Source organism: Ursus arctos, unplaced genomic scaffold (assembly GCF_023065955.2).
Source record: "Ursus arctos isolate Adak ecotype North America unplaced genomic scaffold, UrsArc2.0 scaffold_20, whole genome shotgun sequence".
Classification (NCBI taxonomy): domain Eukaryota; kingdom Metazoa; phylum Chordata; class Mammalia; order Carnivora; family Ursidae; genus Ursus; species Ursus arctos.
Genome location: NW_026622875.1, coordinates 13,851,820 through 13,923,908, shown reverse-complemented (window position 1 = coordinate 13,923,908; position 72,089 = coordinate 13,851,820). Strand labels below are relative to the sequence as shown.

At 37.1% G+C, this 72,089-nt stretch overlaps 2 protein-coding genes across 5 annotated transcripts; one reads left to right on the top strand and one right to left on the bottom strand.

Annotated features, from left to right (window-relative positions):
* Window positions 1-24,825: 24,825 nt before the first annotated feature.
* Window positions 24,826-28,534, bottom strand: SERP1 (stress associated endoplasmic reticulum protein 1). Its single transcript, XM_026497279.4, has 3 exons — window positions 28,431-28,534; window positions 28,059-28,134; window positions 24,826-26,852 (listed from the first exon to the last, which is right to left on the bottom strand). Exons 1-3 carry the CDS (start codon window positions 28,512-28,514, stop codon window positions 26,812-26,814), a joined length of 201 nt encoding a protein of 66 aa, XP_026353064.1. The 5' UTR covers window positions 28,515-28,534; the 3' UTR covers window positions 24,826-26,811.
* A 218-nt stretch (window positions 28,535-28,752) lies between these two features.
* On the top strand, window positions 28,753-63,363 carry EIF2A (eukaryotic translation initiation factor 2A). Of its 4 annotated transcripts, XM_026497278.4 has the most exons (14): window positions 29,096-29,212; window positions 38,228-38,297; window positions 41,243-41,317; window positions 44,570-44,688; window positions 45,894-45,993; window positions 46,346-46,428; window positions 47,831-47,904; window positions 48,042-48,186; window positions 48,369-48,485; window positions 50,972-51,543; window positions 54,874-54,987; window positions 60,087-60,215; window positions 60,989-61,054; window positions 61,664-63,363. In XM_026497278.4, the coding sequence occupies exons 1-14, from the start codon at window positions 29,185-29,187 to the stop codon at window positions 61,727-61,729; spliced, it is 1,758 nt and encodes a 585-aa protein (XP_026353063.1). In that variant the 5' UTR covers window positions 29,096-29,184; the 3' UTR covers window positions 61,730-63,363. The 4 variants fall into 4 exon arrangements, with proteins under 4 accessions (XP_057171874.1, XP_057171875.1, XP_044239414.1 ...); XM_057315891.1 differs by having other exon boundaries at window positions 28,753-29,212; window positions 60,989-61,923; XM_044383479.3 differs by lacking the exon at window positions 44,570-44,688 and having other exon boundaries at window positions 29,095-29,212.
* The last annotated feature ends 8,726 nt before the right edge of the window (window positions 63,364-72,089 follow it).

Below are 72,089 nucleotides of genomic sequence, written 5' to 3'. Positions count from 1 at the left end.
GCTATCCTCCTGTCCTAATCACCTCCCAAAGGCCCCACCTCCTAATATCATCACTCTGGGGGTGGAATTTCAACATATGAATTTGCAGAGGACACCACATTCAGTCCACAACAAGGGACTTGAGAGGAGACTGATAAAATTTGGTCAAAGAGAGGCTGGCAGTTGAAAGAATATCTGGAAAGAGCAGAAGAGATGATTGGGATTCTTCAAGGCACAACTAAGCCGTATTTAGAGTCCACTTTTGCAGGTACTCTGACTCCAGCCTTTCACTGCCTGTCTGCCACAGTACAATTCTGTAAACTTATGGACAAGTGACAGCAAGGCAAAGTTATCTTGTCTATAGACGTGCAAATATATTGTTGGCGGATGTTTGGGATTGACTTTCCTCCCTCCCACAGAAAAAGCCAGTTTTCCTGTTGGCTTGTAAATTTGTTTCAACATTTCTTTATTCCGTATAAATTTGTGCTCCTTTCACATCTCCTTTGAACTAGATAACATCCTACCGATTCCTTCATTAACAATGAGTTGAATAAATCTTTAATTAATCTTTAGTGTTCATATTATATCTGCATGAATGTTCTGATTTTAGCCTTATTTTAAAACCCTGTAACAAGGTCAAGTCTCCCAATTCCAACGAGAGAATGGAAAAATCTACCCTTCCGTTCAAAGAATTGCTAAATAAAATATAAAAATAATCCCCTCAGGAGAATGAATTTACAGGCTATAAGGCACCTGGTTCCACATGGGTTAAGCAGGTGGAGGTGAATAAATTTAGCTTTAAATAAATTTTCTTTAAAGGTCTACACCCTCAGTGAAAGAGTAGATCAGAATGAAATGTGTCCACCATAGTCGGGAAGATGTCAAGGAAGTCTGTCTCTGTTCTGGACTCAGAAAACACAGTCCCAGCTAAAGATGAGTTTACTGTAAAAAATTGTTAAAGCATGAGAAATCATTCCACCATGAGTGACAGTCAGTGAACACAAGTACCAGAAGTTGAGATAACTAAAAAGACAAACTGAAGCAGAGGAACATAATTATCTTTGAAATTATTTAAAATATTTTTTAAATAATCAAAACTAAATAAAACAAGGCCCTATTTTTTAAAAACAGGCAGATTGTGAACAAAATTTGAGAAACAATTGAAGAAATTTTAGAAGTGAAAAAGAGTTATTGGAATTAAAAAAAAATTCACACGACTGATAAGTGAAAAAACCAATTAAACAAAACTAAAGAGATAATTATCAGGCTAAAAGTGTGGATAAAATGATTCAAAATACCACAGAGAGATAAAGAGAAGAGATTATGACCAAAAATGAGGAGACACAGAACACCGTGTGAGAAGGCTAAACATAGTTGGAATAGGAATTCTAGGAGGAAAGAATGAAGAGAGAGAAACTTGAAGAGATAGATGGCAGAAAAATGTCGAGCCTTGGTAAAAGACATGAATTCCCAGATTCAAGGATCACTGTGATGTGGAAATCAGGAAAAATAAAAATAGACCCACTGTCGCAAACACCTGAGTAAAACCGAAAAACATCAAACACACAAAGAAAGTCTTTTGAGACTTACGATCCCTGAGAGAAAATACCTGTAACTCACAAAGAAAGAGCAATAAACTGATAGATGATTTTACAACAGCAATACTAGAATGGCCAGGAAGTGACAGAATACTGTCCTCGGACTGCGGAAGGGAAAGAAGTGTCACTGTGGACATCAATAACCAACTCATTCCAGAGAGAAGAAAAAATTAAAACATTTTCATATAAACACTCACTGTTAGTTGCTGAAAGAATTACTGAGGGATGTACTTCAGGAAGAAGGAAATGGAACTCAGAAGGAATGAGATGTACGAAAGAACGGTGAGCAAAGAAATTGATAAACATGGAGCAAAGTAAAAACATGTTCATAAAGCCAGTAATGACTAATTTGGGCAAAAAAGCCCCACTATGCAACATTAGCATAAAATATGGGAGAGGGAGATGATTGAAATCAAAGCATTTTAAGGTCTTCCTTCAAGAAGGAAGACTAATTGAAGATTAATTTGAGACTTCATCAAATATACCAAGTTAAGTTTTTAAAGGGTTCACTGAGTCAATAGAAAAGGAATGTTTAATTCTGAGAAACATGGAGTGGCCCAAAAGGGAAACAAGGAACCCCTAGTTGGCTGCTCTCCCACACGTGCTAATGCTCTCGCACACGCAGCACCCAGCCTCCCGAGGCCACTGTGCCTCATGCACCAAGGAGAGAGGCAGAGACCCAGACCGCCATTGCAGCCATGCCCAAGAATAAAGGTGGAAACAGGTGCAGAGGTAAGAATGAGAATGAACCTGAAATAAGAGAACTAGTGTTCAAGGACAATGGAGCAGTAAGCCCACGTGACCTAAATGTTGGGAAATGGGCAACTGGAAGCAATGTGTTTTGATGGTCAGAAGAAATTGAGAAAGAAAGGTTAGGATAAGAACTTCAGACATGTAAGTGTTGAGTTTACAAGCCTCCTAGACAGCGAAGTTACACATTTTACATTGTATTGCTAATAAAGCTGGAGAGATGAACTTCCAGGACAAGCTACAGTCAGAGGCAGGTTACATTTGTTTCCAGAGATGACGTCGAAATCCTGTTTGATGACGGGGATGATGGTGAAGACACTGAGCATATCCAGATTGAACTCAACATTTTACATTCTGATCTTTCTGAGGGTCAGAATTTGGATCATTGCCACGATCCATGAGGGCGCCTGAAACATTGCCAGCATGAGTGAAGTTTGCTCAGCGGACTGATTTTCGATGTTTGTTTTAAAGTATTCTGTTTCTTTAAAAATTGATGATACTAAATTACCTTCAATCAATGTTAAACCCACTCTATTCTTTTATTGTGATGGAATTTACTTGAGCCAAAACCCCACAACATCTGCCGCTTAGAAAAAAAAAGAAAAAACTTATTACTAGTTTCCCTGCTGTGGCCGCTTTTCCTCGAGTATATGGATGTTTTGAAGAAATTCTATGCCATATAATTATCATGGATTAAATATAAACCTCTAGTTTTGACTAGTCTGTTCACTGATCAGAGTCCTTCTGAATATTCTATTTACTTTGATGTCTCGAGACTTCAAAGGAGACAGAAATCTGCATTTGAGATCACGATGCATGGCTCTTTCCTTCATGGTTTAGTAGCTTGAGCTTTTTCTTTTTTCTACTAATTTTGATATCACACACATTCTTTGCATAATCTTATGTTGCCATCATAAGGAAATCAACAAAAGCTATTTCCGAAGACAGTTTTGACAAATTGGGTTTGAATTTGTTAGTTTTGTAGTTGCAGAAATTGAACACTGGGTGGCACCCAATCATCAAAAACATTAATGTATTAGGGGTTTTGGTTGTTTTTTACTTGCTATGAATGAAAAATTTCGCAAAGGGACTACCTTTTTAACCTTTTATTAAATATGAAGTTTTAAAACTCCTCCTTTGGAAATAATGTCAAAGTTATAAAATATTGCAAAAATAAAAACAGTACCCCAAACATACATATATCCTTCACCCCGATTTACCTATTACTAGCAGTTTATACCATTCGCTTTTGTTTCTTTTTAAAGTAAAATTAAAAAAAAAATTTTATTATTATTTTAATTCCAGTATAGTTAACGCACAGTGTTGTATTAGTTTCAGGTGTGCAATACAGTGATTCAACACTTCTGCACATTACCCCTTGCTCATGATGCTAAGCATACTCTCTAATCCCCATCCCCTATTTCCCCAGCACCCCCCCCCCCACCTCCCCTCTGGCAGCCATCAGCTTGTTTTGTGTAGTTAAGAATCTGTTTCTTGGTTTGTCTCTTTCTTTTTTTCCCTTTGTTTTGTTTCTTAAATTCTACATATGAGTGACATCATATGGTATTTGTCTTTCTCTGACTGACTTATTTTTCTTAGCATTATACTTCCTAGCTCTCTCCATGTTGTTGCAAATGGGGATATTTCATTCTTTTTATGACTGAATAAGATGCCATCGTGTCTGCCCACCACATCTTCTTTATCCATTCATCAGTCAGTGGACACCTGAGCTGCTTCCATAATTTGCCTGTTGCTGACAATGCTGCTAACAACATCGGGTGCATGTATCCCTTTGAATTTAGTATTTTTGTATTCTTTAGGGAAATACTTAGTAGTGCAAATGCTGGTTTATAAGGTAGTTAGTTCTGTTTTTAACTTTTTGAGGAACTTTGCATACTATTTTCCACAGTCGCTGCACCAGTTTGCATTCCCACCAACAGTGCAAAATGGTTCCTTTCTCTCCACATCCTCCCCAACATTTCTTGTTTTCTTGTATACCATTCACTTTTATCATTCTCTCTCTCCTTTTCTTTCTAATAAATCTATCTATGTATGTGTACTTTTCTGAACCATTTTCAATAAGTTACATCATGAGTCTTACCCATAAGTATTTTAGTGTGTATTTCCTAATAACGGGAATACTCAAAAGAATATTCAAAATATTCTTTTGATGGTATTTATAGAATAGAGTATAAAATATTAAAATAAAAAATGTTATTCTTTCCAAAAGCCTCATACACTGTAAGATATTGTTTTGTGTGCTTTATGTACACTTAAATTGTGACTTAGAAAGGAAAATAATTTCAAATTAACTTCTACAAAATATGTTTTTCTCCAATTTTCCCTAAGCTGGAAGAGGAGGAAAGAACTACAACTTAACGAAAAGATGATCTCCAATTTCTGAAATAAAAGAGCTACAGATAAAAATTATAATAAAGAAAATGTCATGCAGGTAAGGTATATTTTACCCTTAAAAAGCCCAGAAATCTGAAGTCCCAGTTGATCCAACAGAAGGTAGGAATGGAAGTTAAAATTAAGCAAAATAAAGCAACGATAATGATGATTACAGAAGTTAAAACACAATCAAAATCCAAGTATATGCTATTTAAACTAGACACAAAACATAGTACCATAGAAAGATTGAACATAAAGGGATAGAAAAAGATACTACAGAAAAAACATCCAAAAGAAAGGTGAATATATATTTACACACAAAATAAAATATAATAGACAAAGTCAAAAGGCATTATTAGGATGGATACTACATAATGAAATAAACTATCAAAAAAGATATTCCCGAATTAAAATACACCTAATGGGGTGCTTGGGTGGCTCAATCGGCTAAGCATCTGCCTTCAGCTCAGGTCATGATCCCAGGGTCCTGGAATTAGGCACTGTGTCCAGCTCTTTGCTGCTCGGTGGGGAGCTTCTCCCTCTCCCTCTGCCTGCCCCTTCCCCTGTTTGTGCTTTCTTTCTCTCTCCCTGTCAAATAAATGGATAAAATCTTTAAAAAATAAAATAAAATATATCTAACATATCCTCAAAATATTTAGAGTAAAAATATACAGAAACATTAGAAATTTAGAAACCCATAAATTTTTACCAAGAAGTTGAAACACTAATAAAAATCTATATTTAAACAACATAATTAACAATTTGACCAAAGGAGCAAACACAGGACTGGCACCAAAAACTAGAGAATACACATTGTTATTTTTAAGCTTATATGGCACATTATAGAAGGTAACTACATGGGGATATTGGCTAGGAATGTAAAAACAAAGCAAAACAAAACAAACACAAAAAAAAAAACGGAAAGGAATTTGCTAAAGTCTGGCTGCATATATTCTTTGACCCAAAATTCTCACTTCTAAGAATTTATCTCAAAAATGTATTTGCACATCTGAAGGCTGGGAAGATGGCAGAGTAGGAGGACCCTAAGCTCACCTCATCCCATGCATACAACTAGACAACACTCACATCAGTGTAAATAATCCAGAAAACAGGCTGAAGACTAGCAGAACAGAAGAACAGACTGCAGCTAAAGGTAGAGAACAGGCCACATTGAAGAAGGTAGAAAGGGTGAAGATGTGGTTTGGGAGCAAAAGAGACTATGACCACTCATGGTTGAGAGAGAGCCAGGTCTTGGAGAAGGGTGAGAAACAGATTATCACACCAGGGAACACAAATCCTTATAACATTTGCCCTTGAAGTCAAGAAGGGCTGAAATTCATGAGTTCTTACAACCAGCAGAACTTAAAGCCTGGAATTTTAAAAATTAGCGGGCTGTGGGAGAGCTCCACGGCATTAGGAAGCTGCGTCTCCACCCTTCGAGAGACAGCTCCACAGCCAGCAGAAATACATCATAGGAGCAGAAATTTGAAAAACACCCATAGCATATGAGATGAAGAGTGATTTACTCATGTCAGAGCATGACGCTGAGAAGCAGAGATCACAGGGAGACCCCTCTGGGAACAAAGAAACTGGTGGGTGCCATTTCTCTCCTGTGCCCCTCAACACAAGCAGGGGGCCACCTGTGGGAACCAGTGCAGTGTGGACATTTGCTGCCTAACTTGCTTACACCAAGCCCTGTCCCCCTGCACTTTGGCAGATCCACCCTTACCAGTTGTGCTTGCCTCAGTCCTGGCACTGCAGCATCTCCCCCCCACCCCCACCTCCACCCCTGGAAGACCGGCACAAACGTCACCAGCACTGTATCTTCTGACCTGCCTTTTGCAGGGCCTCTGTTCTCACAACAGTGGTGGCTGGTCTCATTTTGCAAGCAGACCAGTGCACACCTGGTTAAAATGTGCCCCACCCAGCAGGGACCAAACGCTGCCCACAATAGGCAAAGACAGCCTCTGCAGATGACTGGACTAAAGGAAAAAAAGGCCAGGACCCAACAGCAGAGCACACACGACACACATAGGAGACACTCCCAGAACTTCCAGGTCCTGGGGAACAGAGGCACTGCACTACAGGACACTATAGGACCTTTTCTTCGTAAGGCCATTACCTTAAAGAGCAAGAGACATAGCTAACGTTCCTAACCCTGAGGAAGAGGCACAGAGAGGTAGGGAAGATGAGGAGACAAAGGAATATGTCCCAAATAAAAGAACAGGGCCAAATCATAGCAAGAAACATAAACGAAACAGGTATAAGTAACATATCCCCTAGAGAATTTAAAATAATGATCATAAAGATACTCATAGGACTTAAGAGTGGAGGACATCAGTGAGACCCTTAACAAAGAGATGAACCATCAGTGATAAAGAACACAATAAATGAAATTAAAAATACATTTGATGAAATAAATAGGAGGCTAGAGGAAAGAGAAGAATGAATTAATGACTGGAAGACAGAGTAATGGAAAGTAACCAAGCTGAGCAAATGAGAGAAAATATGAATTATGCAAATCGAGAAGAGTCTTAGGGAACTCAGTGATTCTATTAAACACAGTAACACTCCCATTATGGGGATCCCAACAGAAGACAGAGAAAAGAGGGAAGAAATTTTATTTAAAGAAATAATAGCTAAAAACTTCTCTAACCTGGGGAAGGAAACAGATATCCAGATCCAGGAGGCACAAAGATTCCCCCTGTAAAAATCAACCCAAGGAGGTCTACATCAACACATAGTAAATAAAATGGAAAAAATAGCAATAAAGAAAAAATTTTAAATCAATTAGAGAAAAGAAGATAGTTACATACAAGGGGGAAACCCCATAAGGTTATCAGAAAATTTTACAGCAGAAACTTTGCAAGCTAGAAGAAAGTGGCATGATGCATTCAAAGTGCTGAAAGGGAAAAAGCCATCCAGCAAAGCCATCATTCTGAATATAAGGAGAGGTAAAGAGTTTCTCAGACAAATAAAAACTAAAAGAGTTAGTGACTACTAAACCAGCCCTACGAGAAATATTAAATGGGACCCTTTGAGTGGAACGGAGAAACCGTAAGTGAGAGTACAGAAAGAAAAATCACAAAAGCAGTAAAAATAAGTATTTCTATAGAAGTCAGTCAAGGAATTCATAAAATAAAAGGATGTAAAGTATGACGTCAGATACCTAAAACATGGGAGGGGAGAGTAGTAAAGAATGGGTTCAAAGTTAAATGACCATCAACTTACTATAGACTGCTATATGCAGAGGATGTCATATACAAACCTAATGGTAACCACTATTCAAAAAACCAGTAACAGATATGCAAACAATAAAGAGGATCCAAGTGTATCACTAAAGAAAGCCAACAAACCACAAAAGAAAGCAAGAGAAGTAGAGAAAAACTACAAAACAACTACAAAACAAATAACAAAATGGCAACAAATACACATCTATTAATAGTTACTTTGAATGTAAATGGAATAAGTACTCCAATCAAAAGACATAGGATGACAGAGTGAATAAAAAAATAAGACCCAGCTATATGCTGCCCCAAGAGACTCACTTCAGACCTAAAGACATCTGCAGATTGAAAAGTCAAGGGATAGAGAAACATTTATCATGCAAATGGTTGTCAAAAGAAAGCCAAAGTAGCAATACTTCCATGGTACAAAATAAACTTTAAAACAAAGACTATAACAAGAGACAAGGAAGGACGCTCTGTAACATTAAAGAGGACGATCCAAAAGAATATATAACAATTATGAATATTCATGCACCCAGCATGGGAGCACCCAAATACATAAAACACTTAATAACAAACATAAAGGAACTAATTGATAGTAATAAAATAATAATAGGGGACTTTGACACCCTACTTACATCAACGGACAGAGCATCCAAACAGGAAATCAATAAGAGTGGCTTTGAATGACACACTGGATCCGACAGATTTAACAGATATATTCAGAACATTCCACCCTAGAACAGCAGAATACACATTCTTTTCAACTGCACATGGAAAATTCTCCAGAACAGATCACATATTAGGCCACAAAACAAACCTCAACAAATTTACAAAGATCAAAGTCCTACTGTGCACCTTCTGACCACAACACTATGAAACTAGAAATCAAGCACAAGAAGAAGTCTGGAAAGAGGAAAAATACATAGAGGTTAAGTAACATGCCACTGAACAATCGGTATGTGAACCAAGAAATCAAAGACATAAAAAAAAAACAACAACAACAACACGGAAACAAATAAAAATGAAAACACGTAGGTCCAAAGTCTTTGGGATGCAGCAAAAGTGGTTCCAGGAGGGAAGTTTATAACAACACAAGCCTACTTTAAGAAGCAAGAAAAATCTCTAATAAACAACCTAATCTTACACCTCAAGGAGCTAGAAAAAGAGGAACAGCCAAAACCCTAACCCAGCAGAAAGAAGGAAATAATAAAGATCAGAATAGAAATAAGTGATATAGAAACTAAAACAAAAACAATAAAACAGATCAATGAACCCAGGAGCTTATTCCTTGAAAAGATCAACAAAATTGATAAACCTCTAGTCAGACTCATAAAAAAAGGAGAGAGAGAGAGTAGACCCAAATAAACAAAATCACAAATGAAAGAAAAAAACACCATTACAGACATAAAAACAATTGTAACAGAATATTATGAAAAATCATATGCCAACAAACTGGACAACCTAGCGGAAAATGAATAAACTCCTAGACATATAACCTACCAAAACTGAAGGAAGAAGAAATAGAAAATTTGAACGGACTGGTTACCAGCAATGAAATTGAACCAGTGATATAAAGAAATTCCCAGCAAACAAAAGTCCAGGACCAGACAGCTTCACAGGTAAATTCTGCCAAACACTTAAAGAGTCAATACCTATTCTTTTCAAACTATTCCAAAAAATAGAAAAGGAAGGAAAACTTCCAAATTCATTCCATGAGGCCAGTATCACCCTGGTACCGCAACCAGATAGAGACACCACCAAAAAAAAAAAAAAAAAAAAAAAAAAGGAGGACTACAGACCAATATCTCCAATATCTCTGGTAAACATAGATGCAAAAATCCTCAACAAAATACTAGCAAATGGAATCCAACAATACATTTTTAAAAAAATCATTCAGCACAATCAAGTGGGATATTTTCTCAGGATGCAATTGTGGGTTCAATATTCACAAATCAATCAATGTGATACATCACATCAGTAAGAGGATAAAAAACATATGATCATTTCAACAGATGCAGAAAAAGCACCTGACAAAGTACAATATCCATTCATGGTAAAAACCCTTAACAAAGTAGGTCGAGGGCATATGCCTCAACATAACAAAGGCCTTATATGAAAAACGCATGGCAATCATCCTACGCACTGGGGAAAAACAGACCTTTTCCTCTAAGGTCAGGAACAAGACAAGGATGTCCACTATCACCACTTTTTTTCAACATAGTACTGGAAGTCCTAGCTACAACAATCAGACAACAAAAAGAAATAAAAGGCATCCAAATTGGAAAGGAAGGCTTAAAACTTAAACTATTTGTGGATGACATGATACTATATAGAGAAAACCCTAAAGACTCCACCAAAAAACTACTAGAACAGATCAATGAATTCAGTAAAGTCACAGGATACAAAATCAATGTACAAAAATCTGTTGTGTTCCTATATGCTAATGATGAAGCAGCAGACAGTGAAACTAAGAAAACAATCTCATTTACAATTGCTCCAAAAACAATAAACTATCTAGGAATAAACTTAACCAAGGAGATGAAAGACCTGTACTTTGGAAACTATAAAACACAGATGAAAGAAATTGAAGATGACACAAAGAAATGGAAAGACGTTCCATGCTCATGGATTGGAAGAACAAACATTGTTACAGTGTCTATACTACCCATAGCAATCTACACATTTAATGCAATCCCTACCAAAATACCATTTTTCACAGAACTAGAAAAAACAATCCTAAAATTTATATGGAACCACAAATGACCCTGAATAGCCAAAACAATCTTAAAAAAGAGAAACAAAGCAACAAAACTGGTGGTATCATAATTCCAGGCTTCAAGTATATTACAAAGCTGTAGTAATCAAAACAGTATGGTACTGGCACAATAATAGACACATAGATCAATGGAGCAGAATAGAAACCCCAGAAATAGGGATGCCTGGGTGGCTCAGTTGGTTTAGCATCTGCCTTTGGCTCAGGTCATGATCCCAGGGTCCTGGGATCGAGTCCCACATCAGGCTCCTTCCTCAGGGGGCAGCCTGCTTCTCCCTCTGCCTACTGCTTTCTCTGCTTGTGCTCTCTCTCTCTCTCTCCCTGACAAATAAATAAATAAAATCTTTTGAAAAAAGAAAGAAAAGAAAACCCAGAAATAAACCCATGATTATATGGTCAATTAATCTTCAACAAAGGAGGAAAGAATATGTAATGGTGTTGGGAAACTGGACAGCCAAGTGCAGAAGAGTAAAACTGGACCACTTTCTTATACCATACACAAAAATAAACTCAAAATGGGTGAAAAACCTAATATCAGACCTGAAACCACAAAAATCCTGGAAGAGAGCACAGGCAGTAATTTCTCTGACATGGGCTATTGAAACATTTTTTTTAATATGTCTCCTGAGGCAAGGGAAATAAAAGCAAAAATAAACATCAAAATAAAAAGCTTCTGAACAATGAAGGAAACAATCAACAAAACTTAAAGGCAACCTACTGAATGAGAGAAGATATTTGCAAATAACATAACCAATAAAGAGTTAGTACCCAAAATATATAAAGAATTTATAAAATTCAACACCCAAAATATGAATGATCCAATTAAAAAATGGGCAGAAGCCATGAATAGACATTTCTCCAAAGAAGACATTTCTCCAAAGAAGACATGGCCAACAGACACATGAAAAGATGCTTGATATAACTCATCATCAGGGAAATGCAAATCAAAAGTAGAATGAGATATCACCTCACATCTGTCAGAATGGTTAAAATCAAAGACACAAGAAACAACAAGTGTTGGCCAGGACATGGAGAAAAAGGAATCCTCTTACACTGTTGGTGGGAATGCAAACTGATATAGCCACTGTAGAAATACACTATGGAGGTTGCTCAAAAAGTTGAAAATAAAACCACCCTATGACCCAGCATTTACACTACTAAGTATTTCCCCAAAGAATACAAAAATAGTAATTCAAAGGGATACATGCACCCCGATGTTTTTAGTAGCATTATCTACAATAGCCAAATTATGGAAGCAGCTCAGGTGTTCATTGAGAGATGAATGGATAAAAAAGATGTGGTGTATAGATACAATGGAATATTACTCGGCCATAAAAAAGAATGAAATTTTACCATTGCAATGAAATAGTTGGAGCTAGAGCATTATGCCAAGTGAAATAAGTCATCAGAGAAAGACAAATACCATATGATGTCACTCATATGTAGAATTTAAGAAACAAAACAAAGGAAAAAAAAGAGTGAGAGGCAAACCAAGAAAGAGACTCTTAACGATAGAGAACTGATGGTCACCAGAGCAGGTGTGGGAGAAGGGGTGGATGAAATAGGTGATGGGGTTAAACAGTACACTTATCGTGATGAGCACTGAGTAATGTATAGAAATTTTTATACACCTGAAACTAATATAACACTGTATGTTAACTATACTGGAATTAAAATTTAAAAACTGAATAAAAATACATATTTGCAAAAGGCATATACTATAAGGCAGTTTATTCCAGTTCAGTTTTTAATAGCAAGAGACTATAAAACAGATATCTATGAATAGGTTATTGGTTGAAGTTGAATAAATCATGGCACATCCTGAGGAATATCTCTATATACTAATATGCCCTAATGCCCAGCATATATACTTTGAATTTTGTTTTCCTCGATATATTTTATTTATTTTTTTAAGATTTTATTTATTTATTTGAGAGAGAGAGTGAGTGAGAGAGAACACATAAGCAGGGGCAGAGGGAGAGGGAGAAGAAGACTCCCCTGATGAGCAGGGAGCCTGATACGGGACTCAGTCCCAGGACCTTGGGATCATGACCTAAGCCAAAGGCAGATGCTTAACTGACTGAGCCACCCAGGTGCCCCACTCCTGGATATATTTTAAATGAAAAAAGGAAAGTGAAGAAAAGTGTATATGTACAATGCTACCATTTATCTAAGAAAGTGGATGTGATACATATCTACTTAAGTAGATGATAGATAGATGATAGATAGATAGATAGATAGATGATAGATAGATAGATAGATAGATAGATAGATAGATAGATAGATAGATAGGAAGGTAGAATTAGGGAATAAAACAAAACCTCTTTTTAAAAAGTTGTTTACAACCAGCAATTCCCACTTCTAGACATATACCCAAGAGAAAAGAACACACATGTGTCCACACAGAAACTTGAATGTTCATAGAAGAATTATTCATAATAGCCAAAAAAAGGAAACAACCCAATGTCCACCAGCTGATGAATGAGTAAACAAATTGTGTATATCTGTACAATGGAATATTATTCAGCCATGAAAAGGGAACTCTGAATACATTATGCTAAGTGAAATAAGTCAGTCACAAAAGGCCACGTATTGTATTATTCCATTGATAGGAAAGGTCCAGAATAGACAAACTCACAAAGAAACAAAGTAGATTAGTCGTTGCCAGTGTCTGGGGGGAGATGATTTGGGGTGACTGATAAAAAGGGTTTCTTTTGGGGGAAATGAAGTATTCTGAAATTAGATAGTGACTGCTGCACAACTTTTAAAATATACTAAAACCCACTGAATTTGTACTCTTTGAAAGGGTGAATGTTAAACTATATTAATTGTATCTCAATAAAAATTTTTACTTCATCAATAGGCACAGGCAACAGAGTGGAAAGGGCAGGAATAGGAATGGATTTCTCTGAATATATCTCGTTTACTAGATTTAAGTTTAGAATTGTGTAAATACGTTACATAGTTGTACAATCATGTTAAATTTAAAAATTAAAAAACAACCCTTAAGGATGTACTCCTGGTATGACAACATTAAGACCTCTGTGGTCCCTCTCCACAGTGAAATTGGTGAAAATCACTTTTGAAAATTCATTCTCTAGAAATGGTCTTTGGGCCATTTAGCAAATGAAGAAACTTTTATTCAAGAAAACCTACTAAAGCTTAGTAAGAACAGTAAGAATCCGTGGCATCTGAACCATGACCCTCTCCCTCTCCTTTGCAACTCAGAGTGATGGAAACTCCTCTCTATATGGATACAGTCAAAAACACAGGGTTCCCTTCTTCCACCCAACTCCCACCCATGAGACAGAGACTCTGTGTTGGGTTAGGCACAATGAAAGTACTAGCGTCTGATTCCCTTTGTCCCAGGTCATTCATAAAGCAGAGTTTCCATGCCCAGGCAAGCAAGCCAAGAATACCAGTGGTTACAGAGCAGAAATGAAAAAAGTACAGAACGGAAAAATAATAGAGAAAATGAATAAACCAAAAAGTTGGTTCTTTGAAAAGTGCAACAAAATTGATAAACCTTTAACTAGATTGATCAAGAAAAAGAGAGAGAAGGCTCAGATAAAAGAGGGAACATTACTACTTACCTTTCAGAAATAAAAAGGATTATAAAGAAATATTATGAACACTTGTATGCAAACAAATTAGATGACTTAGATAAAATGAACAAATTCCTAAAAAGACAAAAATCTGAGTCAAGAAGAAATAGAAAATCTGAGTAGAAAACAGATTGAATTTGTTGTTTTAAAGCAATCCACAAAGAAAGTCCAGACCCAGATGACTTCATTGGTGAATTCCCTTTTTCTCCCCCAGTTTTACTGAGATATAATTGATAGATTATGTAAGTTTAAGTTGTACAACATAGTGATTTGAGGTCTGTATATATTGCAAAATGATAACCATTTACTGGAAAATTCTACCAAATATTTAAAGAACAATTAACATCAATTTTTCATAAACTCTTCCAGGAAATAGAAGAGGAAAAAAATGTTCCCATTTTGTTCTCTGAGACCACTATTACCCTGATACCAAGACCAGACAAATACAACTCAAGAAACAAAAACTATACCATGATCTTTTATGACTATTAGTGCACAAATTTTTAACAAAAGTGTAGCAAATTAAAATATCTAACTGAAAAAACCACAGCTAACATCCCACTTAATGGTGAAAGGCTGAATGCCTTCCTCCTATGGTCAGGAATAAGACAAAGATAGCTGCTGTTGCCATGTCTAGTGGCAATATTGTACTAGAGTTTCCAGCCAGAGTAATTAGACAAGAAAAAGAAATAAAAGGCATTCAGATTGGAAAGCAAAGAAGAAAAATCATCTCTATTTGCAGATAACATAATCTTCTTCGTAGAAAATCCCAAAGAATCCACTAAAAAACTATCAGGACTAATGAATTAGTTCAGTAAGAAAGTAGGACACAAGGTCAATATAAAAACAGAAATTGTATTTTTATACAGTAGCACTGAACAAATAAAAAATGAAATTAAGAAAACAGTTCTGTTTATAATGAAATCAAAAAGAATAATACTTAGGAATAAATTTAACAAAAGTTAAAAATATACACCCTGAACACTGCAAACCATTGTTGACAGAAATGTAAATAAATGAAAAGATACATGTTTATGGATTGGAAGACTTGATATTGTTAAAATGGCAATGTTCCCCAAGTTGATCTCCAACATCATCCCTGACTGAATGCAAGTTGGCTTCTTTATAGAAATTGACAAGCAGATCCTAAAATTCATATGGAAACACAAGGGGACCAAAATAGCCAAAATAATCTTGAAAAAGAACTAAGTTGGATGACTCAAAACTTACTACAAAGCAAGAGTGATCAAGACATTGTGTTACTGGCATAAAGCTAGCCATATAGATCAATGGAATAGAATTGAAAGTCCAGAAAAAAACCCATTTATAGTCACTTGAGTTTTCAACAAGGATGCCAAGAGAATCAATGGGGAAACAGTAGCCTTTTCAACAAATGGTGCTAAGACAACTGGATAACCACACACAAAATAATAAAATTGGACCCTTACCTCATACTATCTACAAAAATTAACTCAAAATTGATCCAAGACCTAAATGTAAAATCCAAAATTATGAAACTCTAAGAAGTAAACATAGGGGTAAATCTTCACGGCCTTGGATTCAACAGTGATTTCTTGGATATGACACAAAAGCACACGCGACAAAAGATACAGATAAACTGGACTTCATCTAGATTTAAAACTTTTGTACTTCAAAAGACACTGTCAAAAAAGTTAAAAGGACAACACACTGACTGAGAGAATATATTTGCAAATCATATATCTGATAAAGGACTTGTATCTAGAATTATATGAAGACCTCTTACAACTCAATAACAAGAAATAAGTAACTCAATTTTTTAAATGGACAAAAGAGATCTTACATTGAGTATTTTTTTTAAAGATTTTATTTATTTATTTGAGAGAGAGAGCACATGAGCAGGGGGGAGGGGCAGAGGAAGAGGGAGAAGCAGACTCCCCGCTGAGCAGGGAGCCCAATGCAGGACTCAATCCCAGGACCCTGGGATCATGACCTGAACCAAAGGTAGACGCTTAATCCACTGAGCCACCCAGGTGCCCTGTATTGAATATTCTTACTAAACAAAACTAAGCAAAGGATCTCCAAAAATATTTCACTAAAGAAGGTATGCACATGGCCAATAAGCATATGAAAATCATTAGCCATCTGGGAAATGAAAATCAAAGCCACAATGAGATACCGCTTCATACTCACTAGGATGGCTAGAATAAAAAAGACAGTAATAACAAAGGATGTTGACATCCTTTGACAAGGGTTGACAAGGATGTAGAGAAATTAGAACCTTTATACACTGCTGGAATGTAAAGTGGTGTATCCACTTTGGAAAACGCTCTAGTGGTCCTCAAAAAAGTTAAAGCATAGAGTCCACACTTGACCAAACAATTCTACTCCTAGGTATATATCCAAGAGAAATGTACACACATGTCCACACAAGAACTTGTACATAAATGTCTATAGCAACATTATCCATGATAGTCAAGGGTGGAAAAAACCTTATTATCCATGATAATATCCATAGTCAAGGGTGGAAAAAACCTTAATCTCCATTAAATGATGAGTGGATCCACGAAATATGGCATATCCATATAATGGAATACTGTTCAGCCTTAAAAACGAATTAAGTGCTGATACATGCTACAACATGCATGAGGCTAGTTATAAAATACCACATAGTAAATGATTCCATTTATATGAGATGTCCATAATAGGCAAATATAGAGACAAAATAAATTAGCGGTTGCATTAGGCTATGGAGTGGGGGGAATGTTGAGTGGTCATAGCCAAGAGGTACTAGATTTCCTCTTGAGGTTATGAAAATCTGACCATGGTGATCATTGCACAACTCTGAATATGCTGAAAACCATTTAAGTGCACATTTTAAAAGGGTGAATTGTATGGTATGTGAATTATATCTCAATAAAGCTGTTTAAAAAAAAAACAAAACCAAATCCTGAAAAGCAAAGTCAAATGGAACAAATGAACCTAACTGGATATCAAGTTAGTGGCATAATCACACAGAGAAATTTCAGATGATTTAAAAGCTAGTAATTTGGCTCTATATCCCTCATGAAATATTGCCTAAGGACAAAAAGAACTTCAAAGACATTTTTTCTTTTTTTTAGAAAACTGCTTTCAGTAGTCATATTGTTAATAAAAGTATTATTTTATTTTGAAACTGTTGTATAGTTAGTGGGATAAAGCAACTAAGTAATCACATTATTGTTGTTAGGAACCAAGATTTTCAAATTAAGAAAAAATAAAGAATACAAATATAAAATTCAAGAAACAAGTGAAAACCTGTCATCTTAAATTTGAATTTGAAATACCACTATAAAATCATGATGTACTTTCCCCTAAAAATACCTATTTTTTAGTTTCACTCACTAAAAGTCTTAGAAACAGTGAGAACACAGCTGCAATAAGCTCCCCTAGAGTTTAGATTGTAATCTCTGTAAACTGTAAAATACCATATTGTGGTAAAAAGAACCATGGCTGACAGTTCCAAGTCTAGGGAAGGAAATATCTCAGATGAATTTGGGGCATCTTGCTATGCCAGTCTTTTTCTATGTGCTTTACCTGTAGTTGCTCATTCAATTCATTTGTAATTGAAAAAACAGAATTAAAAATATTGCCCAACGTCACGAGGGAACAAAGTGAAAAAACAAACAAACAAACATACAAATCAGGCTTCAGAGCCAGCCCTTGAAAAGCTGCTCAACCTTGCTAGTAATTAGAGAAATGCATATTAAAATAACTCTGAGCCAATTTTACCCTCTTATTAGAAGGGCAAAAGTTAACGTCTATTGAAATAAAATTTTAGAGAGCTCTCAAGAAAATAAAAACTCTTACATATTGCTGGTGGAAACTTAATTTTTCAGAATCTTTTTTGGGTAGTTAATTTACCATACCTAATTACATTTGAAGATGCATATACCTCGTGCTCAGAAATTCCCCTTCTAGGGGCGCCTGGATGGCTTAGTCAGTTGAGCATTTGACTCTTGATTTTGACTCAGGTCATGATCTCGGGGTTGTGGGATCCAGCCCTGCATCAGGCTCCACACTCAACGGGGAGTCTGCTTGGGATTCTCTCTCTCTCCCTCTCCCTCTGCCCCTCCCCCCTAAATAAATGAATAAATAAAATCCTTTTTTAAAAAATTCCACTTCTAGACGGAGAAATTCTCTATATATTTATACAAGGAAACAATATATAAACATCCCTACTCATTGCAGCCCAGAGTACAACAGTGAACAAGTAGAAACAGCCTCAGCATCTCTCAGAATTCTGGATGCATTAAGTGTGGCTTAGTCATAATAGGTATACTCTGTGTGGCAATTAAAATGAGTGAATCAGATCCACTGGAGAAACCTCAAAATTATGTTGAGTGAAAGGGAAAATTGCATATAAAATGTACAGTTTGATGCTACCTATGTAAATTTCCAAAGTTCTCAAGAGTATGTATTGTTTATGAATTTATGTATGTGTAGTAAGGTACAAAAATGCATATGAATGGCCTACGCTAACTTCATAAGGCAAAGAAAGGGTGTTTTTGTCATATCTTTAACATTTCATTTATACTTAAAAAAAAGATTTAAAGCAAATATGCCAAAATTTTAACAACTGTGGCATATTGATGATGGCATGTAGACATCTCATGTTATTTTGTGTATATTGGAAATTTTTTACAATTACAATATTTAAAAATCCGAAGCACAATATTCTATATTAAGCACAGTCTGCTCATTAAAAAAAAAAAAAAAGGAGTGAAGGCTAAATTGCAATGTGGTAGCTTGCACTGGATTCTAAAACAAAGAAAGGACATTAGTGGAAAAACTGGTGAAATCCAAATCGAGTCCTAATCTAGTTGATAGTACCACCCCAGAGTTAGTCTTAATTCTGACAAGTGTACCGTGGTTATGTAAGATGTTTACATTAGGGGAAGCTGAGTGAAGGGCACAAAGGAACTTTCTGTACTATCTTTGCAACTTCTCTGTAAATCTAAGCTTATTTTTTTTAGTTTAAATTTAATTAGCCAACATACAACACATCATTAGTTTTTGGTGTAGTAGTTCAAGAATTCATCAGTTGTGTATAACACCCAGTGCTCATCACATCACGTGCCCTCCTTAATGCCCATCACATAAGTTTAGTTTTAAAATGCATGAAAGTGTCAAATCAAATTCCATATATTTTCTCTAAATGTTTTTCTGTTTTCTTTTTTTTTAAAGATTTTATTTATTTATTTGACAGAGAGAGAGACAGCCAGCGAGAGAGGGAACACAAGCAGGGGGAGTGGGAGAGGAAGAAGCAGGCTCCCAGCAGAGGAGCCTGATGTGGGGCTCGATCCCAGAACACCGGGATCACGCCCTGAGCCGAAGGCAGACGCTTAACGACTGCGCCACCCAGGCGCCCCCCTGTTTTCTTTTAACAGGGATCCAAGCATTTCCTAAGGACAAATTTCATGAGCTTATATATTTACCAAGTGCCCTTTCCATGTCTGAGGTAGCATTGCCTGTCGCTGTGAGCACTACCCTTCCCCAGCAATGGCAACTTTGATGCGAGGTAATAAAAGGGATGTCACAAGAGCCTCTAAAGCGGAGATAACCGTGGGGACAAGCAGTTTGTGAGACAATGTATCCCCGGTTTCTCTTCAGTTTTGCAAATGCAGTAGATCTTCTTACTGCAGTCCTAATTAGCGGGATAGGAGTCACAGCCCAGTAAGTTTTGAAACGCCATTCAGAAGGCAGGACTTTGGGAAAGTACAATTACAGTTCAAGGTATATGAATAGCAAGTGACCCTAAGAAATACGTGACTTCCTGCCAAGTCATCCACAGAGGCTACTGTCACTTTCTGTTCTCAATGAGGAAGGCCCCTCACCCTATCAGAGATGTCTTGTTTTTTGCAGTTCATGAAGTTAGTGGATCGTATTTATGTAGATAGAGCATTCTAGCTTTTCAAAGTGCCTTCACTACCAAGGTTTCATAACAGTTGCATGAAACAGGAGGGCAAGTGCTTTCTTTTCTGTAGGCAAAGAGAACAAGGCCTAAGGAGGGTAGGTATTTGTTTAGGAACCAGAACTCTGAGACCTCTTGAACACTTCTCAAAGTTTAATTTGTATATGAATTACCTAAGGATCCTGTGAAACTGAAAATACTGATTCAGTGGGCCTTGGGTGAGGCCTAAGTTCTATTCCTAGCAGGCTCCCAGGTTACTGTGGGTCCCCTGGCCACACTCTGAGTGATAGATTAGACCATTGACATAGGCTGGGTATTAAACTCTATTGGTCTACTTTTCCTGCGATAACTTGTTGGTGCAGATGGACTCTAACATAATGTTTAGCAAAGAAAGGGATCTGGCCTTGGAAAGCATTCTTTTTTTCAAAAGGTTTTGTTTCATTCATTCATTCATTCATTCATTCATTCATTTGACAGAGAGAGAGAGAGCGCACCCAAGCAGGGGGAGCAGCAGGCAGAGAGAGAGGGAGAAACAGGTTCCCTGCTGAGCAAGGAGCCTGATGCGGAACTTGATCCCAGGACCCCGGGATCATGACCTGAGCCAAAGGCAGATGCTTAACCACCCAGGCGTCCCTAAAGGTTTTATTTTTAAGTAATCTCTACACCCAATGTGGGGCTTGAACCCATGACCCCGTGATCAAGTCTCATGCTTTACTGACTAAGCCAGCCAGGCACACCTTGAAAAGAATTCTGATGCTGTTCTCAATCAAGCAGAAGTGACTGTTAGACCTTCCTTCTTCATGTAATCCATCTGTAATTAACAGGAAGTTGTGCACAAGTAACCAAGGGTGGAAATATTCTTGGATATTGCCAGTGTTTATTTATCTTTATGATTTGGGCTTTGTCAGATCTGTCTCAATCCCAGAGGCATTTGGACCTTGGCATCTACGGTTGTTCATTAATTGGTGCCTCAAGTATCAGAACACAAACTTGTAAGCTTTGGTGGCTCATCCTAGTCCCATGGCACTCCTGGGTGTCAGGAGTTAAGTGGTTCTCCAAAGCTCCACATGGCTGCATGGACGGCATTTTCCCAAGTGGGCACTGAGAGTTTCCTTTGCCCAATGTAGGAGATCTGGTTTGGTAACTACATGACATGGTAAATGCTAGTCAGTGTGCTGTGGCCTTGCTGTAGGGAATTTCTTTGTGAAGGAAACAAGCTGTCCCTTTCAGGGACTGGATCTGGTTTGGGAGGAACAGAGCCATCTGGGTTTGCAGTCTGATTTGGAGAAAGGTGCACCCCTGTGACATCCTTGTCCCTTCCTATGCTCTAGGATCGGGTCTGGGACAGAGGACAGCTAACAGCCCACAGGCACCTGCTCTGAACAGTGTGGTTGTCGGACACCTTCCTTATAACTGGACAGACTGGTGTGGTGAGGTGTCAGCTTTCTTTATAAAGCACTTTTTATAGTTTTCTCAATGACACTTATAATGAACGGTTCTCAAATATGCCTGAAGGACAAATACCACTGTTGATGTATTTCCAAATATCAAGCCTATACTGAAAGAGTTCATTTCAAGGGTAGACTTGGATTATGGTGCTGAGCCCAGCCATCAAGCAGAGGTTGCCAAGATTGGAAGTAGTTGGGAGGGCTGTTGTATCAGAGATGGATTATTTTACGAGACATGTTCTTACTTTAAAGATTATTCTGATGTGATAGGGCATTTGGTGCTCTATCATTCATCTAAAACGTTGAGCTCCCCTTATGTGTGTGAAGTTTTGTGCTAGCCTCAGGGCCCCTGGATGGCTCAGTTGGTTAAGCGTCTGCCGTCAGCTCGGGTCATGATCTCAGGGTCCTGGGATCGAGCCCCATTATCAGGCTCCCTGCTCATGGGGAGCCTGCTTCTCCCTCTCTTGCTCCCCACTGCTTGTGCTAATAAATAATATTTAAAAGTTTCATACTAGCCTCAAAGGTGGTGAAAGTAGATGAAAAAAAAGAATGAAAAATATGACATTTGTTCTTAAGGATTTCATATTACAGCTGAGAAACTGAGAAACAAAACTAATAAACATGGCAACATAATAAATGCTGACTGGTCCAGAGTCATCAATCCCAAAGAGTGTTTCTAATTCCCATGACATGGGAAAACTTCACAGAGGTGGAATTTAAGCTGGACTTTGAAGGATAAATAGTATTGTAAAGTAGGGAAAATGAACAAAAAGAGCACAAGGTATTTGAAAAGTGAAAGTAAACAAATTTTTGGGCTAATTTGGCTGTGGAGAGAAGCGGTGGGGGACAAAGCTGAAAAGGTAGGTTGGGCCATGCTGTGAAGTCTCCTGAAAAATCAGAGCTAAAGAGGTATTTCATCCCCATGGCAGCAGGAAGCCACTGAAGTTTGGTAAAAACTCAGGTTTTACCTTCACAGAACTGTTACGGGGTTTCATAAGATTCATAAATAATCTAAAAAAAAAGAGCAAGAGACATTCCTAAAGAATCAGAATTCCTTGGCACTAAATAAAGAGCCAATTTGGTCACCACAAAACTAGTTTTCTAATCCTTGTTCTGCTACTGGTTCACTGACGATGGGAAAGACCACTTCTCTAGGCCATAATTTCCTCAACGGGCTAATCAAGATAATTTCTAAAGTTCCTTCTGGCTCAAAAATCAATTATTTTCATTCTCCTGATTCAGACTTCTTCATAACAATGAGAAAAGAAGAAAAACCTGTTACTAATGCTTTTAATGATATTGGAATCATAGTTTTATTTAAATTTGCAGATTTGTTCTATCTGCATCCCATAGAAGTTTGCACTGTGAAAAAAAAGTCACACGTGATTTATTCACTGAAATTTTGTAATAATATGAGTCTAGGGAGGGCACATGATTGCATTTTTTTTTTTTTGCTACCAGATTATAAGATTTTTCAACATCACAGGTGAAAATTTTTAAAACAAAATACAGTAAGATTATATAACAAAATACTTTTTAAAAATGTACTCTTGAATATGTTACAGTGGATAACATCACTGATTTGATCTATTTTTTGTGCTGTACAGGAAGTATCAATAGTAAATTTGTCACCTAAATTCATTTTCAAAAGAAATTACATCCATATAAGGACAAGTTTTTTTGTTTTTTTTTTTGAATTGGCAACATGCAAAAAAATTTTTTAAATTAAGAGTTTTTCTAAAAGCAGAAGTAAAGAGCTTGTGAAAACAGAAGCGTTCTGTGTGGTTGTTCTGCAATCATTCCTATGGTTTCTCTAGGGTACAGTTGAGTCCGGAAATCTTGGTTCTAGTTTCTGCTCTACTTCAACTAGCTCTGTGAGAGTGGACACCATTTATCTGGTTTTACTTTTGAAATACTGACCACAATTATGGTCTTCATTTTATTGTCTTTCCCCCCCCACTACTGGACTGGAAGATAACTTCAACGCTGGGACTCTGTATTCACAGCTGTAACTCTGTATCTGGCACATAAATCAATATTCACTGAATAAATGAATTTTTTCTCTGTAAACTGGGGCAGTTGGACTAAACTGTCCATGTCCTTTCTATCTTTAGGATTCTGTACAATGCACAAATTTACTTTGAATTAACGAAGTCCAGATAGTTGAATTTTCCCCTTTAGCTTGGCTTCTAGCCTTTTATTGCTCATTAGTATTCTTTTCAAATTAGGACGTTTCTGTCCTAATTCAACCTGAAGGTAAAGCACTACAAGTAGCTAGAGCGGGATGAAGTTTTGACAGGAAATGATTCTCTAAGGGAGTGACACAGAATTTGCTGTTGAACCCAACTCCTGCTTGTCGAAGTTCTGGTTTTCATCTAAAACAGTAAGCCAAAAAACTAAAAAGGTAGGTAAAGACGAATCGAACTTCCAAACAATTTCTAAGTGGAAAATTTGATGCTCCCAATTTTACAGATGCTGTAAGAGTAATACAATGTTGTTGACGATGACCCTCCCAAGAACACGATCCAGCTCTCCAGGATAGTCCTTTGTGCCAGCACAACCCCAGTAACCTCAGTGAGAAGAGCCGTGGCCCCCGCAGTTGAAGATACACACTTCTTTGATGTAAGTCAAAGCCCGTTACAATACATCCTGTTACAATGAAAAGCTTTCCTTATTTTGGAAGCCCACTCAATTATTTTGAGTAACATTATATACATCCCAACAGATACAATGAAATCATTGACAACTCCTTGAAATGTTAAAGGTAAATGACAGAGTAATTGGATAATGTAGACAACTTCCCAATATTATCATGCTGTGTTTAACGCTGGATGACGTAAAATTCAACTGGGGAAGGGAGACCGAAAGAACTGTGATTTTTCCTTGAATGAGACTTGGATAATGAGATGAGGGTAAATCCTAGGAAAGGAACTATTTAATTCACTGTGCTTTTAATGTATTTCTTGCTACTTATTCCCAGTTATAAACTTTTAATCTGTGTCTCTGGGTACTATTTATTTTAACTCAAGTACAACATAATACTAGGCATTCTTTAAAATAATTTTCTATTGACCATAAAAAGTACACTCCGATAAGAAATCTGTAAAATCATTTCCTTTTAGAAGGCATGAAATATTCAGGGAACTTTATTTTTAAAGGATAAATCAAATAAGACATAGCTTTCATTGACCCAAACATGCATATTCCATCCTTAATATAAAATGTACTCAATTAGGAAATTACACATGAAATACAAAGGGAATGCAACTTTACATATGTAAAATGACTGCTAGCTATAGCAATTTAACAAATTAATAGACATTGTACAATTAAAAACAAAAACAAAAACCCTAACATCTTAAAGCCAATTATCTATAGTAAACCAGGGGAAATTCTAATATGGAATGGTTTGACTCAAAGCAAAGAATAAGGCACCTGCTATAAATTTAGAACAATAACTTTCATTTTTAAAGTTACAATAAAATAGAATTAGTCAACCAAGACACTTGCTTCCAAGAGGGAAACAAGTACAGGGTTGATTTCCTGGGTGAGAAAGGCAGGTAACAATGCAGATAAAAACCTGCTGGTCCAAGGTCCTCAAATTCCTTCCCTATTTCTTGAGTAGTTAAGTTCCTAAACATCCTTACCTGCTCCTCTCCCTCATTCTACCCTTATATTTAGGGTTATCAGAAGCTCTCTCTGAGGTTCACACTGTGTATGACTAGGCAGCAGATTTCCCTTCTGTTCCTCTTAAAACAGCTTATTTTAAAAGAGATATCCTGAGGCAATTAACAAAGCAAATGAGCAGCTTTCTTTCCAATTCATTGATACATAAAGACATTTCTCAGGCTTTTTTTTTTTTTTTTTTTTGGTAAATCAAGTTATACTATGTATTTAAATAGCCAAAACTTAATAATTTTCAACAGTACCAGAAAACCCAAAACCTGCCTTCTCACCCTTACCATTAGTAAAAAGAAAGTTTGATCAATCATAACCTATAAAATTATACAACAAAGGGAAGACTAAAGACTGATCCTTATCAGTAAATCCATTTAATTCCAGATGGTACTTTAGTCTGATGTATCTAGTACCCTAACAAAATTTTCATCATAAATCTAAAAAATTATTTCCAAACTAACTTTTTAGTTGATGTGCCTTTTTTGGTATTAAAAGTGCTATTAATGTGCGAAGATGTCTTATGGCACATTGGACTCATCAGTATGTCCTGATGAGACACCCAGTTTTAGTAGTATTTTTCCCTAAAATGTTGTCTAGCATAGTAGACCCCTTTGATATATTAAAGTAATTCTGGTGAAATCAATGGTGACATAAACTTTCCCTGACTTTACTCCACCATGGTAGCTTTTAGTGAAAACGAAGTGACTCATTAAGTTACAAAATGCTCAATCAAGTTGTTTTCTTATGGCATTTCAGGTTAGTATAATTACTCATGCAAAATCCAAGGTAGTGTAACAGAAATAATATTGTTAAAATAGATGTTGTAGCTATAAGCATCTCCCTTTATATTAAGCATTTAGCTTTTTAAAAATTTAGGTGCTAAAGATTATGGGAAAACTAGGCTGTGTAGTTGTTCCATTATAAGCACTTTATTACAGGACAGTTACATGACCCTATGTGGGAGTGTGCTTTCAATTTAAGATACAGTAATAAAGTGCCTAGCTATATAAAAACCGTAACTCCAAATTTTAAATTAAGCTAATTGCATTTACACATTAGGGTTAACAAAATCTAGACCCTGTCTACACAGATTTAATCTAATTACCTATACTGGATACTGTTTTAATAACCACATTAAAAAAATTTACTCTCTACTGACTGAATAAGTAGGGTCCACTACTGTAGCTTAACAATCAAATTTTATTGCTTTATTCATGTGGTGCTTTTGCAAGGCACTGTGGTATGGACTAGAAAACTTGGAATGACTCGTGAAGAAACCTTGGAATGACAAATGAAGAATGATATGAAAAGTCATTCTGAGGCAGGATGCTTTACTGAATTGTTTTTAACCAGGGTATCAAACATCAGGAATGAGTTCAAGTTAAAATTCACAGGAGAATGGAAACATCTTAAGGTCAGTCACTTCACATGCCCATCCTGATACTTTGAATAATCTGGAAAATTGCTGTAAAGAGAAAGAGCAAATGATTTAGTAAGCACATTTTGAATAAAATAGGTCTGGCAACTGACAAATACTTATTACGGTAGTTCACAAGAATCCAAGAGCACCCTTAAAATTACTTGCAAATGCTATGTAACTTCATTGAAATAAAAAATGAAGACAAGCCTACTCTAACAACTGAATGTCTAAATTATATTTTTAAATTTCAGGTTCTCTGAATTTTACGTCGAAATGTCCAAGAGATTTTGCAATACACAATCGTTTTAGAAAGAACTTAAAGCACCAAAGCAAACAGGTTTTTCTAGCATAGAATTATTTTGATTTATTCCCAAAATATTAAGTGTCTTTTTAAGGCCTGGCCTGTAATATAACCATGTTTCCTCATTCTCACAAAGCTGAAATTTGATAATCTTTAGGTTATATAAATTGCTTGGCTCTTGGCCATTTATCAAGAGAGCTTCTACTAGTAAGTTTAGGAGGCAGGCAAAGTGAAATGTTTAAGAGAAACCTCAGTAACTTTAGAATGTCAGAATGTAAAAACAGAAACATGTACTTCAGTATCAACAACTTGCACATTAAAATAATAAATGGAGAGAGGAAAGATATTCTGTAATTTGCAGAGGCAAGAATCTATTAACAGCAGGCTAATCTGATAACTTATTTTTCCTACCATATGCCAAACGTTTCTTTAATCTAAAAACATTTATCTCATACATTAAGTCAGGTCCGTTTCCTTTATGCGGATTCAATTCTTTGCAAGAGCTTTACTTTATATAAAATATACCCAATTTTGATAAAAAGACATTAGATTCTGGGACACGTTAAATTAAGTTCAACGTCCATGCATACACCATGTTCCTAAGCTTTTTGCAAATGTATCGATAATGAGGCTGCAAAACATTCTGAATTCTCATTCCATGAAGGTTTTTTGTTTTGGTCTAAATTTCTTCCAACTTGATCATTACTAACTAAGGATCTGACCTCGTTTTCTGATCTCCTGTGAGCACAAATCAAGCTGTGAGAAGTTTCTGGAGCACCACCCTCTGTGCATATGTGGGACAAGGAATTCGTTCGGATGAAAGAGACTTATGTGGTGCTCCCGGCAGGTGAGTTGAAAACTACGCTGGTAGGATTCACCACTGATGGGTCACCACGTCATCCAAACCCTACATCCAACGCCCTACCCAATGGTAGCCCCAAAACACTTACCAGAACCACAAACAACAAAAATGAAGAGAGCCAATAACCAGGGTCCTACAGACGCCTTCTCTTCGGGAGCATTTCTCTGCAAAAATGAAAATTCGCTTTTCAAATGCAAAACCCCACTCCGACCCCGAGCTCCTGCAGCCTACACCTCGGGCCAGGTGACCAGGTCCTCTCACCTCACAGGTTTCCCCTCCGTTCCCGAACCGCCAAGCTCCAGCACCCACGTTCCCGAACCCCCTCCCCCAGCCTGCCCCCGCCAACTTAGAGTCCAGCTCGTGGCCTCGGTCCCCTAGCCTGGGGGAGAAATCGACGCGGCCCTACGACCCGGGCCTGAGCCCAGGCTGCTGGACCGAGGGGCGCCTGCTCTTTCCTTACCGAGGTCTTGGCGACGTTGCCGCGCTGGGTGATGTTCTTGCTGTGCTTCTCGTTGGCCATACGGATTCGCTGCTTGGCGACCATCTTCCCGGCGCCACCACCTGCCCAGCCACCCCCTGGACTCGCTCGCTCGCCTCCCCTTGGGCCGCCGCGACGCTCTGCTCCCGGAGCCTGTGCCGCCGGAGCTAGGAGGCTCTCAGGCGGGGCGCTAGCTCCGGCCGCTGGGCCTGGGCTAGGCGAGCGCGAGTGCCGAGCGACTGACGACGGCGGACTGGCCGGCCGAGAGGCGGGCGCGCGGGACGACAGCAGGCCGCCGGGATATTCTTGCGCCGCCGCTCTGGCCGCCGCCGGGAGCGTGGAGTGAAAGAGGAAGGAAATGCAACGCAACAACCGGGCAGCGCTGTCCGTAGCCTCGAACTACTTCGGGTTCGGCTGCCAACGTCAGCACTGGGCGGGCTCCGCCCCGCGGAAGTGCGGGCTCCGCCTGCTAAAACAGAAGCAGAGGGAGGACTAAGGCGGGCGCACCGGCCCTAACCCAGCCCCCTGACGCTCTTTAAAGTGTTGTTCCGGAGCTGCGCGTGCGCCTTCGGGCTCCTTTTCCGGGGCTCTCTCCAACCGGAAGTGAATTGGCCCCGAGGCTTGTGATACCGGAAACAGCTATGCGCAGTTTCCACGCCTGAGAAGACGTGTAGGGGCCGGGTTTGGCCCTCGTGAACTCTGACCCAAGCGCGTGGGTTTCTCTTTCCGGGACAAGATGGCGCCGTCCACGCCGCTCCTGACAGGTAAGTCCTGAACGAGCAAGGGACTGTTTTTCAGAGCAGTTTCTTTTTGTGTCTTTGCTCTTGGGGATAACTCGAGAAACACTGGTGTCTGATCCACCTTTCCTTGTGGGCTGTAGAAGAGCTAGAGAGCCTTTTGGGTTTCTTGGTGTAGCGTGGCAATCGGAAGTGAGGCCCCCGCCTCTGGGCTTCAGCATTCCCCTCCCTTTTGGCCCATCCATCATTCCTCCCCGTCGCTTCAAGTTCCACTGGAATTGAGGAAGGAAAATAAGATCGGAAAGTGCTAGTTGAATTTGTTGCCCCGGGTGTACAACACTGGTTTTATACGAACCCTTATCTGGTGACAGACCTTGTTGACAGTGAGAAATCGTTTATCTCTTTAATAAGGGACAAACATAAACAAATGACTAAGTCCCTAGAATGAGCACACACATAAAATACACCCGAACTTAAGTAATACCCAATTCTGCGCTGCTTGCTTTAATGAGATTTGTAGGACCGGATAGAGAGAGTAGAGCTGTGGTAGTGTAAATTTAAAGTGATAAAAGTGTGCTCTGGGGTTGTAGCAGTGAGCAATATAGAAGAGATCTAGCAACGTTTGATGTTGAAATGATTATGAGCATTTTCGAATTTGAACATGAGAGGATTCCTGAGATTTTGAAGAGGAGGCAGAGTTTATAATTTTGGAAAAGATAATTAACTTAGTCTTGGACTGCGCCTGGGAAGACTGGACCACGGTAGTGCTTGGGATTCTCATATGAGTATCAAATAAAGAGAGGGAAGTTGGGAGAGAAAAGAATAGAGGCTTTTTTAAAGTCATGGATAGCTTGCACGGAAGGCAAAAAGTCATTAACAGAAAGGTTGTCTACTTTTGAGGAAGGGGGTTATGTCCCCTGAGACTTGAAAGGAACCTTAAAAAACTTTTGCACTTTTTCCCATTCTACATTTTAAGATCTTTATTATTAAACACCACATCCACTCATATCAATCTGGCTACTGCAGTTCCTTCATCAGATATTTATCAAATACTGAGATAATTTGTTAGATGATTATGGCAGGCAAATACTGTTTAAAAGGCATAATTACATAATTAAATGAATTTTTTTCTTTAGCTTCATGAAGATAACTAGTATGTTATTCACAGTTTTGGAATGCTTATTTGAACTCTAATAAAAAATAGTACATTAAACTTATCTGATAAATTTTCTCTCCTTTAAAAATCCTTACAGGGTCTTCTCAGTGCTAACAGGGTAAATTCCATCCTGTTTAGCATAGCATATGGAACCCTTCATAATCCTTGAAGAGCTCTTTGCATTTCCTTGTCTGCCACCGTATTTTGTGCTTCATCAATATTGAACTGCTTATAAAACCCTCAAAAAATCTACCTCTTCAGTCTAGGACTATCCTGTTCCTCTTAATTTGGCTTACTTCTTTTCATCTTTTAAAATTCATTTCAAACATCATTGCTTTTTGAAGTTTTTCTTCACTCTTCCCAGATGATCAGTCAGTCCCAGGCTATTTTTGTACCTCATATATATTTGAATTTTTTTTTTTCCACATAGGTTAATTATCTGATTGTTTAGATGCTTTTCTGCCTTGCTTGACTGTGAACTCCTTGGTGGCAGGGGCAAAGTTTTACTCATCCCTATCTTCTCAGTACCAGGTACAGGCATGGTAAACAATAGACACTCTAGATGTTTGATGGAGGAATAAAATAATGAAGGATAATCACTTCATTTATAGTCAGATTAATTAAGAATGACAATTTTCTTACAATGCTTAAAATCAAGGACTTTGTAAGAGCTTAAAGGTGAGATAATCATTCTTTTCCTCATATTCTCATATTCATAGAGGCCCAGAGAGATTCACGTTGCAAATTAGCAGAATCAGGATTGTATTTAGTCATTCAAATCCATGGTCCATTTTTCTTTTACTTGAACACACTGGTTAATTTTTTAAACGTTGTTAGTATAGATATTTCAGCCAGTAATAGATTCTTTTACTTCCAAAATCTTTTTTTTAAACTTAAACTCATGGGATTTTGGAGTTTAAATTAATTTGGACAGTAAATTTTGTTAGTTACAACTTTTAATTGGAAATGACAAAAGCCCAAGCACGCCTGGGTAGCTCAATCCCTTGAGCACCCGACTGGATTTCAGCTCAGGTCATGGTCTTGGGGTCCTGAGATTAAGCCTCTCACTGTGGGCTCTGCACTCTGGGGGTGGGGGGCGGTCTGCTTGGGATTCTTTCCATCTTTCTCTCCCTCTGCCCCTCCGGGTTGCATGTGTGCGCTCTTTCTCTAAAATAAATAAATAAATATTTAAAACAAAATTCATTCTCAGGCTAACATTCTCCATATTTACATTCAACCAGCTCAGCAGCCCCAAAGGAAAGCACATTTTTTGCGAGTCTCAATGCTGGTTGACTTTGGCTCAGCTGGATCTTGCTCATCTTTGAATCAGTCAATTTTTAATCGAATCACCAGGACTAAATTATATTCTCACCCTTGGATAGTTTCCCCTGGAAAATTAGAGTCTTCTAAAAGGTGGGTCCTGGATGCCAGGCATATAAAACAGTGGCCCTTACGTGAAACCCATATTTCTAATCAGCTTATTACGTGAAACCCGTATTTCTAATCTGGTTGAGGCCACTGAGATAATTTTTTCAAAATGGAGTTATTGTCCTACATTGATAGGTACTGCACATTCAGTCACTTCTAATTAAAATAAATTCCTCATTAGAAAGTCATATGTAGAAAAATTGTTTTCGTTATTGAACTTTTGAATCCGTACTTATTTTTGCTTTTATTAACTTGTAATATAGTTTATGTTCTGTTATGAATCTGATTTTATGTGTCTTCTTTTTTTTTTTTTTTTAAAGATTTTATTTATTTATTTGACAGAGATAGAGACAGTCAGCGAGAGAGGGAACACAAGCAGGGGGAGTGGGAGAGGAAGAAGCAGGCTCATAGCGGGGGAGCCTGATGTGGGGCTCGATCCCAGAACGCCAGGATCACGCCCTGAGCCGAAGGCAGACGCTTAACCGCTGTGCCACCCAGGCGCCCCTGATTTTATGTGTCTTCTAATACACTTTGTATATCCATTTATTCTTGTATAAGTTACTCAAACTGATTAAATCTAGTAAAGTATCTTAGTGTTCCAAAATGTCTTACAGCACTTTTTCATAGTTATGCTTCTGTGTAAGAACGTATGAAATAAAATATTTGCTTTAAATAGTGATTTATATGTACAAACAAGACTGTAGTGACTCAATATGATTTTTATGATGAATTCAATTGATAATTAGTTCCCCTAAAATAGACATATCTGGCATAAAGAATAAAACCAACAGTTTCACCAGTTTTAAAGTAGCTGTGGTTTGTACTTTTGTTTCATGGACTTTATTTTTACCTTAGTACAAAATCTTGATCTATTCAATTTTTTATTTTAATGAAACACTTTTGTTCGGTATTCCCAAGCAAATCCGTTCTTGAGAAATGTTGAAAAACTCTTTTCCAGAGGCACCTGGGTGGCTCAGTCGGTTAAGCGTCTGCCTTCAGCTAGGTCATGATCTCAGGGTCCTGGGATCGAGCCCCACATCGGGCTCCCTGCTCAGTGGGCAGTCTCCTTTTCCCTCTCACTGTCCCTCTGTGTGTCTCTCTCAAATAAATAAAATCTTTAAAAAAAAAAAAAAAGGAAAAAGAAGAAAAACTTTTCCCCAAACTTTTGATTGGTTTAATTTCTTGCCATATTGTGAACAAACATTATTAAAAATGATGGTCTTTTAAAAAGCCTTATATATTGATATAACTTAAGACTTATAAGAAGTTGCAAAAACAATAAAGGGAGTTCTCATGTACCCTTCACCTAGGTTTCTCCAATGATAATATATAACCATAGTACATTATTAATACCAGCAAATCGGTGCTTGTACAGTAGTATGTACTAAACTATAATCCCTATTTGGATTTCACCAGTTTGTGTGTGTATATGGTACTAAGAAATTTGATCACTTATGTAGATTCATGTAACCACCACTGTCAGAATATAGAACTGCTCCATCATCACAAAGAAGACGCTACCCTGGGGCGCCTGGGTGGCTCATCCAGTTAAGCGTCCGACTCTTGATTTCGGCTCAGGTCATGATCTCAGGGTGGTGAAGTCAAGCCCCGTGTCAGGCTCTGCCCTGGATGTGGAACCTACTTAAGGTTCTCTCTCTGCACCACCACCTCCCCCACTGGACACATGCTCTTTCTCTCTAGAAAAAGAAGAAAAAGATGCTCTCCTTTTATAGTCAGACCCTCTTTCCACCTCTAACCATGGGCATCCACTGATCTGTCCTCAGTAATTTTGTCATTTCAAGAGTGTTATATAAATGGAATCAGAATGTACAACTTTCGGATTTTTGTTTTAAAACTGTTCTTTAGGGGCGCCTGGGTGGCACAGCGGTTAAGCGTCTGCCTTTGGCTCAGGGCGTGATCCCAGCGTTATAGGATCGAGCCCCACATCAGGCTCTTCTGCTATGAGCCTGCTTCTTCCTCTCCCACTCCCCCTGCTTGTGTTCCCTCTCTCGCTGGCTGTCTCTCTCTCTGTCCAATAAATAAATAAAATCTTTAAAATAAAAAATAAATAAATAAAACTGTTCTTTATTTAGAATGTGAACATGTGCATGTTGAAAAGCAGTTGATCAATTTGACTGAAGATTTTTCTTCTCCAGAAACACATTAAAACGAGGAAGTGAAAACCACATGAGACTGATTGCTACTTGAGTGACACTCAAGAGTGACACTTTTCACACTGACTTTTCTGTCAAGTGTTGCCTTTTAAGATTTTGAGTTAACAATCTGTATGAAAGAGTGTGGGTTAAGTAGTTTTTGTTCCTCACTCCTGTTCTGTCTTAGTCCATTCAGGCTCCAGTAACAAAAATATCATAGAGTAGGTGGCTTAAACACCATTTATTTCCCATACTTCTGCAGTCTGGGAAAGTCTGCTCCACGGTGCTGGCAGATGCGGTGTCTCCTGAGAGTCCACTACCTGGTTCACAGACAGCCCATGTCTGCTGTGTCCTCATAGGGCGGAGGGGCAAGGAAGCTTCCTGGAGTCTCTTTGATACGGGTGCTAATCCCATTCCTGAGGGCTCTGCTGCCCTAATCTAATTACTCTCAAAGGCCTATCTCCAAATACCACCACATTAGGGATTAAGTTTCAACATTTGAATGAGGAGGGTGATAAACAGTCTATAGTAGATCCTTTGGAGTTTTCCACCTGTCTTAGTTTGGTAAGTAGGTACGAAATAGAAATTTTAGAGAAGGAAAACCTTGTACTGGTTGCCCTGAATAGTCTGAAAGTTCCCACTGTTGTGGTCAGAAGGCTGCCTTCATGGGTTCTGCAGTATAGCTACCACTTTAGTCCAGTCGACCCTTGGACAAATGTGTTTGAACTGTGCAGGTCCACTTACACATTTCTTTTAAATACAGTACAACACTGTAAATTTATTTCCCTTACGATTTTCTTAATAACACTTTCTTTTCTGTAGATTATTCAATTGTAGGAATATAATAAATAATACATACACAAATATGTGTTAATTGACCATTTATGTTATCAGTAAGGCTTCTGGTCAGCTGTAGGCTATTAGTAGTTAAATATTTGGGGGAGTCAGGTTATTCATGCATTTTCGGTTGCACAGGATTCAGCACCCCTAACCCCTGTGTTGTTCAAGGGTCAGCTGTATAATGTACAAACACTTTGAATTTCACCCCAAGTAAACATTGTGGTTGGTGATAACAGCAAAGTGAACAAATATGGAGGACCAAGGTCACTAGTTACAAGTTCATGAGAGCACGAGAAGCTGAGATGAGGTCGATAAAGCTTGTTTTTTCTTTTTTGCCAGTCACTTCAGGCATATGTTCTCAGGGCCAGCAGTTAAGGCAACAGAACATGGTTTGGTTGCATCATCATATGGCACATTTTCTAATTACACAGCAGCTTCATTGGGGCTTCACTGACAATATGCTGTTTTATTTTCCTAGGCCTTTATGTAAATAAGAGAGCCCTTACTGTGTTAAATTTGCAATAGCATCTTGTGGGAGGCACCTCATTAGGCTGACACAATTTTATGTAACCTAGTAATAATGTGTAATCTGGTAACTAAACTCCCTGGTTTGGTAAATTCACTTTTTATTGATCCCTCAAATAAATGTTTGTTAAAACCATTATTATAGTATTAAGAAAAGAATGGCCTATTTTCTTCTAAATGCTAATGTGTCGTACATGATACTACAGCAATTGATTTGGTGACGAGAAATAGCACTATTTTGCCTGTGCAGTAAGAGAATTTTGATGCTAAATGATGAGAATTATAGTTCATAGTTTTAAAATGTTTTAGGAAACATTTTCTGGCACAAAATGTATTTGAATGTCATTAGAGATTTTTTAAATAGGTAACTTCAGTGTTTCAGTCAAGGCATAGCAATAGCCTGAGCTCCTTTGAAATTATTGTCTTGAGTGCAGTTATGGATTCATTTTTTTTAAATCCCTAATGCCTAGCACATAGAGCTGTGCAGGGACCAGATCATATAGTGCCTTGTAAGCCGTGTATTGTTAGGAGTTTAGATCTTGACGTATGCAGAACACTTTGCTAGGCTTCATTCTATTCAAGGCCAAATGACCTGTAACAGTTCGACAATTCGGCCTAGTGCTCTGCATGTGAGGAAACATGGTATCAACTTGCATACTTGTGGATATTTAACAAGAAACTCATTATTTAGTGACATGTTTATTTATCTTATGTCCCTCCACTAGAATGGAAGCTCCATGAGGTTATAGGTTTTTGTCTTATTCATCAGTGCTGCTTTTCCTTAATAACTTTCTAACCTTAAATTACTTACTTTGGGACTGTAAGTTATATTACTTTCAATATCTGAAAATTGAGCTAGTTAATTCTCAGGTAGAAAATCAGTGTTAATGAGAAGGGAAATGGAGGCAAGAGTGACCGCTATTTACCAGTTTTGCTTCTTTCTCAGTAAAGAATGGAAGATTTGTGAACAGCTGGCAGAAACGGAAGCAGATAGAATTAAACCATGAACCTCAGTATAAGTTTTTCTTCTATTCAGAGCTTAAACTGTTGCTGCTAGCAAGAATTGTAGCTGATAAAATAGTAACTTATCACCAAGTTCTGCCAGTTTTATCTCCTAAATATTCAACACTCATTCACCATTTCCACTGCTCCCCACCAGTCCAAGTTTCCATACTCTCTTATGGGACCACTGCAAAACTGTCTTGAATAGTCTTATCCACTCTTACTCTCTTCCAGTTTATTCTCTGCACTGGACCAGATTGACCTTTTCAAAATGCAAATCTGGTTCTGGAAATTCACTTAAAACCCTTTTGAAGTTTCCCACCTTAGGCTTACAGACCAGTGTTGCCTAACTTAGGCCACAGGATCTTGCTTGGTCTGAGCCCTGTTTGCTTCTCCAGCTCCAGTTACTTCCATAAAGGCCTTCTTCACATTCCTCTGATGCTCTGTCGTCTCTCTTGCCATGGAGTTTTTGCACTTGTTCCTGTTCTCTTTGCTCGTTAACTGCTATCCATCCTCCCGATCTCTGCACACAAATCCTGTATTCAAGGACACTTTCCCTGATCTTCCATTTTTAGATCAAAACTCCTCTTATTTGCTGGATTAGCCCCATAGATCTTTACTTTGTAGCACTAAGCACACTTAACAGAATTCCATGTATTTGACTAATTATGTGATTAATGAGGTCAGGGACAGGGCTGATTTTCTTCCCTATTGTATCTCTGGTACTCAGAAGAGGGTCTGGGAGGTAGTTTTTATTTTTTACTCAGTAAACATTTTTCAGATGAACAAATCAATTTCTTTGATTCAGCTTTAGAAGCTTCTGACTCAGCCACTTAAAAATATGTAATTAATGTGGAGCGCCTGGGTGGCTCAGTTATTAAATGTCTGCCTTCAGCTCATTGAGCCCCGCATCAGGCTCCCTGCTCAGTGAGGAGCCTGCTTCTTCCTCTCCCTCTGCCTGCTGCTCCCCCTGTTTGTGCTCACTTGCTCTGTCAAATAAATAAATAATCTCTTTTAAAAATAAAAATATATAATTAATTCTGTTGATGTTTTTGCTTAATCTTGAACTCTGTTCCCACTTTACTTTTTAGGATATTACTGTTACTGGGAACTTAGTAAGTGAATGTGTCTCATCCCACTTGTTCTCTTAGTTTGAGAAATTGTAAATATATTAATAATGCCTTACATTTTTTAAGAACTTTGAATATATTCTGTATTTTTATGTTTTTTTTTTTTTTTTTTTTTTGTATAAAGCACACAGCCACCCTGTTTTCTAATATTTCCTCTTCTTCCAGGTTGCAGACTGCCAACTTTTTATTGTAGCTTTACATGGCAGAAAGAAAGCTAGCTAGCTCTCTGGGGCTCTTAGAAGGGCACTAATCCCATTCATGAGGTCTCTACTCATGATCAAATTGCTTCCAAAAGGCCCCAGTTCCAAATACCATCATCACATTGGGATTAGGGTTTCAACATGAGAACTTGATGGGGGGGGGGGGATAAACATACATTTTACCTATTGATTTCTCAGTAGTTGCATGATTTCATGCAATAGGGTTAAGAAAAATGTACCCTTTTTTAAAATTAATTAGTTTTTTGGAAAATGTACCCTTTTAAGGCTAACATTCTGTAGTTCTATGAAATGTTTAATAATTTCATTGATACTTTGAATTTTTTTTTTTAAGATTGTATTTCTTTATTTGAGAGAGAGAGAGTGAGAGAGTACATGAGCTGGGGGGAGAAGCCGCCTCCCCAGTGAGCAGGGAGCCCGATGCGGGACTTGATCCCAGGATCCCTGGATCAGGACCTGAACTGAAGGCAGACGCTTAACCAACTGAGCCACCCAGGCACCCCTAAAAGCTTTTTGTTTTTTAAAATATTTGTGATTACTGAGTATTTGTTAACAAACTAATGGTGGTTCTTTCCATTTTGTTTCTGTAGTCCGAGGATCAGAAGGACTGTACATGGTAAATGGACCACCACATTTTACAGAAAGTGCTTTGTTTCCAAGGTATGGTTTATATTGTTGACTGATGTTATAGGGAACTATATGATACATCCTAAATTATTTTTGTTATTGTTATATTCTGAACAAAAAAGGAAGAACAGATAGGCTGGTTTCTTGGGGTGTGTTATATAATATTAACAGAAGATGGAACGAATGCATATTCTTTATCAAGAAAAATGATCGATCTTTAGATTTGAAAATAATAGCTTCAGCATGTTTAAAAGAAAAAATGTAGACATTAGTATATTTGAGTTCAAGCCTTTAGCTCGATTGTGATCTTTAAACACCGTTCTTTACTAACAGGAACTAGTTCCTTGCAGAAGCAACTGACTTTAGGTCTAGAACAGAAGACATACAGATTGAGCTAGAGACATCTTGGGCCAAAAAGCAAGGAAGCTATAAAAGACAAACAGGACTTTGTTAAAGGGTCATAGGAGTCAACTTTAGGGGGTTCACACTAACTTAAGATGAGACATTTTGAGCATTGGGAAGAATCATGACTGAACGAATTAAGACATTCAAGTATATAAACACTCTCCCCAAAATTCCTCTCTCTCCAAATCTTATTGGTCAACATTGGAGGTTGATGGGGTCCTCATTCGTTACTTTGAAACCTGATAAATCAAGAGAAGGAGTCAAGCATTTATTTTGCCTTTCCTGTACAAATAGTTTTTCAGAGTAAACAAATTATTGATGAGGAAATCTTATTTATAGGGGAATTCCAGTTAATACAAAAGGAATGATGGGATTAGATAATCATTGTAATCTTAAAGAAATCATGTGTCAGTGGTTCTCAGACTTTAACATGCATCAGAATCATCTGAAGAGCTTGGTAAAACACAGATTGCTGCTCCTTCCCCAGATTTTCTGATTCATTGGATCTGGGGTGGGCCCAAGAATAGGAATTTTTAACAAGTTTTCCAGTAATGCCAAAGCTGCAAGTCTGGGGACCCTACTTTGAGAACTACTGATCTGGGCAAATGATCATCAAAAGATGCTGAAATTGTTAGATGAACCATCGATGGGGAACTGTATAATAAGGCTGACATCACCTGAATCTATTGCCCAATTTTTTTACTAGACCCAGTTCTCTAGAACCATGATACAGGAAGTATGGGCCCGAGAACAGCTGTATTGGCTTCACCTTGAGCCAGTGCAGAAATACAACATCGCAGTCCCTGATTCAGCTTAGTGAATCAGAACCTGTGTTTTAGCCAGATCCTCTGGTGATTTGTATGCATGTTGATATTTGAAAAGCACTGCTCTAGTAAACAAGTCTGTTTTAGAGCTTTTATGCTGCATGCCCTTCACTGGGGTGTATAATCCCAAGGCAGCAGGAATGGGGCGGGGGCGAAGAGAAGGGAATAAGTCAAGGAAGACGTGAAAGCAAATATACTGTGAGGTGCACTGAGCTGACCACAGATTCACAAAATATAGCCAGGCTGCTTGGTCATGCAAAATGTCTCTGGAGAGGCTATAAGGAACCACTGTGCCCGAGAACATTCAGTTGTGGAGAGGAAGCGTAAGAAATGTATCTGCAGCCGGAGCTGCTTTTGGTCTATTCAGGTCGAATTTGAGTGTCGGAACTCCTCTTCCTGCTACTGCAATAGGCATAGCGGAAGCCATGCTAAAATGTGGCCCTCACTCCTAGAGAGTCTGAGGCAGCCAGTGGTGTTAGGAGATGAGGTGGCCAGGTCTCTTCATTGAATAACTGATGCCTGGAAGCAGGAAAGGTAAGGTGAGTCTGAGCAGGCACATACGTAATGAGTCCAGCACAGTCTCAGCATCACTAAGAGTAGAACAAGGAGACGGTACGTGTCTCCTGGTGGGTAGTAATGGGAACTACATGATACTTAACTTCTATGCAGGTTGAAATAAAAAACAACCTGATTCTAGTCAAGCTTTTAGATGAGTGGTTCTCAAATTTGGCTGCACGCTAGAGTGACATGGGGATTTTTTAAAAACCTGGATATCCAAGGACTGGGTATTAAACGAAATAAGGTGCAGCACAAGTGTAGGATGGAGGACCTCTTGGTCATAGTTGTTTATGTGAGAAGAGGACAAAAAATAATGTTTCGGTAACCACATGCTGAGTGTAAGCTACCGTTATTATGTGATTACAGAAACACAAATGTCATCTTTAGGTGAATTAATAATGTAAAGATAGTATCCAGTTTAAGGGGGATGTACTGGTCAGTTCTCAGTGCTTGTTATTTAATAATTTAAATGGTTATTGGCTATGAAGTTCTGGTTTTCTGTGACTACACATATGGACAGCCTACGTGTGCCCACATGCACGTTTCTGTTTGTGTTCCTTATCACTGGGAGTTGTACTCCTAGTAGCCATCTCCAGCTAAGAGATACAGCACTTAGAGTTTGGTCATTGGATAGAATATTGCTAAGAAGTCTGATTTCCTAGGTCTATTTTTATAGAGAGTCTTGTATCCACACTTACTGTTGTTATACTTCCTGTCTCTATACATCAGAAATTGATGGAAGATCTTTGTCCTTCAAATCCAGGGACACTTCATGGCTACTTGAGGATATTCTGTCCATAGTTATGTTGGTATGCAGGTGATCTGGGGCATTCTTCACAAAGTCTCCCTATTGAAATCCTTCAGCCCTCTCAAGATTAGGGCTGACAGCTAGTGACTTCCACGTTCGCTTACATTTTTGAGTTCTCACGCAAACTAGTTATTCACCCAAAAGGGCTCTGTTTTCTTCTTAAGATTGATCTGTTGATGTAACATCAATTTCCACCTTACTTTACAGTGGTTGTTGGCACTGCATTTTAAGAGATAAGGCATTTGGTAGACTAAAGCATTTTGGAATTACTTAAGTTTATGTAAGTTCATAATCATTAAATTAGTAGTAAAATTGTAAATTTTTAACCATATTTTTTTGAAAAGTAGTAATGCTTATTAAACTTTTTTTCTTGTCATTTTCAGGGAATCTGGGAAAAATTGCAAAGTCTATACCTTTAGTAAGGATGGCACCTTGTTTGCATGGGGCAACGGAGAAAAGTTAGTGTTTCTTTATATAACATATTTTATGTGTGTATCATCAGTATAAAACAAGTGGCATTATTTGAATAATATGTGTTGGGTGTCATTAATAAAGTCCGTCTTTTAATGTCGTGGTGTAGTTAGGTATTATCTCCAGTGCAACTCCCATAGAACTCTGAAGTGACTAGCTTCTGTTTATGTGCCATGACTTGACTTACCTAGTTTCTTAGGATTAAAAAGTAATATATGAAAAGGGGCAATTAATTTAATGCTGGAGAAGCTGAGAAGTTGTTTTAAGTAGTGCTCTACATGATCGGTTAGGGTTTCTTAAGTTCTGCACTAACACTTAGAGAATAACTCTTCGTTTGTTTACCTTAGACTTAGATACTTATATCTGTGCTATTAAATTAGTAACAACTGTCTACAGTTATTTCTGAGTTTTTTAATGTATAAAAATATGTCATTTAAGTATTTTATAAATTATTCTAAAGTATATTAGTATAGTCTATTATATAATCAGATTACAATACCGGTTTTGCAGGAAAAAAGTATTCTGATTAAATACTCATAATTTCACTAAGAAAATCACTCTTTGAATTTTTCCATAGTCACTACAACATTTCAGTTCAAAGAACCAGGAAAATGCCTAAATATTTGTTGCTTGATTTTTTTTTTTTTTACATCTTTTTCTATGTTCTCTCTCTCTTTTTTAAGATTTTATTTATTTGCCACAGAGAGAGAGAGAAGGTGTACAAATGGGGGGAGCGACAGGCAGAGGGAGAAGCAGGGTCCCCGCTGAGCAGGGAACCCAATGCGGGACTCGATCCCAGGACCCTGGGACCATGACCTGAGCTGAAGACAGACGCTCAACTGACTGAGTCACCCAGGCATCCCTGTTACTTGATTTAAAGTTATTTTTATTGTTGTTTTTAACCAGGTTTTTTAAAATGGAGAAAATGTATGCATTAGTATGAAAAGTACATTTTAAATGTTGTTTGTTACACAGTGGTGATGGATTCTGAAGTCAGGTTGGATTAAACACATGATTTTTTAAAAATTAATGCTAAAAAGATAGTGTTGAATTAGATGATTCACTTATTTTTTTAGATGATTGACTTTTTATGACTATGGGTAGCTGGTAGAATTAGTTTTTGTAATTAAAAATGTTAGTCACTTTATTATTTTTTTAAGTTATTGAATCCAACCAGTATACTACTATTCATAAATTATTAAGAATATAATCATATTGGAGGTGCCTGGGTGGATCAGTCAGTTGAGCATTCGGCTCTTGATTTTGGCTCAAGTCATGATCTCAGGGTCCTGGACTCGAGCCAAGTGTTGGGGGCTGCGTGTGATGTGGAGTCATCTTGTCCCTCTCCCTCTGCTCCCCCCTCCCGCTCACATTCTCTCTCTCAAATGAATGAATACAATCTTAAAAAAAAAAAAGAATATAATCATATTGGGTCTCATCCACAATATTAACAGACAGTCTTAGTCCCAAAGAATGTACTCTCAAATTTTCTTATTTTTGGTGTAACCTATTGTCGGTTTTGAGTTTTATCTTTTAAAATCTATATTTTAGTTTATACTGTGAGTAATGAGTTAATAGAAATTTACTCTCTAAAGGGGCATACCATACTTCCTTTCATTGTCTATTATCTTTTTGAGGTATTCCTTATTCTACTAGCTTAGAGTTGGTTGAATAAATCTGTTTTCACCTTCACAGTTATTAATTATTTTATATATTTCATAACCCCACTTGGCTTTCTATTGGATTCAACTCTGAACCCTTTTAATATGTGCCATTTGTTGTGTCCATCTTTTTAATAGATATTTTCTATCCCTGTTTCTAGCACTTATTTCCTTAAAGTGCTGTGGCCACAACAACAGATAATGTTCCTGGGGGCAAGAGAAACAGATGTAGTGTATTGATTGTGGTCTGCTGAGGTCGTAGTTAATTAATCAGAAACTATAACTGATTTTTCCTTAAATATGTGGAGTTTTTTAGTGTAAATAAATACTCTTTATTAAACTAAGAATAAGTATTAAAGGCTATCAACAGCAACAAAAAGTTTCATGTAATTTTAAAATACGTAATTTATATAATTTGTGAAGAATCCTCTGTGTGTGTGTGTGTGTGTGTGTGTTTAAACAGTATGCAGTAATTGTTCATTCTTACCAATTTCTGCTTATCCTAAACCAGTGGCACAAACTTGAGTAGAACAAAGTAACTTTAGGGGCGCCTGGGTGGCTCAGTCATTAAGTGTCTGCCTTGGGCTCAGGGCGTGATCCTGGCGTTATGGGATCGAGCCCCACATCAGGCTCCTCTGCTGGGAGCCTGCTTCTTCCTCTCCCACTCCCCCTGCTTGTGTTCCCTGTCTCTCTGGCTGTCTCTCTCTCTGTCAAATGAATAAATAAAATCTTTAAAAAAAAAAAAAAAAGAACAAAGTAACTTTAAGCAATTTCTAAAGTAAGATGGAGTGCCATTTTTTTTTTCTTACCCCAAAGAGTACATAAGATAAGTCAAGCCAAACTGGTTTTAAAACTTGACTTTGGCATTTTCAGTAGTATGATCTTGGACAAATCATCAAATCATTTATTTCTCTAAGCCTCACTTTTACCATTTGTAAAATGGAGATGATAATACCTATCTTACAAGTCTCTTGTAAGGATTAAATGAGAAAATGTACATAAAGTGGTTAGACCAGAACATGGTTCATAAGAAGTATCCAAAAAGGGAACTGCTTTTATTATACAATTATTATAATTTTTATCATTACCATATCATAATTCTTAGTCGTATCTTTTGGAGATTGCTTCCGAGATTTTAATAGACATCAAAAGTCTCCTTGATGATTTCACAGCTGCTACAACTTCCATTTAGTCAAATTAAAAAAAATACTTTTGGTTTAGCACCTCTGTTTTCCCTTGGTTTGACACACCTCAGGTTATCTGTAGGTTAGCTCTGTGCCCACTTAAAGGCCTGTTGTTTTCTTTTCAGCCAAAAATGGAATCATCTATTATATCCTTCTACTAAGTCTGTATTTCCCAATACCAACCTTACATAGGGACATTTTGGTAAAATGTACACTTGGTTTTTGTTGTTATTAAGGTGTTTTTTGGATATTTTCTAGCATTAACTGAAAATTTATTTTTATGAAAATGACCACCTTATAGCGATCTGTATTTGAAAAGAGGCATGAATGTTTTGGATAGTGCTGTTATTTTAAAACAATATTTCATTGCTGAAGTAATTTCTTTTGAAACCAGAATAAATGTTATCAATGTCACTAACAAGGGACTGCTGCACTCCTTCGACCTCCCAAAGGCAGTTTGCCTTGAGTTCTCGCCAAAAAACACTATCCTGGCAACGTGGCAGCCTTACACTAGTAAGTATTTTCCAATTGTAAAAATATTGACAGGACCAATTTGATTCAGTGGGAAAAAAAGAGAGGGTTTATAACCTTATAAGAGAGTAATTAATCATTAGATAGTAAATAGTGTTTGTGAATATCTCTACTGAGCAATGAATCTTGTATTGCCCCAATATAATGTACTTTAAGTAATTTCAGGTTAGTGAAAAGATCCATCATGAGATAGAGAAAAAGAAAAAGCTCAAGTGAATAACCACTGGATGGAGAAGATCTCAAAAATTAAGGATAATAATGACCCTTAAATGAAAAACCTTTCCAATAATCATTGTCAATGAAAGAGGAAGTACAATAGACACAACATGTAAGAAATGTGTATGGTGTGACAAAGAGTAGGAAATTGTCATTTTTTAACACATTTAAAAAAGATAAGATAGTATGTTACATGAGCATTTTATATGGCTGTGCTTCATAGATGAATAATAATGTAGAACTGGTATAGGGACTTTTTAAACATGTTTTAGTAATGTGGGCATTGTTAAGTATATAATAGTCCATTGTTGGGTTAATAAACCTCTAGGTTTATTCTTCCAAGAGACATAGACTTGAGTGAATCTTCATTTCTAAGAAAATAAAAGGGAAATTGAGAATCTCGATAGTTTATGAAGCTTTGTGTGTTTGTGTGTTTGTGTGTGTGACTTACAGACACAAGATTTCATAATAAGAGAATTTAATCCATTTACCTGCAAACCATGTCAAACTTAATAATCAAGTCTCTTAAGTATTCTTAAAATCTATAGTAATTAACTCATTTCAGAAATGCTGAACTTTTGGGGTGCCTGGGTGGCTCAGTCGGTTACACGTCTGCCTTTGGCTCAGGTCATGATCCCTGGATCGAGCCCCGTGTTGGGCTCCCTGCTCACTAGGGAGCCTGCTTCTCCCTCTCCCTCTTACTTATGGTCTCTCTCTATCAAATAAATAAATAAAATGTTAAAACACACACACACACACACACAAAACTGAACTTTTGCTTAAACAGCTGTCATGTTGTCATGGCTTTAGGAGTGGATGATTAAATCCATAATTAAAGCTAAAAGGGAAAGTTGATTTACAGCAACTCTTTTACTTGATTTTTATAATCTTACTCAAAGTTCTAAGAATGAATTCTTTTTACTAGTGTTAAGAGACAATTAGTGCGAAAAAAAATTTTGTTTTTATTTTAGCTTCTAAAGATGGCACAGCTGGGATACCCAACTTACAACTGTATGATGTGAAAACTGGTACATGTTTGAAGTCTTTCATCCAGAAAAAAATGCAAAATTGGTAAATAAATGCTTTAAAACACTAATTATTTACAAACTATTTTAAATATCTTCATTATATAATATTTTTTCTCAGGTACTAATATAGGAAATTATTTGTCAGACCAAAATCTTGATCTTTAGGGATTTTGTATGTGGGAACGTAATAGAGGAAAACCTTGATCTTTCTTTTGCTTAGTATTTGAGTGAAAAAGAATGATATCTTTCTACTACAAATGCTGTTAGGATCTGACTTGACATCATATTTATAAGTGTTTTTCCTTAAATAGTAAGCAATATCACAAACTTCAGTGTATTAACGTGTGAAGTTACACCTATCTAAATTTTGTTTATATTCTTTCTTTTCAACATAGGTGTCCATCTTGGTCGGAAGATGAAAGTATCTGTGCCCGAAATGTTAACAACGAAGTTCACTTCTTTGAAAACAACAATTTTAGTATGGAAAGATAGATGAAATAAGTTTATTATTTACTATAAATGTGTATAGTTTTATTGCCTTATATGGCATCATAGGGTTCTCCTAAATACTGTTAATATTTTAATAATTGCTATTAATTCATTTGAATAACTTTTCTAAGCCTAAGTGCTAACTAAAGAAATTCTATAACAAAGATTTTCTTTTATAATAAACTTTTATTATCTAATAATTGCTATAAAATTAAGACATTTGTATACCTCTTTCTGAGTTTAGTTGTTGAAATTCTGTGATACAAAATTTTTAAATGTTTTATTATTTAGTATTTGAAACATAAAAGTAGACACCTAGTCCCAGTAACCTTCAACCCATTGCCAGTCCTACCTCATCCATACATCTCTCTATCTAACATCTTTCTTACTCTGCTAAAGCAAATGCTAGACATGGCATCATTTTCCCTATAAATATCTCATTATGTGTCTTTGAAGATTAGGGCTCTTCAATTTTTTAAAACTTAGCCACAATACCATTATCACATTATAAAATATCTGGTCAGTGTTCAAATTCTAATAATACAAATGTTACAAAATTTTTTTTTTAAAGATTTTATTTATTCATTTGAGAGAGAGAGAGACAGCCAGCGAGAGAGGGAACACAAGCAGGGGGAGTGGGAGAGGAAGAAGCAGGCTCCCAGAAGAAGAGCCTGATGTGGGGCTCAATCCCAGAACTCTGGGATCACGCCCTGAGCTGAAGGCAGATGCTTAACGACTGAGCCACCCAGGCGCCCCTGTTACAAATTTTTTTTAAACTTGGGCTCCTATCCTATAGTTTAACGTGTTCATCTGTCCCCTAAATAGCTACTTGGATCTAGAACTGGTTAGCTTCAGATTCTTTTTTTGGGGAGATGAGGGCAAGTCTGCCTTATAAGCGGTGCTCAATTCTTTTATCAAGACCATAACATCTTATGGTCTTTAATTTTGTAGGATTAGCTGACATTAATGTTCAGTGCCTAGATCCATTATTTCATTAGTGGTTGCAAATGGGTGATTTTCCAAGTCTCCCCACCTCCTCTATCACTTATAAACTGTATTACTTCTATAAAGAGAAATTCCCACAGCTACTACTCGGTTACCGAGTGGTACCATTTATATAAAAAAGAGCACTGTTCTCTTAAAATCAATCAGTGGGAGTTAGATGTACAGTCCCGTTACCCAAGGTCACCCGCTAGTAAGTGACTAGGTAGGAATTCAAGTGTAGGTCTGTGTTGCCACTCCACATTTTTTCCACTATGCTGCCTTACCTACATGAGACTTCCAATGAGTAGTATCAGTATGTAATTACATTAATCTTCTATAATGCATTCAGGTTTGATCATGTTCCTATTAGCTTCTCTCTTCCATCTAACACTATTTGCTTTTTTCAGACACAATTGCAAATAAATTGCATTTGCAAAAAATTAATGATTTTGTGTTATCACCTGGACCCCAACCATACAAGGTAATTTCTATGTTTTTGTTCATGTGGAATGTTATTAAATTAAACCTTTTCCTGGTTCTTAGAGACTGTCAAAACAAGTCCATCTTGGTTTATATGCCTCAGAAAACTAAGTAATGATTTATACGTGTGTATTTCAGGTGGCTGTCTATGTTCCAGGAAGTAAGGGTGCGCCCTCATTTGTTAGATTGTATCAGTACCCCAATTTTGATGGACCTCATGCAGCTTTAGCTAATAAAAGTTTCTTTAAAGCTGATAAGGTTACAATGCTATGGAATAAAAAAGGTATGATAATTATATTTTATCTTATTTATCAAGTATTGAGACATATTCCTGTATGTTTAGAAAAAATGAATACTAGTGCTTATATAATGAAAATGTGCTCTGTTACATTTTAAAATATTTTTTCTTACCAGCATTAGTTTAATTTGTGTTTTAAAATCTAATCAAAGTTTTTATTGTTGTAGCTACTGCTGTGTTAGTAATAGCCAGTACAGATGTTGACAAGACAGGAGCGTCCTACTATGGGGAACAAACACTGCACTACATTGCAGCGAATGGAGAGAGTGCTGTCGTGCAATTGCGTGAGTATTCCGATAGTCTTCTTGTGATAAAACAATAAAACAATAAAAAGAATAAACAATAGAAAGAAGGCTATGCTATAAGGAGGATCACGTGATAAAACTCAACTATTTTAATAACCATTAAGGTAAAATTTCTCTTAATTAATAAACTTAAAATCATCCCCGGGCATAGATTATTTTGACAAAATCCAATTAATTTAGTTCTGGGGAGCTTGGTGAGTGAGGTAATTTCATTGTAGTAGTTCTTTGGGGACTTACTTATTATGACAGGAAGTTGGTCTAGTGAGTTTAGCACTGTATTCAGAACTGAGGAATGTTACCATTTCATCTTTTATTTTGATGAGCTAAATTACTTTAGAAAAATACAGTTCTAAAATTCTGTGGGATGTTAAACTCCCTGACTTTTCATTTTGAATTGAACATGTAAAAGTAAGATAAACTTCCTTATAAAAATACTATGTATTCCCTCTGAAGTCAGAAAGGGAACAAGGATGACTCCTCTTTTTACTATAATTTAACGTTCTCAAAGACCTAGTCAGTGTAACTGATCGAAAGAATAAATACACAATTTTGGAAGGAGAAAACAGAATCATCTGTGCATGTACATGAAATCACAGTATAAACAGCCACTTAAAAAACATAATGAAAGGAAAGATCCCATACAGACTAACAAAAGGCAAGAAATATATAGGACTAATGGGAAGAAAACTTTAAAACTTCTAAGGGATAAAATGTGACCTCTATTAAGAAGAGTTTTATAGGGACACCTGGGTGGCTCAGTCAGCTAAGTGTCTGCCTTTGGCCCGGGTCATGATCCCAGGTCCTGGGATCGAGCCCTGCTCAGCGGAGAGCCTCCTTCTCCCTCTCCCTGTGCCGCTCCCCCTGCTTGTGCTCTCTCTCTCTCTCTCTGTCAAATAAATAAATAAAATCTTTAAAAGAAAAAAAGAGTTTTATAAAGATGTCATTTCTCTCCAAATTAACCTAAAATTTAAAATGCCAGTAGGGTTTTTTTGAACTAGATTAACTGGTTCTAAAGTTGGTGTTTCTTGCCTTTTTTTCCAATCTTTTTTTCTTTTTAATTTATTTGAGAGAGAGAGAGAATAAAGGAGCATGAGCAGGGAAGGGGCAGAGGGAGAGGGAGAAGCAGACTTCCCGTTGAGCAAGGAGCCCAATACAGGGCTCAATCCCAGGACCCTGAGATCACGATCTGAGCTAAAGTCAGATGCTTAACTGACTGAGCCACCCAGACACCCCAACCTTCTTTCCTAATCTTAAAAGTGAAAAAATATTTTCTAACAAGGCAGAATAACAAGGGAAAAGTGAATATATAAAATATAGATTTCTACATGGGGGGAAGAAAAGTCTATAAACTAAGCAAGTCAAAAAAAATGGAAAAGTTTTTTAGACAGACAAGGGATGAATATGAGAAAGGTGAATTTTGTTAATCTGTCAAGTAAATCAGTAAAAGACCAATAACTGAACAGAAAAAGAAGCATGGGACAGTAAAAAATAGTCCACAGAAACAGAAACAAAATTATGTATAAATATATTAAAAGGTGCTTAGTTTATAGTAAAAAATAGAAGGAAGATAAGAGAACGGTTTTTCTCTTACGTTAGCAGAGATAAAAATATGAAACTACACAGGGTGAGGGAGAGGGGAAAATACGTACTCTCAAGAACTGGTGGGGCTACTCTCAAGAACTGGTGGGGCGGGTGGCTCAGTCAGAGGAGCATGTGACTCTTAATCGTGGGTTGTGAGTTCAAACCCCACGTTAGGGGTAGAGATTGCTTAAAAAAAAAAGAATAATCTTAAATAAAAACCTTTTGATAGTATAAAATGGTACATCTTCTCTGGGTGGCATTTTGGTATTACCAAGTAAATGTACACACCTTTGAGCAACCAGGTTCACTCCTACAGCTGTGTTTGTGTGTACTTACAGTTGAGAATATACAGGAATACAGTACCACTGGAAGAGTGAGGCAGATCTTAATGTGCTTATATGGAAGAATCTCCAAGATAGAGTACCAAATGAAACAGCAGAGAACTTTAGTGTGAGTGTGTATGCGTGTTTAAGAGAGATGCTTGATTTCAATAAAAATATTCTGAAAGCACGTACAAGGAATTTAGTAGAGGGTTGCCTTTCTGTAGAGGGACTTATTTCGTGGAGTATCATTTCATGTAATTTGTATTTTTATTACTATGTGCCTATTTTACCTCTTCTAATGAAAACTAGTTTATTAGTAGGACTAATAATGTATGTTTCTGTGAGCCTACATTGCCAAAATGTTTAAAAGAAATAAAGATAAAGCATCAATCTCCATAGTATATCATATAAAAATATTTTAATTGTAACATATCTTGAAATTTTTGGATTTTTTTTACTGTTTGAGATGTTTATGAGTATTGTACAGTTATAACTTGGCAAATAAATATTGTATTCATGTAATGATTTATTGCTAATTTGGGTTTTATATTCTTTTTATAGCAAAAAATGGCCCCATTTATGATGTCGTTTGGAATTCTAGTTCTACTGAGTTTTGTGCTGTTTATGGTTTCATGCCTGCCAAAGCAACGATTTTCAACTTGAAATGCGATCCTGTGTTTGACTTTGGAACCGGTCCTCGTAATGCAGCCTACTATAGCCCACATGGACATATATTAGTACTAGCTGGATTTGGAAACCTGAGGGGACAAATGGAAGTGTGGGATGTTAAAAACTACAAACTTATTTCTAAACCAGTGGCCTCTGATTCTACGTATTTTGCTTGGTGCCCTGATGGTGAGCATATTTTAACAGCCACGTGTGCTCCCAGGTTACGTGTTAATAATGGGTACAAGATTTGGCATTATACTGGCTCTGTCTTGCACAAGTATGATGTACCGTCAAATGGAGAATTATGGCAGGTTTCGTGGCAGCCATTTTTAGATGGAATATTTCCAGTAAAAACAATAACGTACCAAGCAGTTCGAAGTGATGTACCCAGTGAAGAACCTAAAGTTGCAACAGCTTACAGACCCCCAGCTTTACGAAATAAGCCAGTCACCAATTCCAAACTGGTAAGTAAAGTTATACTACTTTGGTGGGAAAAGATTTTTTCAGTGTGTGGAGTTCTTAAGACCTTTTTCTCATGCACGTTCTTGCATTACTTAGCACCTGATTAGAATATAAACTCTAGAGTAGAGTCATGGAGGACCTACTGCTGAAGACGGTGGACAGCTCCCATTGTCAAGTTGACAGAGTAGTCAATTTAGAACAATTTACATTTTACATCTGTGGGAAAGGGAACAGAGTATGACATACCGGCTTTATAGAGATCATGTGCTCAAATTCAGATGCCTGTCAGGCTAGGCTGGTAGTGTAAGGCTTTGGTGCCTGGGAGAGAATGGTGAAAGGGAGAGACCATGCCCTCTCTAAAGGCCATAACAACTGCACAGCAACAGCCAATTGTTTCCATAGCAGATTTAGGCCCAGTTTGCCAAAATGTTTGATTTTTCAAGACAAAACAAGTCTGGATGCTTATGTAAAATTTCTCAATGTTTAAAACACTGTTGGTCAAACAAAACATATTTGTTTTCCTTAGGCTGTCAGTTCCCATCTGTATCATAAAGTTAGAACCAGAGCATTGGTCAGATTCTGATGTGCTTTAAATTGTTAGCATTTCCGAGCTCCAGGGAAGCATTTATTAATGACCTGAGTCTCTGGGATGATGTTAAAGAAGAAAGAACAACGGTATTATTGGTATTATAAAGGTGACCATACAATAGGTATACACTGGAACCAAGTAAACAGGGATATATAGCCACTTAAATATTAGGCACTCAGGGAAGTAGGTACTTTTTCAGAGGACAGATATTCCTATGCCTCCCTCATGCCACTCCTAACCCTCCCAAAAACAAAAGAATAACCCTTTCTCCTCCACAAAATCTAGCAGTGGTCTGTAACTTCTTGACTTCATTGAAATGTTCTGTTTAAACATTTTTTTGTATTATTTACTAAAAACATGTAAAAGTTTATGAACAAATTAAGCCCCATTTATGATACTTGGCATTTAGATTTAAAAAAGGATGTAGTAGTCTTTGCATTTGTCTTACCTCTGTATGAAAATTTTCCTTACCTAAGATAAAAACAGAAATAACCTCAACATATCCTGCTTTCTAAATATCTGTAAGGTAGCACAAGAGGAATAAATTCTGATTCAGTATATATTTTTATTCTCTGATTCAGAAAACTAATTTGTTTTGATAGGGAGAGGAAGAGAGAGATACTTTAAAAATAGTGATAAAACTTGGTAAGAATGTCTTAAAACCATTGTTTTAACATTTAAGATTTCCACTAAATTTTTGATTTTCTATGTGACATGGTGATTATGTGTTCCTATCAAATCATTTCAGTTGAAGGAACCACACGCCCAATGAGAAATTTTTGTTTGTATCAAATTCCAGAAATGAGCTAAGTGGCAAAAAAATACTGTCAAGAAATTGCTAGGAACAGAGACATTCTAGTAAATAACTTCACAAAGGAGGAGGGTTATATAGCACAAGGGAAAAAATAGATGGGATTCTCTCCCAAGAAAAAACTTACTTTTTTTATAAATAAAAATTCACATATGAATTATACTTATTTCTTGGCTTTCCAAAAAAACCCTTCGCTTTTACAATGTATTCATCAAAACCGTCCCGTAACAATTGACATAAATGAAAAAACAAATTTTATTACTAGGGATGAAATTATATACAGTAGGCACAGTACTAAAGCCGGAAAAGCTCATGATCCCCAGCAGCCATGTGGATTTTGTGTGTGTGTCTGGAACGAAGGTCTGTCAGTGACTACATCATGTTCATAGTGTAGAAGACCTTACAACATGTCCTTTCTTACATCATTTTTAATTGCTTTGTCAGTTTTTGGAGTTGTCATGACTAGAAACTTCTCACCCAAGCAAGGTACTGCAGGAGAGCCCACTATGGAAAGAATTTTGATGTGTGAAACAAATATTCAGCTGCTGTGTCCTAACTAACGTTGTGTACAGTGTGGATAACAAAGAAGTGAAAGAGACTTGCCGTCAAGCTGTCCGTTGTGCGAACGTGGGTTCTCAAATATTCAGTTACTTCAGGGAGAACACGTACACACACAGCTTTTATGACCTGAAAGAGTTGATGCAGCTAAGATAAAGTCACAGCATGGTTTCTTATTTCTTCCTCCCTAGCTTCAGTGTTTGAGCTCTGCCCATTTCCTTACAGCACTTCTAAGTACCACGTGGATCTGAGATCTGGTATTTAAGAAACTTCCTGGAGATCTGGTTCTTTGGATGTGCGAGTATGATAGAGTCCAAGAGACAGTTAACACTGAGATAACAGCAGTTTGGAGGGCAATCAATAAGTAAACGTGAACCTGATAAGAAGCTGTAGTTTGATCACACATGCCCCCTGTTGCCTCGAGCAACTGTGGAGATGACTTAAACCAGCATACGTATATTCTTTTATTGAAATATAACTGACTTGTAAACCTGTAAGGTATTTAAAGTGTACATCATGGTGTTTTGATACATGTATGCATTGTGAGAGGATTCCTCCCATCTGGTTAATTAATGAATCTATCACCTCACTTTTTTTTTTTTTTTTTTTTGGCGAGAATATTTGATTTCTCAGCACATTTTAATTATATGATACAGTGTTACCAACCATAGTCACCATGTTTTATACAAGCTCCTCCTTGATCCTATCCTTAATTCACCCTGTCTGTTGTGGAATGTAGCCGATGGATGGTTATATAAATATCTCATGAGGGAAATGATTATCTGTTTTTAATATTAGGGTCTGAAGTGTTCTGTGGGCCTCTTCATTATGTTAATCCTGGATTTACAAATATGCAGTTACCACTTCCTATTTGGTTTTTTTTCTTCTGGTCTGTTTTAGTTCTTAATTTGCTTTTATTTTTAATCTTCTAATCTCTGATTTTACATGTAAAGACCTAGCAAGTAATTCTTGTGCAGAGAAAGCAAATGAGGCAACAGGGTTTCTGTTGGCAGTAGTCAGATCCGAAAAGACCCTGGAAGGAGCTGTTGTTAGCATCGAATTTGATATGAGGCACATGTCGGTAGTCGTACCTAAGAAAAGTTCCGTTGCTTTAACAAAACTATACTGTATTTGCCAGCACTTGTATAACTGAAAGACATCATGTATCAACTAATAGGAAGATGCTCATTAAATCCGTCCTGACACTTGGAGTGTGCCTGCTACTGATAAGAGTTTTGAAATACTCTTTGCCAGTCATCTTAAAATAAATTTAATGAAATAAGTTTTTCCCACAATAACAATACTGTATAATTTGTGCATGTTTTTAAAAACATGGATTCCATTTCACAACCCTTTATTTTACATTTTCCACAGCATGAGGAGGAACCACCTCAGAATATGAAACCACAAGCAGGAAATGATAAGCCATTATCAAAAACAGCCCTGAAAAATCAAAGGAAACACGAGGCTAAGAAAGCTGCAAAACAGGTATTTGGGACACTAATCTTTTCAAAACAAAATTTTCAAAATCAATTAAATTAGCTTAATTTAAGCCTCAAAGTTTAAAGATTGTAGTCCTAAAGACTCGACTGTTATTGGTTGGTTTTTTTTTTTGTTTTTTTTTTTTTAAGATTTGTGTATTTATTTGAAAGTGCATGGACACGAGCAGGGGCAAGGGCAGGAGAGGGAGAGAATCCTCAAGCAGACTCCCCCGCTGAGCACAGAGCCTGACAGCTCAGACAACGCAGAGCTCGATCCCAGGACCCTGAGATCATGATCTGAGCCCAAATCAAGAGTCGGCCACTTAACCGGCTGAGCCACCCAGGCACCCCAAAACTTGACTCTTATGTTATAAAATGTAGTTGGAGTTAGACTTAAATAGCCAGAATGCCTTTCTTTTGTGTTTGCCTATGAGTTTCTGAGTAGTTCTGTTTGTATAATGAGGCATTGAGGAAACTGGACCTGGCCTTAAAACCTGAAACCCTACTGGGATTGTGTAGTAGGTTACTTGTTATAGACCCTTTTGTTGGAGCCTGTGTAAAGTGGTATAGTTTGCTCTCTGAAAGCATATGTTTGTTAAGAGAGATCAGGAATTACATGACCATAAAGCCATTTTGTTACTCAGTATTACATTACTATAGGTAATTATTCAGCTGGGAGTCTAACACCAGAGTACCCAAAACAGTGGAATTGTTCTAAAATAATTTTTTATGTGATTTTATAGTTGAAAAACCACAGCAGTGTAATAATTGATAAATTGTGATTGTGTATGGCTTATGGTGATAGTGCAATCAGCTAGGCTAGGAGTATCTGGTTAGTAAAGTCATCATGATCACATTTTTAAGATTCAGATAATGCAGTCTTGCGGGTAATGCTTGAATTTTGACAATTCTAGGTTGCTTATGTGTTTTGGTAGGCAATTACTATTTTAAGGCATAGAATTGCATTATGCAACCATAGTCTGCTGAAATCTGAACTTTAAAAAAAATCAGTGTGCTCTTTTGTAGTTAATATATTTCATCTCCAGAAATATCTTTAAATAGGTCAGGTTTAGATCATTCTAAGCATAATGTTCTATTCCATGTATTTGACTTGTATAAAAGCAGAAATTGTTCTTTCATCCGTATGAGTAGAGATCTTTTACTGGCCCTGAATAGTACAAGTTAGTAGTATCCTTTTAAGTACTGGCAGATAAGATTTCTTCTTTTTTTATTTTTTTCCTAGCTAATATTTTCAGGCATAATTGACAAAAATTTTTAAGTGAACAAAGTGGTAAGTTGTTATAGGTAAACATTGTGAAAAGATGCCCACAATTGAGGTAACTAACACATCCATCACTTTACGTATTTACTTTTTGAGAGGTGAGGACACTAAAGTTCTACTCTTTAGCAAATTTCAGTTGTAAGTACAGTATTTTAAGCTGTGGTCACCATGTTATATATTAGATCCTCAGACTTTATTCATCTTATAACTGTAAGTTTGTACCCTTTTACCAATCTGTCCCCATTCCCCCTACTCCATAGCCCCTGGCAACCAGCATTCTACTCTTTGTTTGTAAGAGTTTGACTTTATTTTTAATAGATTCCACATATAAGTGATCCCATGCACTATTTTCTTTCACAGTCTGGCTTATTTCACTTAGCATAATCCCTCCACGTTCATTCATGTTGTTGCAAATGGTAGGATTTCCCCTCTCTTTTTCCCCCCAAATATTTCATATATTTATTTATTTGAGAGAGAGAGAGCATGCACACTCGAGAGAACACAAGCAGGGGGAGTGGCAGAGGGAGAGGGAGAAGCAGGCTTCCCACTGAGCAAGGAGCCCAACGTGGGGCTCAATCCCCGGATGCCAGGATCATGACCTGAGCCGAAGGCAGACACCTAACCAACTGAGTCACCCAGGCTCCCCTGAATAATAGTCCATTTTATATATATACTCCACATTTTCTTTATCCATTCATCCATTGATGGACACTTAGGTTATTTCCACCGTGGCTATTGTGAATAACACTGCAATGAACATGAGAATATAGGTATCTCTTTGAGATAATGATTTCATTTCCTTTGTTTTATCTCCAGAAGTGGGATTACTGGATCATGTGGTAGCTCTATTTTTAGTTTTCTGAGGAACGTCCATACTGTTTTCCATAGTGGCAGTATAAGATTCCTTCTCATTGAGATTTAAGGGCCTTCTGAAACCCACTCAACTTAATCTTATTTTTATAAATGATGTGTCTTCCTTTTACCAGAAATTAATTAATTAATTTATTTATTTATTTATTTTAGAAGATTTTTTAAAGCTTTTATTTAAACTCCAGTTAGTTAACATGCAGTGTAATGGCAGTTTCAGGTGTAGAATACAGTGATTCAGCACTTCCATACAACACTCAGTGCTCATCACACTTAAGTGCCCTCTTTAACCCGCATCACCTGTTTAACCCATCCCCCCCCCCACCTCCCCTTTGGTAACCATCAGTTTGTTCTCTATAGTTAAGGGTCTGTTTCTTGGTTTGCCTCTCTCTCTTTTTCCCCTTTGCTTGTTTGTTTTGTTTCTTATATTCCACATATGAATGAAATCATATGGTATTTGTCTCTCTCTGACTAATCTCACTTAGCATAATACACTCTGCCTCCATCCATGTCTTTGCAAATGGCAAAATTCATTTTTTTTTATGGCTAGGTAATAATTTCATTGTATGTATATACAGCATCTTTATCCATTCATCTGTCGATAGACACTTGGGTTGTTTCCGTAATTTGGCTCTTGTAGAAAAATGCTGCTGTAAGCATCAGAGTGTATGTATCCCTTTGAATTAGTATTTTTGTATTCTTTGTGTAAGTACCCAGTAGTGTGATTGCTGGATCATAGGGTAGTTCTATTTTTAACTTTTTGAGGAACCTCCATACTGTTCCAGAGTGGCTGCAGTAGTTTGCATTCCCACCAACAGTGCAAGAGTGGTCCCCTTTCTCCACATCCTTGCCAACACCCATTGTTTCTCTTGTTGATTTTAGCCATTCTGCCAGGTATGAGGTGATATCTCATTGTGGTTTTGATTTGTGTTTCCCTGATGATGAGTGATGTTGAGCATCTCTTCATGTGTCTGTTGACCATCTGTATGTCTTCTTGGGAAAAATGTCTATTGAGATGACTGGTTGGAGTTCGTTATGGTCGTGTGATAGAACAAAGGTAAATGGTCCATGACAAGATCCACTTTCTCAGCCCTGACTCTGAGTTAAGTAATCAAAGATAAAAGAGTCAGATGTATATAATCTAACCAAGTACTTTTATAAACTGGCAATGACTTTATAAGCTTATGAACTTTACCAAAAGGAATTGAAACTAATAATTTAATCTTACCATATATGCATCATTTTCAGAGAATGACCAGAATTTAAGTATAATAATGCACACATTTTAACTTACTGTTGGTTATTTAAAATATGGTGGAAAGTTAAATTTCATATTTCACTTAACTTTAATAGTTTTTCACATGTATTGACATTGAGCTTCTTTCCTAGAACAAAATTTTCCTCAGCTCTTTGCAAACTAAATTTTAAAAATTGTTTCTTGATATCAAAAGTGAATTTTGATAGGCAAAATGTTTCTCTTCTCCTTTTACCCACTCTTCTCCTTTAGTTTACTATTATGAAAATACCAAACTGAATATTATTAGAACTTACAGGCTTCTTAAGAGTAGAATCTAAACAATTTCTTTCTGACTACTTTAAGCGCTTGCTCAGTACTGTGTTTTTACAAAGAAGGTTAGAAATTAATATTTGTTGAATTGAAATGTACAAAAAGTACAACTAACATAACTTTAAAAAGAAAAAGTGACTCCAGTTCTATACTCTCCAAAAACTACCAGGCAGACATTTCTAGATATGAAGATACAGGAGTGATACCCTGTTTCATGTCCACCTGGGATGCTTTGGCATTCAGAGCATTTTACCCAGAACTCTGAGTAAGAGTTTTAGCCTTGGGGCTTTATGTATTCCACTGGAAACTCTATAAGGAAGAAGTAGAAGTCCTGTCTTGGGGCCAGTAAAGCCTTAAATAACTTCTTTTTCCCCCGCTTGTCAAAATGTATGTCTTGTCATAATTACAAAAGGAGAGTGGTTCCTTGACTACTTCGTTTATTTAGCATGTGCAATAAAGCAGGTCTTACGCTGGGGGCACAAACAGAACAGTGAACAAACTCTGGTGCAATCTAATGGGGGATAGTACAATACACTGTTAAAGTAGGGATACATACCATGTGTTGTGCAACTAATCCAGTCTTTTGGATTGGGAGAGAATTTTCCAGAAGGCCTAAAGGATAAGTCGGGTCAGCCAGGTAGCCTGAAGCTGTTCTAGCATACACAAAGGCCACGAGACAAGTATACAGCACGTGAGGGGCAACTGAAGTGGTTCAGAATCAGAGGTCTGATCACACTGAGAGCAATATCCGTCTGAGTTTTCCTTGGCACTTTGTTGCAGAGCTAAACTGGTCTGATTATAAATAAATCTCTGTATGACTTATCCGGTAACATTATCCATTACATGTACTTGATCATACATACTCATTAGAGTTTTGAAGGACATCACAAAAGTGAAACTTCAAACACCTTAAATTAGAAAAGCTCCCTCGTATTTCTAAACCATTCATAGTGGCACATCCCAACATATCCAAAAATTTGGAATGCTAATTGGCTGATATAGAAACCTCCTGGTTTTTTCCGCTAAAGTCATTTCTTTTCATTTGTCCTTTTATTGTATTACTAACATAGTGTTATTTTTTATTATTATACTACTTTAACTCTAAATTTTAGATCTAGCAAAGTGTTCCCTATAACGATTACATAGTAAAAACCTTTTGGGTTTCTCCTTATACTGTGATTTTCTTTTCTTTTCTTTTCTTTTTTTAAGCTGTATTATATCTTTCTGTTATGGGACAATGTGGCTATTTCATGAGACCTTCAATTCAGATCATTTATATAAAGTGTAATATAAAAGATAAAATCACGTTTTATATAACAAGGCTATGTTGGTTGAAGTACCTTAATGTTTTCATTTTAGAAAATTGACTTTTTGAAAATATTTCCTGCAGGAAGCAAGAAATGAGAAGAGTCCAGATTTGGCACCTACTCCTGCCCCACAGAGCACACCACGAAATACTGTATCGCAGTCAACCTCTGGAGACCCTGAAATAGATAAAAAAATCAAGAACCTAAAAAAGGTGAGACACTTAAGTAAAAACCAGATGTGTTTATTGAAAGAAATCCATGAGAAATGTATAAAGGTAGGCATCTAAGAAGTTTGTAGCAGCTCTGATTATTGCTTTCTCACTATGAAATACTATAATTTGGGAATGGCACTGATTTTAGTTCTATTCACAAATGTCTAAAGACTATTATTAGACTTTATTATTGATTTTTGGAGTAGTAAGAAATGTACATTTGTACAGAAATACACTAAACACTTTTATACTCAGTATTTCATCAGACATTTGTGAGATAGGTAGGAACAGATATTTATCCCAGTTTTAAAGATGAAGAAACAGAGACAAAAAGAAGTTTATTAATTTGTCATGTTGCAGCCAGTTTGTGGTGATGGCCCTGGGGTAAAACGAGGTTTCTAGAGCCTTCCCAGGATGCATTACAAAGTATCTCATAAAGCCAAAGACATTGTCCAGGTACAGTGAAGTGCTGGAATAAATGGTAAAGTTGGTGATATATTTACATACTTGTACATATATAATACCATTACTTGAAAGCTTGAAAAATTTTTTGCCAAATCCCATGTTCTTAAGATTTAATTTTACATCTAAGTTAAAAACCAAAAAATGTTACCTTAGCATTTTAACAGACTATCCTGATCCAAAGGTAAGATAATTGATTCTCCTTACTCATTTTTCCCATTCGTGTGACTGAGTTATAACAGAGAAAATTTGCATTCTGAAATTACTTATTCTTCCTTCCTCTTGACTCATAATATATTTGATGTTTGCAGAAACTGAAAGCAATCGAACAACTGAAAGAACAAGCAGCAGCTGGAAAACAGCTAGAAAAAAATCAGGTCATTTTTATGTGTTTCATGTATGCATGTAGTCACTACCACTCTTCCCCTTTTCATTATAAACAGTTGTTTAATCAAGTGGGAGAGCGTATAAATTTAAGAATAATTTTGAAAACATATGGCATATATTTGGTAAAATATTTTTACACTGAAACAGAAAAGCATAGGGGAAGATATGATGTAGATCATGATGAATGAGAGAATCATTATTCCTGAGAGGCATACTGAGGCCATTGCTATTAAAAATAAAGGCAATTTATTAAAATAAATAAACATAAGATTCTCTTCCTTCGTTTATCTCAGGTTACACTGCTCTGTTTGCTCCTTTCCTCTCCTTCTGAGGGAAGCCCAAGTGTAGAATGGAAAATTTCTTAGACCCTCAGTGTTGCAATAAGACAGCACCTGTCCTTTGCCCCCTTGATTCATACCAAGAAACAAATTAGAATTTGTTTCTCTGTATTTTTAAATCTGTATTTTCCAGTAGATCTGTTAAAGTGTCAGAAATATTCTTTTTATAAATTGTTTCTCCTTTGCTGCTTTGACTGTAGATCCGATAATTATGTTATTTCATTTCCTATTCAATAATTTTGTTGTTTTAAACTTTTCTAGTTGGAGAAAATTCAAAAAGAGAAAGCCCTTCTCCAGGAGCTGGAAGATTTGGAATTGGGTATTTAAAGATTCACAGAAAGCAAGTTGTTACCAGAAATCAGTGCAAACACATTTTCTGTTAAACCCATTGGAGGACATGAAATATCCATGTGCCTACATTTAATGTTCATCTCTAATTCTAACCATTTATCCAAGATTCTGCATATGTGTGAAATTATTTAATAATGTCTATTAAATTGATTTTTACATCCTGCATCCTATACCATGTCAACACAGGATTTAGAAAAGAAACACATGAATTTTTTAGTAAGTTTGACAGACTGAAAGACAATGTCATTGGTTTTTTATTAGGGGACAGTATTTACCGTACATGTGAATAAAAACATTTAAATTTAATCATCATTGGCTTTATTATAAGTTCCTAAGTTAACAAGTCCTTTATTATTTAATAAGGCAAGTTGAGGAAATTTTTCCTTTGAATATATAATATGGCTTTTTTTATCCTAAAGAATTATTATATTGTTCAAATTTTAAAGAAAAGCCTTAAAATCTGTACTAAATATATTAAATTGATTATATTATTTGTAGTATTTGAAATAGTTTTTCTGATAAGTTCTAAAAGTAAATATAGACTTTAAAAATAGAAAATAGTAAAATATTTTATTTTGATATTTCAAATAATCTAGTCATTTAAGGATTAAGTAAATATTTTCAAAACATGAACTATGATTATTTTGCTATAGTCAAGTCGATTATTTTGATTGTTTATTCATATGAAAAAAAGATGTAATGATAATGCAAGATACCTATGAAAACTAATTTATATATAGTATTAGAGTCTATTACAATTAATTTTTTTTAATCAGGCTCACATTTGAAATCACTTTTTTTAAAAGTTTGATTAATTTAAGTAATGTCTACAACCAGCTTGGGGCTGAACTCACGACCCTGAGATCAAGAGTCACACACTCTCCTGACTGAGCCAACCAGGCACCCCAACATTTGAAACTGCTTTTATTTCATTTGCATTAATACAGGTTTTCATTTTCCAGAGGTAATCTCTAAACTGGTAGGTAAAGAAATACAGAAACAGCTTGAGAGACAAAAATAGGTAATTGAGTTTACTGACACCCCAGAGCTTCTACTAAGATTTGGTAATTCATTACAGTTGAGTGGTATTTTGACACGAAGCAATAGTCCAAGATGGTGGAGGAATAGGAGACCTTAGTTTCATCTGGTCCCAGGAATTCAGCTAGATATCTAGCTAACAAATCATTCTGAATACCTGCGAACACGACCAAAGATCTAAGAAAAAGCTGCAACTCTACAAATAGAGAAGGGACAACTTTCTGCAAGGTAGAAGGTGCAGAGAAGTGAATCTGAGGCAATAAATGGGAAGGTAAACTGTGGGAGGAGGGAGCCTCTGTCAGCAGCCCAGGAAAGTGATATAGCAGCAGAGCACAAAATCAGAACTTTTAAAAGTCTGCTCCAGGGGCGCCTGGGTGGCTCAGTCAGTTAAGCGTCTGCCTTCAGCTCAGGTCATGATCCTGGGGTCCTGGGATCGAGCCCCATGTTGGGCTCTCTGCTCAGCAGGGAGCCTACTTCTCCCTCTGCCCATTGTCATCTGTGCCCCCATGTCAGCATTCCCCCCCGCCCCGGCTCATGCTCTCTCTCTGTCAAATAAAGAAATAAAATAAAAAGTCTGCTCCAGTGAGGAACATCCCTGCCTGAAAGGCGCAGAGGTGGTGGAGCAGGGTGGAATCCTAGGTGGACAGTGTGGTCTCAGGATCCTTGAGGTCACAGGAAGGGGGGGAGGGGGGTGTGCCTGCATGTGGCAGAGTTCCCAGGCATCGGAGCATGGAAGCCAGCTGCAATCAGCAAGCGCAGGAGTGGGTTCTCAGCTCAGGGTGGCCTTAAACCAGGAACTGTGGCACAGTTGGGCAACCACTCTCCAAGCAGGGGCCCAGCAAGTGGCAGAACTGCAGCGAAACTGCCCCCCACTTCCTCCCCTGGGAGGAGTTGTGTGGGTGCACACCATAGGAGTCCACAGGGTTTGGAGACTAGAAACAGGGTCACGTGCCTGAGATAGAAACTCTTGGTCACAGGCTGGGTGAGTACACAGTGTGGTTGGAGACCAGGGAGACAGGAGTGATTGACTGCAATTTTCAGTTTTGTACTTACGTTCTGTCCTTTCCGTGTATTTACGTTTATTTTTGTATATATATGTAAGTTTTTCTTTCTTTAGAATTTTGGGAGGCAGTTTCCTCTAACAGACCAAAATACACCCAGAATCTAGTGTATTGCTCTGTTTTCATCACCTGTCTGATAACATTCTCTCCTTTTTTTGGAGTTTTTTCAAAATTTTCATCTTTACACTTACATTCTGTCCTTTCCATATATTTAATTTCATTTTTGTACATATATAAGTTTTTCTTTCTTTACAATTTTGGGATCTAGTTTTCTAACAAACAGACCAAAATACACACAGGATCCAGTGTATTTCTTCATTCTGTTCATCTGTCTGATTATATCCCCTGCCACTGTTTCAGGTCCCTTCTGATTTGTTTAGTGATTTAGTGATTTGTTTCTCTGGGGTCATTGATGACATCTTAGTATTTTGTTCTGTTGTTCATCTGTTCTTCTCTGGACAGAATGACAAGATTGAAAAACTCACCTCAAAAAAGAGAACAAGAGGCAGTACTGACTGCCAGGGACCTAAACAGTATGGATATAAGTAATATGTCAGAACTAGAGTTCAAAATAATGATTTTAAAGATACTAGCTGGGCTTGAAAACATACAAGACCCAAGAATCCCTTTATGGAGAAATGAACTAAAATGTAATCAAGTCAAAATAAAGACTTAATGAGATGCAATAAAAAATGGAGGCTCTAACTGCTAGGATAAATGAGGCAGAAGAGAGAATTAGTGATATAGAAGACAAAATGATGAAGAATAAAGCCGAGAAAAAGATAACTACTGGATCATAAGAGGAGAATTTGAAAGATAAGTGATCCATAAAGTGAAGCAATATTAGAATAATTGGGATGCCAGAAGAAAAGGAAAGGGGGATGGGCAGAAAGTATACTGGAGCAAATTATAGAGAAGAACATCCCTAATCTGGGGAAGGAAACAGGCATCCACGTCCAGAGAACTCTTCTCAAAATCAATAAAAATAGGTCACAACCCAACTTATGATAGTGAAACTCAGAGATCTCAGAGACAGAGAGAAAATCCTGAAAGCAGCTCAGGACAGAAGTCCCATAACCTACAAGGATAGAAGCATTAGACTGACAGCAGACTTATCCCCAGAGACCTGGTAGGACAGAAAGGACTGGTATGATATATTCAGGGTGCTGAATATGCAGCCAAGAATACTTTATCCAGCTAGGATGTTGTTCAAATAGGAGAGAAAAAGCTTCTAGCACAAACAGAAACTAAAAGAATTTGGTCACCAAACCAGCCCTACAAGAAATATTAAGAGGAATCCTTTAAGCAAAGAGAGAACCCAAAAGTAACATAGACCAGAAAGGAACAGAGACAATATACAGAAATAGTGACTTTATAGGTGATACAATGGCACTAATTCATATCTTTCAATAGTTGCTCTGAATGTAAATGGGCTAAATTGCCCCAATCAAAAGACACAGGGTATCAGATTGGATAAAAAAGCAAGACCCATCGTTATGCTGTCTTCAGGAGACACATTTTAGACCCAAAGACTCTTCCAGATTGAAAGTGAGGGGGTGGAAAACCATTTATCATGCTAATGGACATCAAAAGAAAGCTGGGGTAACCATCCTTATATTAGACAAATTAGATTTTAAACCAAAGACTGTAATAAAAGGTAAGAAAGGACAGTATATCATAATTAAAGGGTCTATCCAACAAGAAGATCTAACAATTGTAAATATGCCCCTAACATGGGAGCAGCCCATTATAGAAACCAATTAATAACAAAATTAAAGAAACATTGATAATAATACAATAATAGGTGGCGCCTGGGTGGCGCAGTCATTAAGCGTCTGCCTTTGGCTCAGGGCGTGATCCTGGCGTTGCGGGATCGAGTCCCACATCGGGCTCCTCTGCTGGGAGCCTGCTTCTTCCTCTCCCACTCCCCTGCTGTGTTCCTTCTCTTGCTGGCTGTCTCTCTGTCACATAAATAAAATCTTAAAAAAAAAAATCCTCTTTTTAAAAAAATAATAATAATACAATAATAGTAGGAGACTTTAACACCCCACTCACTGCAATGGACAGATCATCTATGTAGATCAACAAGGAAACAAGGGCTTTGAATGACACATTAGACCAGGTGGACGTCAAGATATATTCAGTGCATTCTAACCTAAAGCAACAGAATACACATTCTCAAGTGCACATGGAACATTTTCCAGAATAGATCACATATTGGGTCACAAATCAGGTCTCAACTGGTACAAAAAGATTGAGGTCATATCATGCATATTTTCAGACCACAATCCTATGAAGCTTGAAGTCTACCACAAGAAAAAATTTGGAAGGACCACAAATACATGGAGGTTAAAGAACATACAACTAAAGAATGAATGGGTCAACCAGAAAATTAAAGAAAAATTTTAAAAATTCATGGAAACAAATGAAAATGAAAGCAACAACTCAAAACCTTTGAAATGCAGCAAAGGCGGCCCTAAATGGGAAGTATATAGGATTATATGAGCACTCTTCAAGAAACAAGAAAAGTCTCAAATACACAACCTTATACCTAAAGGAGCTGGAGAAAGAACAGCAAATAAAGCCAAAACCCAGCAGGAGAAGAGAATTAATAAAGATTAGAACAGAAATCAATGAAATAGAAATCAAAAGAACAGTAGAACAGATCAATGAAACTAGGAGCTTGTTCTATGAAAGAATTAATAAGACTGATAAACCCCTTGCCAGACTTATCAAAAAGGACCAAATAAAATCATGAATGAAAGAGGAGAGATCACAACGAACACCAAAGAAATATAAGAACATATTCTGAACAGCTATATGCCAACATTTTAGGCAATCTGGAAGAAATGGATGCATTCCTAGAGACATATAAACTACCAAAACGGAACCAGGAAGAAATAGAAAACCTGAACAGACCCATAACCACAAGGAAATCAAAGCAGTAATCAAAAACCTCCCAAAAAAACAAAGAGTCCAGGGCTGGATCTGGATGGCTTCCCAGGGGAATTCTACTAAACATTTAAAGAAGAGTTAATCACTATTCTTGTGAAACTGTTTCAAAAAATACAATTGGAAGGAAAATTTCCAAACTCTATGAGGCCAGCATTACCTTGATCCCCAAACCAGACAAAGACCCGACCAAAAAGGAGAATTACAGACCAATATCCCTGGTGCATATGGATACAAAAATTCTCACCAAGATACTAACCAATAGTATCCAACAGTACATTAAAAGGATTATTCACCATGACCAAGTGGGATTTATTCCTGGGCTGCAAGGGTGGTTCAACATCCACAAATCAATCAATGCGGTACGCTACATTAGTAAAGGACAAGAACCATATGATCCTCTCAATAGATGCAGAAAAAGCATTTGACAAAGTACAACATCCTCTCTTGATTAAAAGTCTTCACAGTGTACAGATAGAGGGGACATACCTCAAGATCATAAAAGCCATCTGTGAAAAGCCCACAGCAGATATCTTTCTCAATGGGGAAGAACTGAGAGCTTTTCCCCTAAGGTCAGGAACATGGCAGGAATGTCCACTATCACCACTGCTGTTCAACATAATACTAGAAGTCCTAGCCTCAGCAATCAGACAACAAAAAGAGATAAAAGGCATCCAAATTGGCAAAGAAGTAAAACTCTCACTCTTCATAGATGATGTGGTACTCTGTGGAAAACCCAAAGACCACCCCAAAATTGCTAGAACTCATACAGGAATTCAGCAAAGTAGCAGGATATAAAAATCAAAGCACAGAAATCAGTTGCATTTCTATACACTGAAATAGAAGAAAGAGAAATTAAGGAGCCGATCCCATTTACAATAGTACAAAAAACTGTAAGATACCTAGGAATAAACCTAACCAAAAGAAGCAAAGGATCTGTGCTCAGAAAACTATAGAACACTCATGAAAGAAATTGAGGAAGACTCAAAGAAATGGAAAAATGTTCCATGCTCATGAATTGGAAGAACAAATATTGTTAAAATGTCTATGCTACCTAGAGAAATCAATACATTCAGTACAGTCCCTATCAAAGTACTATCAACTTTTTTCACAGAGCTGGAACAAATAATCCTAAAATGTGTATGGAATCAGGAAAGATCCCATTGAATAACCAAAGGAATATTGAAAAAAAAAAAAAACCAAAGCAGGTGGCATCATAATCCGAGACTTCAAACCCTATTGCAAAGCTGTAATCATCAAGACGGTATTGTACTGGCACAAAAGCAGACACATAGATCAATGGGACAGAATAGAGAACCCAGAAATGGACCCTCGACCCTGTGGTCAACCAATCTTCAACAAAGCAGAAAAGAATATCCAATGGAAAAAAGACAGTCTCTTCAACAAATGCTGTTGGGAAAATTGGATAGCCACATGCAGAAGAATGAAACTGGACCATTTCCTTACACAATACACAATAAATAAACTCGAATGAAAGACCTAAATGTGAGACGGGAATCCATTAAATCCTAGAGAATACAGGCAGCAACCTCTGTGACCTCGGCTGCAGCAACTTCTTGCTAGACATATCTCCAAAGGTAAGGGAAACAACGGCAAAAATGAACTATTGGAACTTCATCAAGATGAAAAGCTTTTGCACAGTAAAGGAAACAGTTGACAAAACCAAAAGATAATCAACAGAATGGGAAAAGATATATGCAAATGTCTTATCAGATAAAGGGTTAGCATCTAAAATCTATAAAGAACTTAACAAACCCAACACCCAAAGAACAAATAATACAATCAAGAAATGGGCAGAAGACATGAACAGACATTTCTCCAAAGAAGACATGCAAATGGCCAACAGACACATGAAAAAATGCTCCACATCACTCAGCATCAGGGAAATACAAATGAAAACCACAGTGAGATACCACCTCACACCAGTCAGAATGGCTAAAATGAACAAGTCAGGACACGACAGATGTTGGTGAGGATGCAGAGAGAGGGGAACCCTCTTACACTGTTGGTAGGAATGCAAGCTGGTGCATCCACTCTAGAAAACAGTATGGAGGTTCCTCAAAAAGTTGAAAATAGAGCTGTCCTACAACCCAGCAATTGCACTACTCAGGATTTACCCCAAAGATACAAATGTAGTGATCCAAAGGGGCACCTACACCCCAATATTTGTAGCAGCCATATCCACAATAGCCAAACTATGGAAAGAGCCCAGATGTCCACCTACAGATGAATGGATAAAGAAGATATATATACACACCATATATTATATATATATACACACACAATGGAATACTACTGAGATGTCAAAAAAAATGAAATCTTGCCACTTGTAACTGTGGATGGAACTAGAGGGTATTATGTTAAGCAAAATAAGTCAATCAGAGAAAGACAATTATCACATGATCTCACTCATATGTGGAATTTAAGAAACAAAACAGAGAATCATAGGGGAAGAGAGAAAAAAAAGAAAAGGCAAAATCAGAGAGGAAGACCAACCATAAGAGAATCTTAATCATAGGAAACATCCTGAGGGTTGCTGGAGGGGAAATAGGTGGGGGGATGGGGTAAGTGGGTGATAGACATTAAGGAGGACATGTGATGTAAGGAGCACTGGGTATAATATAGGAGTGATGAATCACTGACCTCTACCTCTGAAGCTAATAATACATTATATGTTAATTAATTGAATTTAAATTTAAAAAATTAAAAAAACAAAACGTCAAAAAAAACAATTGTGATATTTTAAAAGTTTTGTGTGTAGAATGTGTGTGCGTGTGGGTGGGTGGGAGGGCACTTGCACACATAATTGCTTTCAACATTAATTCATTTCTGATAATAGAAACTTAAGCAGATAGATTACTTTTACAATGTATTACCTTAAAAATTGTTTTTCTGGGGCGCCTGGGTGGCTCAGTTGGTTAGGCGTCTGCCTTCAGCTCAGGTCATGATCCCAGGGTCCTGGGATTGAGCCTCACATTGGGCTCCCTGCTCAGTGGGGAGTCTGCTTCTCCCTCTGTCTCTCCCCCTGACTTGTGCTCTCTCACTCACTCTCTCTCTCTCAAATAAATAAATAAAATCTTTTTTTAAATTGTTTTTTAAAAAATATTAATGCATTCTAAGATAGTGTTATGTTTTTTAGCCTGGTAGCCTAACAATTTTTTAAAAAATAAATTACTCATTTATACTAGAGTTTACAGTAAACATTATCTTTAAAATGTTTATCTCAAAGATAGTATCATTGACTTCTGTTTTAGTCAGATGCATTTAAATTGTTCCAAGCTAACTGTTCCTACCAAAATTCTTGGGCTCCTATTTTTAGAATTGTCTGTATTTCTGTAATCATTAAATCCATTCAACTCTTCAAAAAAAAATTTTATTTCTGAGCACACGTCAGTATAAAAATCACTGATGTGTTCTTTGACTACATATTTTGATTTTTGTTTTAAACATAGCCTCTGGGAGTAACAGTAAGGTGATAGAAAAAAGAGATAAGGTGATGTAAGTCTGCTTGAAAATGAAATTTTAAATACATTGCTGTATTCATTATAAAGGAAAATCTATAAATCCTGGATTTTCATAAAAATCTCCCTTGCTCGATTATCTCAAAAATGGTTTTGCATTTACCATAAGCATCTCTGAAGGGCGTCATCTTGAGGAGAGGCGCTTTAGTTGACACAAAGGCTCTCTTTATCTTTCACGAGTTAAGCAAGCTTCCCAGTGAGGGAAGAGAAAAAAACCAAAACGCAACTCTGTCATTTGAAAAAAAGGAATTCTTTTCTTAGAAAAGAAATAAAGAGATCATTTGTGTCCAAAAATGCTATGTATGTTGCCAAAAAAGAAAATGCTGAATATTTTCATACTAACACCCTTGTTTCTGGGTACATTTAAGTATTTAAGCATGTAAACTTAACAGGAAAAGTTTGGCGAGGGTGTATACTAACTGTCGATGACATTGACTAGGGTTGGAGGGTGGTCAAAAGGAACATTAACCTTATTGTTATGTGTAATTTTTTTATATAAGGGATATTATAGTTTTGTAGTGTTTAAAAATCATAATCAACTGAGACTAGACTTCAGAATAAGAAATTGTCTTCTTGCAGTTCAATGTATGACTACCGTATACCTTTCATTTCTAAGATAAGGACTCAGGGTTATAAAGATTGGGTGGAATTCATTTAGTCTTCGGAATGTATCTCCTGATATCTGAGGTAGCAAGAGAGGAAAGCAAATGTCTGCAAAAATGTGTGATGTTTACAACCGTGAAAATTTTTAATAATAGGATGGAATACCATGCAGCCTTTAAAAAAATGGCGCTGTACACAAGGGCTGAGCAGCGACAGTCCTTGAGCTAAATCCTGTGCAGCATAGCATAGTTTTTGCATTTTTAAAAAAGAGTTTGTTTATGTAATTGTCAGAGAAAGAGCACAAGTAGGGGGAGTGGCAGGTGGAGGGAGAAGCAGGCTCCCCGCCGAGGAAGGGCTCTGATGCAGGGCTCAATCCCAGGACCCTGGGATCATGACCTGAGCTGAAGCAGACACTTAATTGACTGAGCCACCCAGGGGGGCCTAGTTTTGGCATTTTTAAATGTTTGAGAAATCAAAAGATTATTTGGTGACACATGAAAATTCTATGAAATTAAGCTTTCTGTGTCTTTAAAGTTTTATTGGAATATAGCCATACCTGCTTTCACGCTACAACAGCAGTTGGGTTGTTGCAAGAGACTATGTGGATTGCAAAATCTAGAACATTTCTCCTCTGGCCCTTTACAGAAAAAGTTTGCTAAAAAAAAAAAAAAAAGTAATTAATAATAAAAAGAAAAAAGTTTGCTAACTTCTACTTTACAAAAATACAAAATAACATGGAAAAAAATCAGAATACAGTATATAGTTATTTTGCTTCCTATATTCTCCACTATATAAATGCCCAGAAGTGGAATTGCTGGGTCACATCATATTTTAAAATTTAAATGTTCCTGGAGTGCCTGGGTGGCTCAGGCAGTTAAGCATCTGCTTACAGCTCAGGTAATGGTCTCAGGGTCCTGGGATTAAGCCTGGTGTCAGGCTCCCTGCTCAACGGGGAGTCTGCTTCTCCTCTCTCGGTGCTCTCTGTCTCTCTCTCTCTCCCCCTCGCTCTCGCTCTCCCTCAAATAAAATCTTTTTTAAAAATTTAAATGTTCCTTTTATTGTTTTTTTTCCTTCACGAACCTCACCTGTTTGGGTTTTTATTCAATCTGTTTTGATATTGGGTACTGCGATCACTCTGAG

What these genes read in the sequence shown, in the direction of transcription:
- EIF2A (XM_057315891.1), top strand. Translation starts at nt 29,185, where the DNA reads ATGGCGCCGTCCACGCCGCTCCTGACAG. An exon ending in CAGAAAAAAATGCAAAATTG is followed by an intron (nt 45,994 to 46,345) that starts GTAAATAAATGC and finishes TTTTCAACATAG; the next exon opens with GTGTCCATCTTGGTCGGAAG. An exon ending in AATGCTATGGAATAAAAAAG is followed by an intron (nt 48,187 to 48,368) that starts GTATGATAATTA and finishes TTATTGTTGTAG; the next exon opens with CTACTGCTGTGTTAGTAATA.
- SERP1 (XM_026497279.4), bottom strand. Translation starts at nt 28,514, where the DNA reads ATGGTCGCCAAGCAGCGAATCCGTATGGCCAACGAGAAGCACAGCAAG. An exon ending in GCAACGTCGCCAAGACCTCG is followed by an intron (nt 28,135 to 28,430) that starts GTAAGGAAAGAG and finishes TCATTTTTGCAG; the next exon opens with AGAAATGCTCCCGAAGAGAA. An exon ending in TTTTGTTGTTTGTGGTTCTG is followed by an intron (nt 26,853 to 28,058) that starts GTAAGTGTTTTG and finishes TTCTCTTTACAG; the next exon opens with CAATTTTCCAGATTATTCAA.